The 72089-nt window shown below is 45.7% G+C and overlaps 1 protein-coding gene across 1 annotated transcript; it reads left to right on the top strand.

Annotated features, from left to right (window-relative positions):
• Positions 1-47431: 47431 nt before the first annotated feature.
• Positions 47432-48361, top strand: LOC141258451 (olfactory receptor 5AR1-like). Its single transcript, XM_073673449.1, has one exon. The coding sequence runs from the start codon at positions 47432-47434 to the stop codon at positions 48359-48361; it is 930 nt and encodes a 309-aa protein (XP_073529550.1).
• The last annotated feature ends 23728 nt before the right edge of the window (positions 48362-72089 follow it).

Raw genomic sequence — 72089 nt, 5'->3', positions numbered from 1 at the left:
TACATATTTCTGACATCCATGTCCACTCCTGAGGTCATATGTGTGGAGTCTAGCCTTAATACTGACAGCCTTATTGATGCTGGTAGTCAACAACTGCCCTCCTCTGCTCACAAATCCTTCCCAACATCTGCAATGTAGAGTTTCAGCGCATGGGTACATCGCAGATCAGTCGGTGAGCTGGAAGCTGCAAACGCTGCTGAAGCACGGCAAGGGGGGCGGAAGCTGTAGGTGACTTTCTAAAATTGGCACACAGGCGGTGTACTTTAACAAGCAGGTCCGGCAGCACTGGGTAGGATTTGAGAAACCGCTGAACCACGAGGTTAAGCACATGGGCCAGGCATGGTACGTGTGTGAGATCACCTCGCATCAGAGCCGCCACCAGGTTCCGGCCATTGTCACACATGACCATGCCTGGCTGTAGGTTCAGCGGTGTGAGCCACTGATCTGCCTGCTCTTTCAGAGCTGTCCACAACGCTTCAGCATTGTGCGTTTTTTCAGCTAAGCATATTAGCTTCAGCACAGCCTGTTGCCGCTTGGCCGAGGTATTGCTGCAGTGCTTCCAGCTTTTGACTGGTGTGGTCATTTCAGAGATGGAGGCTGAAAAGGAGGAGGAGGCTGAGGAGGATGAGGTGTAGGAGCTGTAGACCGTGGGGGCAACCCTGATTGACCTAGGGCCCGCAATCCTTGGTGTCGGGAGGACCTGTTCCGTCCCAAGGTTCGACTGGGTCCCGGCTTCCACTATGTTAAACCAGTGTGCCGTCAGCAAGAAGTACTGTCCCTGCCCATAAGCACTTGTCCATGTGTCCGTGGTTAGGTGGACATTACCGGTAACTGCGTTGTTGAGAGCACGGCTAATGTTTTCATAGAATCATAGAATCATAGAATGGTAGAGTTGGAAGGGACCTCCTGGGTCATCTGGTCCAACCCCCTGCTCAAAGCAGGATTCACTAGATCATCTCAGACAGATGTCTGTCCAGCCTCTGTTTGAAGACGTCCAGCCTCTGTTTGAAGACGTTTTGGGATACGTGCTTGTGTAATGCGGGGACGGCACACCGGGAGAAATAGTGGTGGCTGGGGAATGAGTACCAAGGGACGGCTGCTGCCATCAGGTTGCGGAATGCTTCCATCTCCATGAGCCTAAAAGGCAACATTTCGAGCGCAAGCAGTCATGAAATGTGAGAATTTAGTAGTGTGGCCTGTGTGGCGTTGGCTGCTTATTTGCGCTTGTGTTCCAAGGACTGGGGTATGGACAACTGAACGCTGTGCTGGGACAAGGACATGGACATGCTTCCTGATGCAGAGAGTGTGCAACGACAGGTGCAGGGCAGGAGGAAGTCTTCGCATGCACCATGGACAGGGGATTGGCTTGCATGCACAACAGCGGAAGAAGCAATGGTGCCACCCGAAGACATTGTTCCTGGACCCTGGGGTTCAGCCCTCAAAGTCAGGTGCTTTGCTGCCATGTGCCTGATCATGCTGGTGGTGGTCAGGCTGGTCGTTTTGCCACCCCTGCTGATGCTGGCCTGGCAGGTGGTGCAAATGGCCTTTTTGGGGTTATCGGCAGAGTCTTTAAAAAACAACCAGACTCGGGAAGACCTAACAGTTGTACTGGCAACTTCCTTCATGCTTGTGTTACGGGGAACAGTTGCCTGCCTTCTGTCTGCGGCCACCATACTGCTTCTTCCTGCCTGTTGGGATGCTCTGCCTCCCTCCCCATGTGTGCTGCTGTCCTCGCTCTGCATGTTCTCCTGCCAGGTTGGGTCAGTTACTATATCATCCACCACCTCGTCTTCCACTTCCGCACTCCGGTCCTCCTCCTGACTTTCTGGCAATTGTGTCTCATCATCGTCCACCTCTTGTGAAACTTTCCCACCGTCGCCTTCGTGTGAGCGTGGCTGCTCAAATATTTGGGCATCACTACACGCGATCTCCTCTTGCCCCGCTTCAAGTGGACCGGGCGAGAGGCTCAAATCTATAAATGGAAAAGTGAACAGCTCTTCAGAGTGTCCAAGTGTGGGATCAGTTGTCTCTGGGTACTCGGCATGGTGGGAGGAAGGAGGATAAGGGTGAGGAATATGCGGCCCAGACTCACGGCTACTGAGACTTGACCATGTGGAAGACAGGATGGTGGTGGTGGCTAAGTGACTGGAAGCATTAACAGCTATCCAACCAACAACCTTATGACACTGCTCTGGGTTCAATAGTGATGTGCTGGGGTCCCCTAGATATTGGGACAGGAAGGTCAGGCGAGAAGATGTGGGTGTTTGTTGTGGCACAATTTCAGCTTGCCCACGGCCTTGTTCTTGGCCTCTGCATGCACCATTACCATCACGTCCAGTTCCCCATCCCTTGCCACGTGCCTTGCCCATTTTAAATGGAGGACAGTATCTTCCACGCTCACTACAAATGACTGAGTTAGGAGCAAACTTATATGTGATCCGTGTGATGGAGAAAACAGAGTTTTAAATACCTGGCCTGTAGGTAAGTAGTTTGACCAGCAAACTGCTGTGAATTGCTTCAATGACACACTAAGGGAAACTTTTAATGGAGGCCAGAGATGGCAGTATTTTCTGACAACATATATGTGATCCGTGTGATGGAGAAAACAGAGTTTTAAATACCTGGCCTGTAGGTAAGTAGTTTAAACAGCAAACTGCGGTGAATTGCTTCAATGACACACTAAAGGAAATTTTTAATGGAGGCTAGAAATGGCAGTATTTTCTGACACGTATATGTGATCCATGTGACGGAGAAAACAGAGTTTTAAATACCTGGCCTTTAGGTAAGTAGTTTGAACAGCAAACTGCGGCGAATTGCTTCAATGACACACTAAAGGAAATTTTTATTGGAGGCCAGAAATGGCAGTATTTTCTGAAAACGTATATGTGATCCGTGTGACGGAGAAAACTGAGTTTTAAATACCTGGCCTGTAGGTAAGTAGTTTGAACAGCAAACTGTGGTGAATTGCTTCAATGACACACTAAAGGAAATTTTTAATGGAGGCTAGAAATGGCAGTATTTTCTGACAACATACAGTACAGACCAAAAGTTTGGACACACCTTCTCATTTAAAGATTTTTCTGTATTTTCATGACTATGAAAATTGTACATTCACACTGAAGGCATCAAAACTATGAATTAACACATGTGGAATTATATACTTAACAAAAAAGTGTGAAACAACTGAAAATATGTCTTATATTCTAGGTTCTTCAAAGTAGCCACCTTTTGCTTTGATGACTGCTTTGCACACTCTTGGCATTCTCTTGATGAGTTTCAAGAGGTAGTGACTGGAAATGGTCTTCCAACAATCTTGAAGGAGTTCCCAGAGATGTTTAGCACTTGTTGGCCCTTTTGCCTTCACTCTGCAGTCCAGCTCACCCCAAACCATCTCGATTGGGTTCAGGTCTGGTGACTGGAGGCCAGGTCATCTGGCGTAGCACCCCATCACTCTCCCTCTTGGTCAAATAGCCCTTACACAGCCTGGAGGTATGTTTGGGGTCATTGTCCTGTTGAAATATAAATGATGGTCCAACTAAACGCAAACCGGATGGAATAGCATGCTGCTGCAAGATGCTGTGGTAGCCATGCTGGTTCAGTATGCCTTCAATTTTGAATAAATCCCCAACAGTGTCACCAGCAAAGCACCCCAACACCATCACACCTTCTCCTCCATGCTTCACAGTGGGAACCAGGCATGTAGAGTCCATCCGTTCACCTTTTCTGCGTCGCACAAAGACACGGTGGTTGGAACCAAAGATCTCAAATTTGGACTCATCAGACCAAAGCACAGATTTCCACTGGTCTACTGTCCATTCCTTGTGTTCTTTAGCCCAAACAAGTCTCTTCTGCTTGTTGTCTGTCCTTAGCAGTGGTTTCCTAGCAGCTATTTTACCATGAAGGCCTGCTGCACAAAGTCTCCTCTTAACAGTTGTTGAAGAGATGTGTCTGCTGCTAGAAATCTGTGTGGCATTGACCTGGTCTCTAATCTGAGCTGCTGTTAACCTGCGATTTCTGAGGCTGGTGACTCAGATAATCTTATCCTCAGAAGCAAAGGTGACTCTTGGTCTTCCTTTCCTGGGGCGGTCCTCATGTGAGCCAGATTCTTTGTAGCGATTGATGGTTTTTGCAACTGCACTTGGGGACACTTTCAAAGTTTTCCCAATTTTTCGGACTGACTGACCTTCATTTTTTAAAGTAATGATGGCCACTCGTTTTTCTTTACTTAACTGCTTTTTTCTTGCCATAATACAAATTTTAACAGCCTATTCAGTAGGACTATCAGCTGTGTATCCACCAGAGTTCTGCACAACACAACTGATGGTCCCAACCCCATTTATAAGGCAAGAAATCTCACTTATTAAACCTGACAGGGCACACCTGTGAAGTGAAAACCATTTCCGGTGACTACCTCTTGAAGCTCATCAAGAGAATGCCAAGAGTGTGCAAAGCAGTCATCAAAGCAAAAGGTGGCTACTTTGAAGAACCTAGAATATGAGACAAATTTTCAGTTATTTCACACTTTTTTGTTAAGTATATAATTCCACATGTGTTAATTCATAGTTTTGATGCCTTCAATGTGAATGTACAATTTTCATAGTCATGAAAATACAGAAAAATCTTTAAATGAGAAGGTGTGTCCAAACTTTTGGTCTGTACTGTATATGTGATCCGTTTGACGGAGAAAAAACTGTTTTAAGTAGCTGGATTTCTAGCGCTCTAATATGGAAAGGACCTGGCTGTATTCTGCAGTGCCAACAAGCAAATGGCGCAGAAAAAATGGTGTTCTCTGGATTCCTTTTTAAGCAAATAATGAGGATTAAGATCCAAAGAAAAGTATTCCTGGCCTCTGAGACCTGGGCCTTTGTATAGAAATATCTAACAGCAGCAGAAGGCAGAATTGGAATGGAGCCTCTTGTGCTATATGCACTGCAGTCTGCTATATACACTGCCTGCCTATACACCCTGCCTGCCTGATATCTCTGCAGATGGATTAGTCCTCGGAAGGACTGTTTGTTAAGATGGATATGTGTAATGTACGATTTTTCTCCCTAGTCTACCTAATACACAATCAAATCTGTGTCTGATGCAGCAGCAGCTCTCCCTACACTGTCTGATCCGGAGTGACTGTGACGAGCATGGCGGCGCCAGGTCTTATATAGACCTGATTACGCTGTGCGGCCAGCCAATCACTGTAATGCCCACAACCAACATGGCTACTGCATTACAGTGCATGGCAGGCAATCCCTGCATGTTCATTGGCTCTTAAAGAGCGCCAAACATGCAGGGAGGGGACCCGAGTTCCCACCCGAGCAACACGGAAATACTCGGCGAGCGCCGAGCATCTCGAGCATGCTCGCTCATCACTAGTTATTTTACAGTATATTTTCATGGGACAATGCTGGAGATATGACACTTTGATGTAATGTAAAGTAGTCAATGTACAGTTTGCATAACAGTGAAAATTTGGTGCCCTCTAAATAACTGCACAAAAAAACAATTAATGTCTAAACCGCTTGCAAAAAAGTGAGTACACGCCTAAGTGAAAATGGCCAAAATGTGCCTAAAGTGTCAATATTTTGTGTAGCCAACATTATTTTAAAGCACTGCCCTAACTCTCTTGGGCATGGAGGTCACTAATCACTAGAGCTTCACAGGTTCCCACTGGAATCCTGTTCCACTCCTCCATGACAACTTCATGGACCTGGTGGATGTTGGAGACCTTGCTCTCCTCTTCTTACTGTTTGAGGAGGCCCCACAGATGCTCAATTGGGTTTCGGTCTGGAGACATGCTTGGTTAGTCCAGCACCTTTACCCTCAGTTTCTTTAGCGAGGCAATGGTCGTCTTGGAGGTGTGTTTGGGGTCCTTATGCTGAAATTCTCCCCTGCAGCCCAGTTTCTGAAGGGAGGGGATCATTCTCTGCTTCAGTATGTAATAGTACATGTTGGCATTCATGGTTCCCCCCATTGAACTGTAGCTCCGCACAGCCTTCAGCACTCATGTATCCCCAACCATGACACTCCACCACCATGCTTTACTGAATGCAAGACACACTTGTCTTTGCATTCCTCACCTGGTTGCCGCCACACACGGTTGACACTATCTGAACCAAATACGTTTATCTTGGTCTCATCAGACCAAAAGACATGGTTCCAGTAATCCATGTCCTTAGCTTGCTTGTCTTCAGCAAACTGTTTGCGGGCTTCATTGTGCATCATCTTTTGAACAGCAACAAATGTTGGAGCAATTATTAGAAAATGGAAGAAACACAAGATGACTGTCAATTTTCCTCCGTCTGGGGCTCAATGCAAGATCTCGTGTCATGGAGGAAGGATGATTCTGAAAAAATTCATAAATCAGCCCAGAACTACAAGGGAGGACTTGGTCAATGACCTGAAGAGAGCTGGGACCACAGTCTGAAACATTACTATTTGTAGTTCACTGCGCTGTCATGGATTAAAATCCTGCAGCATGCAAGGTCCCCCTGCTCACGCTAGCACATGTCCAGGCTCATTTCAAGCTTGCCAATAAGCATCTGGATGATCCAGAGGAGACAGGGGATAAGGGCATGTGGTCAGGTGAGACCAAAATAGAGCTTTTTGGAATCAAATTCACTTGCCGTGTTTGGAAGAAGAAGAATTAGTACAACCCCAAGAACACAGTCCCAACCATGAAGCATGGTGGGGAAACATCATACTTTGGGGGTGTTTTTCTTCACAGGGGACATGACGACTGCATCGTATTGAATGGAGGATGGATGTGGTCATTTATCGCAAGATTTTGGCCAACAACCTCCTTCCCTCAGTAAGAGCTTTGAGGATGGGTCATGGCTGGGTCTTCCAGCATGACAATGAGTCAAAACACACAGCCAATGTTATGATCTGCTACAAGAACTAAGGAAAGAAAGGGAATCTGTCCCTACAATAAGACTAAGCTGATTCCCTACGTTGCAGCGGTCGACCTGTTCCTTGTGAACAGACCCGCCTTCGTCCTCAGCTAGTCTGAACGCAGACCTATAGAATAAAGGGAGGGGTCCCTAAAAGAACTAAGGACTGGGACAAAATTGGACACCTCCTAGCAGATGTTGTAGCGGAGCAAAAAGACAAACAGACAAAAAGTACTTAGAGGTCCAAAGGACCAAGCAAACTAGAGAGATAGGTATAAAAGCACCTGGCTAGATAGAGAGTCAAATAACACTGAAGTCCAGCAAAGCCAGAAGAGCGGAGCTGGAATAAATAGGCAGCAGGTCACTGACCACAAAATAGAAAAAAACTAACAGGAGAGTTCTAACAGTCAGGGCAACTAAGGAGTGGCTCCATAAGAAGCATTCCAAGGTCCTGGAGTGGCCTAGCTAGTCTCCAAATCTGAACCCAATACAAAATCTTTGGAGGGGGCTGAAACTCAATGTTGCCCAGCGACAGCCCCAAAACCTGAAAGATCTGGAGAAGATCTGTATGGAGGATTGGGCCAAAATCCCTGCCGCAGTGTGTGCAAACTTGGTCAAGTACTACAGGAAACAGGCCTCTATAATTGCATACAAAGGTTTCTGTACTAAATATTAAGTTCTGCTTTACTATTGTATCAAATACTTTTTTCATGAGATAAAATGCAAATTAATTACGTAAAAACCATATAATGTGATTTCCTGGATTTTTTTAAGATCCTGTCTCTCATAATTGAAATGCACCTACAATAAAAATTACAGGCCTCTCCATTCTTTGTAGGTGGGAAAACTTGCAAAATCGGCAGTGTATCTAATCTTTTTTTTCCCCACTGTATGTGTGTTATATGCAAATACACTGTGCCAGCACACTCACTGAGATTAAAAATAAATGAATTCACACCAGCGTATTTTCTCTCATCCGAGAGCATCGGACAGATTATTCTAATCACACTCTGATCATACTCAGAGTTTGATCAGAGTGTGATCACAGTGTGTTCTGATTTTCTTGGATAAAGAGAAGATGGAAAAAAAACTTTCTCCATCTTCTCCATTTTGTCACTCCGTGAAAGTCGGACTGCACTGAGATGTCATCCGAGTGCAGTCCGATTTTTCCATGGAGTCATTGACTTGCATGACTGAATGCTATCCGACAATTGGATCCAAATCAGGCATGCTGCGACTTTTTCCTCAAGGAAAAAATTGGACATAGAATAATACTGTTCCGAGTGCAACCCGATGTTTTGTCGGCTCACATTCTGACCGAAAATAAGGTCACATGCGCAAGCCCTATTGCTAAATCACCTCTGAGTCGGCCTGCATGGCATTATGTCTCAGGTGCATGAACATCAAAGAGCAGAGAGATCAGCAGGTGAAGAATGCATCGTCCGGCCCAATAGCCAGGAAAGATAAGTAATAGTGTGCTGTGTATGGGAGACATAATAGCTGCTAGTCTTCACCCACTAGCTCAGAGATAACTGAATATTATTCAGAGAGCCTGCAGAGAACAAGATTCCTAAAGTAACCAGAACTAGCGTTATTCCTTATGTACATACTCACAACACCTTAGGCTTTGTTCATATGTCCAGTAGTCATCCATTAGAATGGATCCAGCAGCAATCTGTGGGCAAAACAGTTGTGCAGACAGAACTTTTTTATGAGTATACAAGGATGATTCAGTGACTCCGCTAGGATGCTTTAACACCCCATTAACTCGGAGTTACAGTTTTTCATACAAAATGGCACATTTTTATTTTATAACTATGCCAAAAAAACTAACCATGCATATTTATATCATCAGTCAATTGTCTGCAGGATAATTGCACCAGATTGATATTTGCTGACGTTGAGTTCCCTCTAAGTTTACAAAGCAAAAAAAGGAAGCAACAAAGTTTTCCATTTAGAGAATGATTAGCCTCATCTTCTGTAAACTGTAAAATAACAAAAAGACCAATAATCTGCTGAACTTTACATTGACACTTTATGCACTCTCTCTCCTGCAGGCTGTACACAAACACACTGTAGTAAGTAAAACAAATAGTAATAGTTTATATACAGTGAAGGAAATACGTATGTGATCCCTTGCTGTTTTCCTAAGTTTGTTCATTGACAAAGACATGAACAGTCTATAATTTTAAGGGTAGGTTAATTTTAACATTGAGAGATAAAATATACCAAAAAAAATCAAGAAAATCACATTGTGTAAATTAGATAATTTTTTTGGCATTTTGCAGAGAGAAATAAGTACTTGATCTCCTACAAACTATTATGAGTTCTGGCTCCTACAGACCAGTTAGATGCTCCTAATCAACTCATTATCTGCATTAGAGACAGCTGTCTTACATAGTCACCTGTATGGAAGACTCCTGTCCACAGACTCAATTAATCAGTCAGACTCTAACCTCTACAACATGGGCAAGACCAAAGAGCTATCTAAGGATGTCAGGGACAAAATTATAGACCTGCACGAAGCTGGAATGGGCTACAAAACCATAAGTAAGACTATTCTTAGTCCATGGACGGTCCCCGGGTGTCCATACTCAGTTCCCAGCCGCCCCGTAGCCGGGTATCCGCACACGGTCCCCAGCCGCCTGGGGGCGGCCGGGTTTCCATAAACGGTCCCCAGCCGCCCCTATTTCTCCTTGAAACTTCCCCCACACTTTTCTTAACCCGGCCTGCTTTAGGGCAGCATTGGACGAGCCCACCAGAGAACCAGACTCCTCCGGTGGGCCCTGGCTTCTCCATCAGGGGAGTTGAGAGTGACAAGATGAGGAGCATGATGATGATGATAGAAGTTAGCGTCTGCTTTGTTTTCTTGGAATGCAAGCGCATGTATGTAGTAGCGGCTAGGCCTGAGGTGGTCAGCGTTTTGGCGCATATCCTACCTCCTCCGAGGATTGCTGGATGTTTTCCTGCTACTATCCCAGTTCTATGACTCCCGTTAAAACAAAGCTTCAGGTGATGAATGATGGATGAGGTGGTGGCAAAGGAGAAAGAGCAGGAGGAACAGGGACCATTCACATCAATATCAGGCCAGTCAACCACACATGTATTTTAGGATATGTTTCTGTACCAAAAGGAGCGGTTCAGCTACACAGTTAAAGGGCATGCAGTGAGTGCAATGCCTACCAAAAATTTCGAGATACTCCAATGCCCCTTGGAAGTGACATGGAGGTCAGAGGGCCTTAACTAAACCATTTTTTCCATTTATAGCAACTGGGTCTCCTATGCACTGTTGGCCTAAGCAGTGAATGGAAGGCTTTCCAAAAATTATAAGGAACTGCAATGCCCCTTGAAACAGACGTGGATTACAGCATACTAAAAACCTTCTACCCATTATTGGGGAGTGGGTCTCCCTTAGTGTTCGCCTATGCATGGAAAAGCAAAAGCTGACTAAAATTAGGAGGAAATGCAATGCCCGTTGGAAGAATGGTGGAGGTCGCAGTGGAATAAAAAGACAATATCAATGCCCCTTGGAAAAGTGGTGGAGGTCGCAGTAGCTTAACAAGACGGTTTTAATGCCCCTTGGAAGAATGGTGGAGGTCGCAGTAGCTTAACAAGACAGTTTTAATGCACCTGGGGAAAGTGGTGGAGGTCACAGTAGCTTAACAAGACGGTTTGAATGCCCCTTGGAAGAGACGTGGAGGTTTCAGTAGCTTAACAAGATGGTTTTTATGCCCATTGGAAGAGACGTGGAGGTTGCAGTAGCTTAACAAGACGGTTTTAATGCCCCTTGGAAGAGACGTGGAGGTTGCAGTGGAATAAAAAGACAATATCAATGCCCCTGGGAAAAGTGGTGGAGGTCGCAGTAGCTTAACAAGTTGGTTTTAATGCCCCTTGGAAGAATGGTGGAGGCCGCAGTAGAATAAAAATACAATATCAATGCCCCTGGGAAAAGTAGTGGAGGTCGTAGTTGCTTAACAAGACGGTTTTAATGCCCCTTGGAAGAATGGTGGAGGTCGCAGTGGATTAAAAAGACAATATCAATGCCCCTGGGAAAAATGGTGGAGGTCGCAGTAGCTTAACAAGACGGTTTTAATGCCCCTTGGAAGAGACGTGGAGGTCGCAGTAGCTTAACAAGACGGTTTTATTGCCCCTTGGAAGACACGTGGAGGTTGCAGTGGAATAAAAAGACAAGATCATTGCCCCTGGGAAATGTGGTGGAGGTCGCAGTAGCTTAACAAGTTGGTTTTAATGCCCCTTGGAAGAATGGTGGAGGCCGCAGTGGAATAAAAATACAATTTCAATGACCCTGGGAAAAGTAGTGGAGGTTGCAGTAGCTTAACAAGACGGTTCTAATGCCCCTTGGAAGAATGGTGGAGGTCGCAGTGGAAAAAAATGAAAAATATCAATGCCCCTGGGAAAAATGGTGGAGGTCGCAGTAGCTTAAAAGACGGTTTTATTGCCCCTTGGAAGAGACGTGGATGTCGCAGTAGCTTAACAAGACGGTTTTAATGCCCCTTGGAAGAGACGTGGAGGTTGCAGTGGAATAAAAAGACAAGATCAATGCCCCTGGGAAAAGTGGTGGAGGTCGCAGTAGCATAACAAGTTGGTTTTAATGCCCCTTGGAAGAATGGTGGAGGTCGCAGTGGAATAAAAAGACAATATCAATGCCCCTGGGAAAAGTAGTGGAGGTCGCAGTAGCTTAACAAGATAGTTTCAATGCCCCTTGGAAGAATGGTGGAGGTTGCAGTGGAAAAAAAAGACAATATCAATGCCCCTGGGAAAATGGTGGAGGTCGCAGTAGCTTAACAAGACGGTTTTAATGCCCCTTGGAAGAGACGTGGAGGTCGCAGTAGCTTAACAAGACGGTTTTAATGCCCCTTGGAAGAGATGTGGAGGTTGCAGTAACTTAACAAGACGGTCTTAATGCCCCTTGGAAGAGACGTGGAGGTTTCAGTAGCTTAACAAGACGGTTTTAATGCCCCTTGGAAGAGATGTGTTGGTTGCAGTAGCTTAACAAGACGATTTTAATGCCCCTTGGAAGAGACGTGGAGGTTGCAGTAGCTTAACAAGATGGTTTTAATGCCCCTTGGGAGAGACGTGGAGGTTGCAGCAGCTTAACAAGACGGTTTTAATGGCCCTTGGAAGAGACGTGGAAGTCGCAGTGGAATAAAAGACAATATCAATGCCCTTGGGAAAAGTGGTGGAGGTCGCAGTAGCTTAACAAGACGGTTTTAATGCCCCTTGGAAGAGATGTGGACTTTGCAGTAGCTTAACAAGACGATTTAAATGCCCCTTGGAAGAGACGTAGAGGATGCAGTAGCTTAACAAGACGGTTTTAATGCCCCTTGGAAGAGACGTGGAGGTCGCAATGGAATAAAAAGACAATATCAATGACCTTGGGAAAAGTGGAGGAGGTCATAGTTAGAGATTAGAGATGAGCGTTGTTCTACTCGAACTGTTCGCCAATCTCAAATTCAAGCTGTTTTGGGCGGTGTTCGAGCCGTTCGGCGAACACGAACAATTTGAGAAAAATTCGGCTGTTCGAGGTTATGTTCGATAACTGTTCGTGCACCAAAATCATAACTGGATTTTTTCTCAGTAATGATGAAAATTAATGTTAATACGCAGTTTGAGTGTACAGCGGGGTGGGGGGAGGGGCAGGGGATGGATCTCTGCAGGAACAATGAAGATCTCCATTTTTTTTTCTCTTTCCCGCATTTACAGTGGGGAGGTGCAATCTGTCAGCCTATCAGCAGCGCACACACGGAGCGAAGTGCTTTTTTTCACACAAGCAAGGGCATGTGTCATTGGCAGTGTATGTCACATGTCCTTGCCCTATAAGACCAAGCCATTTTCCCCATCGCCACCATTTTCTCACTGCTGCAGCTGCGTGTTAGACGGCACCGCTGTTGCTGTGTGCGCTATACCTTGTTAATTTCAAGCCAATTTTCGCACAAATATACAGATAGCTTGGGAGTAGGGAATAGTTGTGATTGCAGTCCTTTTAAGGACTAGGTTACAGCATTTCCTACGACTTTTATCAGGCAGGTCTGTGCTCTTAAATAGATAGGTTGTGGGAGTAAAGACTAATTGTAATTGGAGTCCTTTTCAGGACTAGGTTACATCAGTTCCTATCAGTTTTTGCCAGGCAGGTCTGTGCCAGTGCTGTGCAAGTTTTTTTCACAGCATTTGGCTGAATCTAGCAAAGCTAATCCTTTTTGGCCTATTGCAGAGTGTGTTAGTCAGTGGAGTAGCCTATCTGTGTTGCAAGATATACCACCTGTGTATAGAATACCAATTTTTTTACTGCACCTAGTGAAGTAAAATCTTTTGGGCATAGCATCATTCTATTAGTCCATCTATACTGACCTCCATCAGGTTACAAACTGAATCTAATTTTTTTCTGCATCTAGCTCTGAAAAAATATTTGGCCTTCTAGCAGTGTGTGAGACTTGTTCTATTAGTCCACCTATACTGACCTCCATCAGGTTGCAAACTGAATATATTTTTTTCTGCATCTACCTCTGAAAAATATTGGGCTTCTAGCTGTGTGTGGGACTTGTTGTATTAGTCCATCTATACTGACCTCCATCAGGTTGCAAACTGAATATATTTTTTTCTGCATCTACCTCTGAAAAAATATTGGGCTTCTAGCTGTGTGTGGGTCTTGTTCTATTAATCCATCTATACAGACCTCCATCAGGTTGCAAACTGAATATAATTTTTTTCTGCATCTAGCTCTGAAAAAATATTTGGCCTTCTAGTAGTGTGTGGGACTTTCTCTGTTAGTCCATCTATACTGACCTCCATCAGGTTGCAAACTGAATATATTTTTTTCTGCATCTACCTCTGAAAAAATATTGGGCTTCTAGCTGTGTGTGGGTCTTGTTCTATTAATCCATCTATACTGACCTCCATCAGGTTGCAAACTGAATATAATTTTTTTCTGCATCTAGCTCGGAAAAAATATTTGGCCTTCTAGTAGTGTGTCGGACTTTCTCTATTAGTCCATCTATACTGACCTCCATCAGGTTGAAAATTAAAAATAATTTTTATCTGCATCTACAGTACCTCTGAAAAAATATTTGGGCTTCTAGCTGTGTGTGGGACTTGTTGTATTAGTCCATCTATACTGACCTCCATCAGGTTGCAAATTGAATATAATTTTTTTCTGCATCTAACCCAGCCAATAGTTTTGGCCTAATACCACAGTTTGGCCACTCAGCTCTGCTCGGTTACCATCCATTGTTTTTTTGTGCAAACAACTCCAGAGTTGTGAATTAGTTAACCACCAAAATGAGTGGAAAAAGGCCTGCTGCTGGTGGAAAGGGGAATAGGCGTGTTGGGAAGGGGAAAAAAGGTTGTGTCCGTGGGGTAGGTGTTAAAGCAACAGTAACATCTGCAGAAGAAAGACCATCTTCCAGCCAAACTAAAATGTCTACTTCTTTTAGAGGACAATGTGATAAGATCCCTTTCTTACGGCCACGCCAATCGCTACAAATTCCAGATGAGGCACAAAAACAGCAGGTGCTTCAACGGATATCAAGTGCTCCTTTAAGTGGGCTCTCCTCCACATCAACTTCAACATCACAAATACTCCAGTCCTCAAAGGTGTCACCCAAATCGCACTTGCTTCCTCACAGCTCCCAAATCTCCAGCTGCCCGTCTGAGTATGAGGTAGAACAGATGGTTGAGTCTGCAGAGCTGTTTACTCATACTATAGCCTGGGAATCAGAGGTCGACTCCAGCGCTTCTGTGAATCCAGACGAGGAAATGATCTGCACTGATGCCCAGAATCTTTATGAGTCGGATCCAGGACCAGACGCAGAAGGTTCTGACCATAATGTAGACCCTCATTCCCAAACTGTAACTCCTGTTGGTGGAGACAATGAGGAAGACGATGATAAGACTCAAATACCTGATTGGAGCGACAACTTTAGTTTTTTGTCAGGGCAGGAACAGGTTGGCTCTGAGGACGACGGGTGTGATAACACACAGGGTGATGATGATGATGAGGTCGGAGATCCCACTTACTGTCAACCCACAGTCAGCCAAGAGATGAGGTCAGCAGAGGAGGTGGAGGAAGATGCTAGTGACGACGAGGTCAGGTTGCGCCTTCCTGGACAGAGACGTAGTACTGGAAGCACGTCAACAACTGCATCCTCAAACACAACTCTGCCTCTCACCACAAGTCGTGGTGGCTCTTAAGGTCGCATGGGTGCTAAGCCTTGCATAGCCTGGGCATTTTTTCAGATCGATAATGATGACCCAACTCGTGTTATCTGTAACATTTGTCAGCAAAAGCTAAGTAGAGGCCAAAAAATACATAGTTTGAGTACTTCATGCATGAACCGGCACATGGACATGAAGCATAAGTTGCAGTGGGAAGCTCAGTGTGCTACAATGCAGCCTAGCCGGCCGGGCCAACCACCGTCTGCCATATCTTGTGCATCCGCGGCCTCTTCATCCTCTGTGACTGGAGGGACAGCAGTCACACCTGTTTTGGGGCGCAGACCTGCCACCTCTTTACCCGCAACAGCCAGCGTGATTGGCAGGTCATCATTTTCTTTGGAGGTGGTAACACTAGCTGGTGTTGAGCGCTGTCCGACATCGATAGCACCACCTTTGGATCAAGGCAACCTAACATGTCCGCCTGCATCTTCCTCACAGACCGGCAGTTTGCCGGGGACACCCTTATCAACCCCGTCTAAGCACAATAGCCAGCCCTCGGTCCCTCAGATGTGGACAAGTAAAAGACCATTTCCTCCTAGCCATGAGAAAGCTAAGAGGTTGAATTTCACCATCTGCAAGCTCTTGGCTACAGAAATGCTGCCTTTCCGCCTGGTGGACACAGAGGATTTTCGAGACCTTATGTCCGTCGCAGTGCCCCAGTACCAGATGCCCAGTCGGCACTACTTCTCAAAGAAAGGTGTGCCTGCGCTCCACCATCATGTCGCACACAACATCACCGCTTCTTTGAGAAACTCTGTGTGTGACAGGGTGCATTTCACCACAGACACTTGGACGAGTAGGCATGGACAGGGGCGTTACATGTCGCTGACTGGGCACTGGGTAACTATGGTGACAGCAGGACAAGGGGCTGCTGTCCAAGTCTTGCCGTCCCCACGAGTTGTGCGTCAATCCTCTTTATGTCAAAGTTCCTCCACTGCTTCTGCCTCCTCAACCTCCTCTCGGTCTTCCACCTGCACCCAAAGCCTGTCTGGTCATGCCACAAGCTTTCTAACTGCGCAGAAGGGATCCTGCACGCCTCCTTACTATGCTGGCAGTAGGGCTCAACGTCATCAGGCGGTTTTTACTTTGAAATGTCTGGGAAATGTGAGTCACACAGCTGAGGAGTTGTGGTCAGCTCTGGAGAACCAATTTCATGAACGGCTGTCTCCACTGGACCTGAAACCAGGGAAGGCCGTGTGCGACAATGCTGCAAACCTGGGTGCGGCCCTTCGCCGGGGCAATGTCACACACGTGCCTTGTATGGCTCACGTGTTGAACCTGGTTGTCCAGCAATTTTTAGCCCACTATCCCAGACTAGATGGCCTTCTGCAGAGGGCACGGTCGCTGTGTGCTCACTTCCGCCGTTCGCATCCCGCAGCTCAGCGACTTACATCTCTACAGAAGTCGTTGGGCCTGCTACTTCACCGGCTAAAATGCGATGTGCCTACCCGGTGGAATTCAACTCTGCACATGTTGCAGCGACTGTGGCAGCACCGAAAAGCCCTGGTGCAATACGTTCTGACGTATAGCCTGGGCCAACGAGATCCAGAGGTGGGGCAAATCACGCTGGAGGAGTGGTCTCAGATCAGGGACCTATGCACCCTTCTGCACAGTTTTGAAATGGCGACGAAGATGTTTAGTGCTGATGATGCCATTATCAGCATGACTATTCCGGTGATTTACATGCTGGAGCACATGTTAAACAGAATTCGGAGTCAGGTGGTGGCACAAGAGGAGGTGGAGGAAGTAGAGGAGGAGGATTTGTATGCGGAAGGGCTAACATCTGCAAGGTCCAGACGGTCGGCAGCACCAAGGCGGCAGGCATGTGAGGGTGGGGGAGATGGTTTTACCAGGGCGCATGGTAGCAGCCAAACTAGTGAGGAAGGTGCAGGAGCCCAGGAAGAAGTGGAGGACGAACTGATGGAAGACTCATCAGATGAGGGAGACCTTGATCACATTTCTGTTGTGCGAGGTTGGGGGGAGAGGACAGAGGAAGGAAGCATGATTGTTACCTCGCCACCAACACAACAGGGACTTGGTGCTCCTGGATGCGCAACACACATGAGTGCCTTCTTGCTGCACTACCTGCAACATGACCCTCGAATTGTGAGAATTAGAAATAATCCTGACTACTGGGTTGCCACACTGTTAGATCCCCGGTACAAAAGTAAATTTGCCGAAATTATTCCTGCCATAGAAAGGGATGCACGCATGCAGGAGTATCAGCAGAGACTGTTGCAGAATCTTACATGTGCTTTTCCACAAAACACCAGTGGTGCACGTAGTGAATCTCACAGTTCCAACTTGCCAACCGTGGGACCGTCAAGTGTTCAGCACTCAAACCGTAACAGAACCACAGTATCTGCTGGTAACATCAATTTTGGGGAATCATTTCACCACTTTTTTAGCCCATCCTTTTCAAGGCCACAGGAGACAAGAAGTCTGACACATAGTCAACGCCTAGAGACGATGGTACAGGAGTATCTCCAAGTAAACATTGAAGCCACGACTGTGTCACTGGACCCTTGCTCTTTTTGGGCTTCCAATCTGGATAAATGGCCGGAGCTAGCCACTTACGCCTTGGAGATCTTGTCATGCCCCGCAGCCAGCGTTCTGTCTGAACGCGTGTTCAGCGCTGCTGGTGGTGTGCTGACAGATAAGCGCACGCGGCTCTCCACTGATAATGTAGACAGACTCACGTTCATAAAGATGAACAAATCATGGATCCGAAACGACTTTTCTACCCCTGTGTCATCCTGGGGAGAGTAAAAGCTTGATGATTGGTTAAAATCACCCTACCAACCGTTTTAAGCTTTCAAATTACTAATCATGTTTATCTGTATCTTGACTGGAAAATAATTTGGGCTTTGTAGCAGTGTGCAGCACTGATCCTATTAGGCCATCTATAATAAGCTCCACCAGATTTAAAATTAAAAATAATTTTTAGCTGCATCTAGCCCGGAAAATAATTTTGGGGCTCCGAGATGCGCAAGACACATAAGTGCCTTCTTGCTGCACTACCCGCAGCATGACCCTCATATTGTCAGAATTCGAAGTAATCATGACTACTGGGTTGCCACACTCTTAGATCCCCCAAACTTTTCGATCAATCTTTTCATTTTAATAAAGACCAAAAAAATGGTCATTTTTGAAATTATAAGCATTAGCAGGTTGTTAGAAACTGAAATCAAACAGTTTTCAACTCAAAACTTTATTCTAGGTGATGTTACATTTTCACATAGGACCCCTTGTTCGAAAGGAGCTTCTGAACTCTCTCGTCCATTGAATTTGTCAGGTTTTGGATGGTTTCTGCTTCAATTGTTTTGCATGAGGACAGAATACCCTCCCAGAGCTGTTGCTTAGATGTGAACTGCCTCCCGCCATCATAGACACTCCTTTTAATGATGCTCCAAAGGTTCTGAATGGGGTAGAGGTCAGGGGAGCATGGGGGTCACACCATAAGTTTGTCCCCTTTTATGCCCATATCAGCCAGAGATGCACATGTTTTATGTGCAGCATGAGATGGTGCATTATCATGCAGAAAAATGATCTTGCTGTGAAATACACGGTTCTTCTTCTTGAACCATGGCAGGAAGTGCTGTTTGAGAAAATCCACATACATTATGGAGTTCATCTTTAGCGCCTTCAGGGATCCTAAAGGGGCCGACAATCTCTCTCCCCATGATTCCAGCCCAAAACATTACTCCACCTCCTCCTTGTTGGCGCTGTAGCCGTGTTTGCGTGGGGTGTCCATCAACCAGCTATCCTCCACTCCATCCATCTGGACCATCGAGCGCTGCACGGCACTCATCCGTGAACAAAACTGTTTTGAAATCAGTCTTCATGTAATGTTTGGCCCACTGGAGCCGTTTCTGCTTGTGTGAAGTGGATAGAGGAGGTCGACAGGATGGCGTATGCACAGCTGCAAACCTCTGAAGGACCCTGCATCTTGTTGTTCGGGGGACGTTGGAGGCACAAGCAGCTTCAAAAACTTGTCTGCTGCTATGACAAGGCTTTTTTGCCGCTGCTCTTTCAACCTGACGTAATTGCCTGTAGGAAAGAGTCCTCAATTTGCCCTTATCAGCACGCACACGTGTGTACTGTGAATCAGCTACATACTTCTTGATTGCCAAGACACTTCATCCTGATCATCGCACAATGTTGATTGTAGTCATGCCTTGACCTAAACACTCCACAATTTGTTGCTTCTCAGCAGCCGACACATCCTTTTTCTTTCCCATTTTGGCAGAAAATGTAGGCTGCTTAATAATGTGAGAGAGCCTTCTTAAGTAGTCTTGCCTTTCATTGGACACACCTGCCAAACTAATTAGCACAGGTGTCTGCAATTGCTTACAGTGATATAAAGAGCCCTGACACACATCACCATCAATGAGTTTAACTGACAAACAAACAAATTCTTCCCTTATCACTCCTAAACACTTTTTTTATAATAATTTGGAACGCAGTGTACATGTGCTTTTCCACAAAACACCAATGGTTCACGTAGTCAATCTTACAGTTCTAACTTGCCAACCGTGGTCTGTATGGAATTGTTCAATAAAGGGCCCAAAATTAAGATAACATAGATGGGAGAGGTCTCTATGAATAGGAATTCCTAAGTATTTGATACCCTGTGAGGGCCAGGCAAAGGGAAAGTTGGACTGGATGGAATCCTATATGGATTTGGGGAGGGAGACATCGAGGGCCTCAGACTTCGCTGCATTGATTTTAAAATTTGACCATGTAACAAAGTGATCTATTTCAGCCATAACAGCAGGGATGGATATATGTGATTGAGTGATATATACTAGGACATCATCAGCAAATAGAGAGCACTTGTACTCGGTGCCTCCCACCTCAATCCACCTAATATTGGGGTTATGGCGAATTGATGAGAGCAGGTGCTCCGTCACTAGGATGTATAAGAGAGGGGACAGAGGACATCCCTGCCTTGTCCCATTGGTGATTGTGAAAGGTGATGAAAATGTTCTGACGCACCCCCTGGGCCTTGGGACACCCGGAGCCGGACCCTTTTTGGTGGATGCTGGTGGTTGTAGTCTTCGTGGCGGCGACCCGGTTCCGTGGCTCAGGGCGGTCAAACCAGTGGCGGAACTATTTATGTGGTTTTGAAGTTTAAATGTCCGACTACGCCACCCGTGGATTGCGGTCAGAGTGAACCGCCGCTACAGGGTAGACCGCTGAGGCTGGTGTTGTGGGTGCAGCAGAGCGTAGCATAACTCCCCACGGGAGGAGTATAGCCTCAGGGCAGTGTATGCGGAGGATGGGGGTGATGGTGCAGGGCAGCAGTAGTAACGACACGGAGTCAGTGATGCAGTCCAGGGCCTTTACTCACAGTTCTTATTATCCAGACCACGTCTGCAGGTAACGGCTGCCCACGTCGTACTGTGCTCACCAGGTGAGGGGCTCAGACAACTCCCAGATAACTTTGGAGCACTTCACAGTACCCCCTTTGTGTGTCCTTTGTCTGGCCTTTCATACCAACACTTCTGTCCGGCTGCCTCGGGCCTCCTCTTGGTAAACTTGGCGCCAGTTTCCCTGACCCTATGTGGTGCCTTCCTAGCGGGTGTAGCGAGGGGCTGCGCCACATAAAATGTCAGAGCCTCCGGTTTCTAGCTGAGGGTCGTTTCCTGCCTCCACTAGTTCGGGGACCGGCCTCCCCCTTTGGCCTGACCCCTCCACGCAGGTGGATTCGGGCGTGCGGTGGCGACTCGCCCGTCCGCACCCCTGGGATCCCTTCATTCCTCGTTCCTGGAGCCTTCTCCGCTCCTCTTCCTTCCTTCTCCCTCTTCCAGGCCTGGGCCTCTGTTACTAGGCCCGCCTCCGGAGCAGAGCTCATGCAGAGCCCCTGCTCCCTGCCACTTCTGCTCAGACTTCTCTGCACTGAACTAAGATGGTGCCCACCTTTTATACTCCCTTCTCAATGCACCCAGGAACTGCTTCCTCCCTGCTCCTGCACTACAGGGTTCCCCTTCCTCAGTGTTCCCTCCCCCCACTCCAGCCAGGGACAGGGACTGTCGTGCCCATCTCAGGGGCATATTGGTCGCCCTGCCCCACGGCAATGTGGTGTAATGCATGCAGGTGTCGGGTCCTGATCCACACTCCATCCTTACCTGAGAGTGAGATATCACACCTCTGGGTGAGGTGCAATACGTCTGTAGCAACCGAGCCCTCAGGGTGCTACAGTTCCATTTATCTTCAGCCTAGGTGACGTATTGCGATACAGGGCCGTGATTTTGGCTATAAAAGGGTCCCCTAGACCCCTACCCCAAGCTTTTTAAGAGAATCATATATGGCGTGCCAGGAGACTCTATGGAATGCTTTCTCAGCATCCAACGAGAGTATCTAATTACAAATTTTTAACTGCATCTAGCCCAGGAAATACTTTGTGCCTAGTAGCAGTGTCTGCTAGTCAGCGGATTATCCCGGCTGTTAAGCAAGCTACACCACCTGTAGTTTAGACACTTAATTTTTTCAAAGGAAATGCTTCGGGACCATGGGATACTTAGTGAAGAGCATCAGGAGGCACCCCAAGGCATAGGGGCTGGGACTGGCAGTAGGATGCCTTGCGGTGGACAGCCGAGCTCGATCCTTATAAAAGCTTTTTAACTGCAGCAGCTTTAGTGGACGCTACTGGAGCTGGAATTACCGCGGCTGCTGGCATGAGACTTGCCCTCCAATAGATCCTTGTAAATGGATTTAAAGTGTATTCATTCAAATTAGAGAGACAATTTAAATTAAAAAGCTTAGAGCTGCCTCCACCACAGGGGGGCTCGCTCGACCCACCAGCGGACAGGCACCAGTATTGGGAGAGGGGGGCTGGCCGTCAGGGTTCACCGCGGCTCTGGCACAAACCCGGCGACACGGAGGTGGCACGGGCAGGAGCGGACTGGCCGTGTCGGCTTCTCACTTTTTGGATTTTAGAAGGGCATGACATGCCTATATCTGTGTCTCCCCCTCCTTTTACTCCTCCACCTCTTTTATTTTCGCATGACTATATGTACTTGTCACTTTTCCATGTGTTAGTTATGTCTTCTGAGCAGTTTGTCAGCTTTTGGACACCTTTGAAGGTGTTTTCTATGTGTTTCTATGTGTTTTTGTTTGCCTGCCATTGGTTTTAACGGTGTTCGAAGGTGTTCGACGAACAGTTCGACGAACAGTTCGGCGAACACACGGGTGTTCGACGAACCGAACCGAACTCGAACACTACGGGGGTGGCTCAACACTATTAGAGATGAGCGGTGTTCGACTAGAACTGTTCGCCAATCTCAAATTCGAGCTGTTTTGGGCGGTGTTCGAGTCGTTCGACGAACGCGAACGATTTGCAAAAAATTCGGCTGTTCGAAGTTATGTTCAATAACTGTTCGTGCACCAAAAGCGTGTACTGCATGTCTGGCGCTATTTAGAGCACCAATCATGCAGGGATTGTCTGCCATGGTTCCCACGATGGCTCATCTTTATGCCGTTACAGCAAGACACTGAGGAGCACAAGCATGTCTGCGCTTCTCAGTGTCTGCGGCATGGCAAGCAGGATGGCAGCTTTCAGCTGCGATCCAGCCTGTCATGTGAATGTAGCAGAGCTGAAGCTGTCGTGGGAACCATGGGAAGGTAAGGATGATGTTGCTTTATTATTTTACTTTTATTCCAGAAGACATTGGCTTCAGCTGGAATGGGCGTGATGGTAAGTATGGTTTAATTTAGAACCATAAAGAATTGTGTGTTTATTTCAATTAAAGGACTTTATTCTGGGTGTCTGTGTTTTTATTTTAACTTTGACTATGGGGTTAGTAATGCGGGTGTCTTATAGACGCCTCTCCATTACTAATCTGTGCTTGATGTCAGCTGGCATTATAAGCTGATATCAACCCCAGCCCTATTACCCCACTGCCACCGCTACAGGGCAGTGGGAAGAGCGAGGCTAAGTGCCAGAATTGGCGCATCCTATGGATGCGCCATTTCTGGGGCGGCTGATGGCTGGTGTTTCTAGCCTGGAAGGGGGCCAATATTCATGGCACCCTTCCTGGGCTATTAATATCAGCCCCAGCTGTCTGCCTAGCCTTTGCTAGTTATTAAAATAGGGGGGACCACACGTCATTTTTTTGGGGGTCCCCCATTTTAATAGCTAGTAAAGGCTAGGTATTCAGCTGGGGGCTGATATTAGTAGCCTGGGAAGCTCCGTGGGTATTACCCCCTTCCCAGGCTTCAAACATGTGCCCCAGCCGTCTGCTTAACCTCCGCTAGAGACTAAAATTACGGGGAACCCCACGCCAATTTTTTTTTTAATAAATCCTTTATTTTAACACTAAATGACAAGTACAGTAATCAACACTATCACTGTATTTCTTATATATGTGACTGAAATGTTTCTATGTATCTAATCTATGTGTGATGCTCTATTCTTTCTGTTATAAATTGTCGAGTACCGATGCTGAATTGCCGGCCGGCTTTTTTAAAGAGACGGTGCATGAAAACACTATTATTTTTTTTAATAAATCCTTTAACACTAAATGACAAGTACAGTAAGCAACACTGTCACTGTACTTCTTATATATGTGACTGACATGTTTATATCTGTCTAATCTATGTGTGATGCTTTATTCTTTCTGTTCTAAATTGTCGGGTACCGGTGTATGCCGCTGCTGAATTGCCGGCTGGCTTTTTTAAAGAGAGTGTCTTCTGAGCAGTTTGTCAGCTTTTGGACACCTTTGAAGGTGTTTTCTATGTGTTTCTATGTGTTTTTGTTTGCCTGCCAGTGGTTTTAACGGTGTTCGACGGTGTTCTAAGGTGTTCGACGAACAGTTCCACGAACATCCCAGTGTTCGACGAACCGAACCGAACCCGAACACTATGAGGGTGGCTCAACACAAGTCGTAATAGCTTAACAAGACAGTTTTAATGCTCCTTGGAAGAATGGTGGAGGTTGCAGTGGAATAAAAAGACAATATCAATGCCCTTGGGAAAAGTGGTGGAGGTCGCAGTAGTTTAACAAGATGGTTTTAATGCACCTTGGAAGAATTGTGGAGGTCGCAGTGGAATAAAAAAGACAATATCAATGCCCTTGGGAAAAGTGGTGGAGGTCGCAGTAGCTTAACAAGACGGTTTTAATGCCCCTTGGAAGAATGGTGGAGGTCGCAGTGGAATAAAAAGACAATATCAATGCCCCTGGGAAAAGTGGTGGAGGTCGCAGTAGCTTAACAAGACGTTTTTAATGCCCCTTGGAAGAGACGTGGAGGTCGCAGTAGCTTAACAAGACGGTTTTAATGCCCCTTGGAAGAGACGTGGAGGTTGCAGTAGCTTAACAAGATGGTTTTAATGCCCCTTGGAAGAGACGTGGAGGTTGCAGTAGCTTAAGAAGACAGTTTTAATGCCCCTTGGAAGAATGGTAGAGGTCGCAGTAGCTTAACAAGACAGGTTTAAGGCCCCTGGGGAAAGTGTTGGAGGTCTCAGTAGCTTAACAAGACGGTTTTAATGCCCCATGGAAGAGACGTGGAGGTTGCAGTAGCTTAATAAGACAGTTTTAATGCCCCTTGGAAGAGATGTGGAGGTTGCACTAGCTTAACAAGATGGTTTTAATGCCCCTTGAAAGAGACGTGGAGGTCGCAGTGGAATTAAAAGACAATATCAATGCCCTTGGGAAAAGTGGTGGAGGTCGCAGTAGCTTAACAAGACGGTTTTAATGCCCCTTGGAAGGATGGTGGAGGTCGCAGTGGAATAAAAAGACAATATCGATGCCCCTGGGAAAAGTGGTGGAGGTCGCAGTAGCTTAACAAGACAGGTTTAATGCCCCTTGGAAGAGACGTGGAGGTCGCAGTAGCTTAACAAGACGGTTTTAATGCCCCTTGGAAGAGACGTGGAGGTTGCAGTAGCTTAACAAGATGGTTTTAATGCCCCTTGGAAGAGACGTGGAGGTTGCAGTAGCTTAAAGAGACGGTTTTAATGCCCCTTGGAAGAATGGTAGAGGTCGCAGTAACTTAACAAGACGGTTTTAATGCCCCTGGGGAAAGTGTTGGAGGTCGCAGTAGCTTAACAAGACAGTTTTAATGCCCCTTGGAAGAGACGTGGAGGTCACAGTAGCTTAACAAGATGGTTTTAATGCCCCTTGGGAGAGACGTGGAGGTTGCAGTAGCTTAACAAGATGGTTTTAATGCCCCTTGGAAGAGACGTGGAGGTTGCAGTAGCTTAAGGAGACGGTTTTAATGCCCCTTGGAAGAATGGTAGAGGTTGCAGTAACTTAACAAGACGGTTTTAATGCCCCTGGGGAAGGTGTTGGAGGTCGCAGTAGCTTAACAAGACGGTTTTAATGCCCCTCGGAAGAGAGATGGAGGTTGCAGTAGCTTAATAAGACAGTTTTAATGCCCCTTGGAAGAGACGTGGAGGTTGCACTAGCTTAACAAGATGGTTTTAATGTCCCTTGGAAGAGACGTGGAGGTCGCAGTGGAATAAAAAGACAATATCAATGCTCTTGGGAAAAGTGGTGGAGGTCGCAGTAGCTTAATAAGACGGTTTTAATGCCCCTTGGAAGAGACGTGGAGGTTGCAGTAGCTTAACAAGACGGTTTTAATGCCCCTTGGAAGAATGGTGGAGGTCGCAGTGGAATAAAAAGACAATATCAATGCCCCTGGGAAAAGTGGTGGAGGTTGCAGTAGCTTAACAAGACGGTTTAAACGCCCCTTGGAAGAGCCATGCAGTGCATCATCTTAAAAACATTATTCCCATCATTGGGGAGTGGGTTTCCCATAGTCTTTGCCTATGCCTTCCAAGCAAAGGCTGACAAAAATTAGGACGGAGGAACTTGCAAAGCTGGCAAACAAGAGCCATGCAGTACAGCATCTTAAAAACATTATTCTCATTATTAAGGAGTGGGAGTCCCATAGTCTTTGCCTATGTCTTCCAAGCAAAAGCTGACAAAAATTAGGACGGAGGAACTTGCAATTCTGGCAACACGGACCAAGGTCACCCTGGTGGTATAGTGGTGGTGGAAGCTGAGGATAAGGAGAAGAGCAAAATACAGCCGAAATGAGGAAACGTATACCCATGTGTGGGTGTGAAGCGGTGCATGGGAATACACCTCCCAAAATAACACAGTGGATTTGACTTTATGTTACTCTGCTGTCATTTGGTGGTGATGAGAAGTTTGGCCCAATCCAGCCCTTGTTCATTTTGATAAGGGTCAGCTTGTCAGCATTGTCAGTTGACAGGCGAGTGCGCTTATCTGTTATAATTCCCCCAGAGGCACTAAAAACACGCTCCGATAACACGCTAGCAGCAGGGCAGGCCAGGACCTCCAAGGCGCACAGAGCGAGTTCATTCCAAGTGTCCAGCTTGGATACCCAATAATTAAAAGGCACAGAGGAATCACGGAGGATGCTGGTACGGTCGGCAAGGTACTCCCTCACCATCTTTTAAAACTTTCCACTCCTTGTGAGAGTACCCCGCGCCTCAGGGCCTGTAAGCTGGGCGGGTCTCAGAAAACTGTCCCAGAATGTTGACAGTGTTCCCCTGCCTCTGCTGGATTGGAGTTGCATCTCTCTCACCTGTACGCCTTGGTTGGGCAACGAACTGTGACCTCTGCCGCTAGCGTGTTCAGATGGGAATTTTTTTAACATTTCTGCAGCAAGGGCCTTCTGGTACTGCCCCATTTTTGTAAACCTCTCCACCTCAGGAATAAGAGAGTGAAAGTTCTCCTTGTAGCGGGGGTCTAAAAGTGTCACCAACCAGTAATGACTGTCACCCAACATTTTGACAACGCGAGTGTCACGGTTAAGGCAGCATAACATAAAGTCAGCCATGCGTGCCAGACTGGTAACGGGCAAGACTTCCATGTCCTCACCAAGATGACGACTGACCATGCTCTCCTCCTCCTCCTCCCCTCTGTCCTCAGGCCACCCACACTGAACCGACGGTATGACAGTTTTACAGGTACTACCGTCTACAGTGCATGATACCAGCTCCTGTTCTTTCTCCTCCTCCTCCTCCTCTCCCTCATTGTCCCCCAATGAACGTTGGGATGAGATTGTTACACTCGCACCCGGACTGACTGGCGTGAGCGTGATTAGTGATCATACTGTACCATGAACCGAGGAGTGCCTGGAGGGGCGTAACTAAGTATCTACCCGATCCAACCAAGGTCACACGGCAGCTAACGACTCCGTGAACCAAGGAGGAACCGAGCAGAGGGACCAGGTGCCACTCCAGGTCAGACCCCGGTCACAGCTGTTGACCCACACCGGGGAATGCAGGAACAGGCAGGTTAGGCTGGCATACAGACAGGTGGGTATTGGCAGGCACTGCTGGTATGCAGACAGGTGGATACTGGTAAGCACGGCTGGTATGCAGACAGGTGGGTGCTGGCAAGCACAGCTGGTATGCAGACAGGTGGGTGCTGGCAAGCACGGCTGGTATGCAGACAGGTGGGTGCTGGCAAGCACGGCTGGTATGCAAATGGAGGGGTACTGACAAGCACGGCTGGAGTGCAGACAGGGAAATACTGGCAAGCACGGCTGGAGTGCAGACAGGTAGGTACTAGCAGGTTGGAGCGCAAGCTGGATAGAGACCAGTACAGACTGGGAGGCAGGAACAGAGCTGCAGATTTGGTAGACAAGCAGAGTAAAGCGAAACCGCCGGAGCGGAGGACAAGGCAGAGCAGAGTGGAACCGCAGGTGCAGTGAACAAGGCTGAGCAGAGAGGAACCGCCGGAGCGGTAGGCTAGGCAGAGCAGAGAGGAACCACCGGAGCGGTGGGCTAGGCAGAGCAGAGAGGAACCGCCGGAGCGGTGAGCAAGCAGAGCCGAACTAAACCTCAGGTGCGGTGAGCAAGGAAGAGCAGAGAGGAACCGCCGGAGCGGTGGGCTAGGCAGAGCAGAGGGGAACCGCCGGAGCGGTGAGCAAGCAGAGCAGAACTAAACCGCAGGTGCGTTGAACAAGGCAGAGCAGAGAGGACCCGCCGGAGCAGTGGGCTAGGCAGAGCAGAGGGGAACCGCCGGAGCGGTGGGCTAGGCAGAGCAGAGTGGAACCGCCGGAGCGGTGGGCAAACAGAGCAGAACTAAACCGCAGGTGCGGTGAACAAGGCAGAGCAGAGAGAAACCGCCGGAGCGGTGGGCAAGTCAGAGCAGAGAGAAACCGCTGGTGCGGTGGACAAGGCAGAGAGAACAGGGCTCTGTTCACATGGAACAGACTGGAAAATACAGGAAGATACGGAGGAAGGGAAAAGGGACAAGCAGAACCAGATGCACACACGGTACTTACTATGAAGTAGCGAGTGGACACAAAACTCAAAAACAGAAATACAGAGACAACAAGTTGGAGTTACGTGCAGGTTCAGATACTGCAGGAAAAGGGAAGGTACAGACATAGAGAAAAACAGATAACAGGCTCGGATACAATTCAGACAGGAACTGCTACTGCAAGGAGATACAAGAACAGGCCTGGGTATACAGCCCCCTGAGATGGCGGAGACGGACAAGAAGGCACAGATAACAGGTCTGGGTATGCGGCCCCCAGAGATGGCGGAACAGACAAGAAGATACAGAACTGGACCTGGCAACTTCAGAGTCAAGGCACACACTGAAAGTTAGTGCTGCTCAGGCACCTCCTACGGGGTGGAGGGGGTTTAAATATCCAGTGACTCACAGCAATAGGCTGGAGACGCACTAGGGGTGAGCCCACAGCAGCTATAAGAATCAGGAAGGACCGGTCCGCCACCCTAAGCAGTCAGTCAAGAGACAAGCACACAGCATGAACAATAGCACGGTTTGCAGGCTGAACTGACAGGTAAGATTGCGGTCTTGCATAGTGGGAGATGGTGCACTATGCAAGCACGCCGCCAGGGATGTTACAGAGATGAGGCTGGGCTGTGTGTAATCGCCCGCTATGGATTCTTGATCCATCTCATCATACTCTGGCTGCAATGCCTCCTCTTTAATTCTCTACAGAGAGCGTTGCAAAAGACAGACAAGTGGGATGCTGACGCTAATGATGGCGTCATCGCCACTCACCATCTTGGTGGACTCCCCAAAATTTGTTAGGATGGTACATATGTCAGACATCCAGGTCCACTCCTGAGGTCTTATGTGTGGAGTCTGACCTGAATATCGATGGCCTTGTTGCAGCTGGTACTCCATAACTGCTCTCTTCTGCTCACAAATCCTTTGCAACATGTGGAGGGTAGAGTTCCAACGTGTGGGGACATCACACACCAGTCGGTGTGATGGAAGCTGCAAATGCTGCTGCAACACAGCAAGGGCGGTGGAAGGGCGACTTGCGAAAATGAGCTGACAGGTGGCGTACTTTGACGAGCAGATCTGGCAAATTGGGGTACTATTTAAGAAACCGCTGAACCATGATATTAAGCACATGAGCCAGGCATGGTACGTGTGTGATCTCGCCCCGCCTCAGAGCCGCCGCCAGGTTATGGCCATTGTCATACACGACCATGCCTGGATGTAGGTTCAGCGGTCTCAGCCACAGATCTGCCTGCTCTTTCACAGCTGTCCACATCTCACAAGCAGTGTGAGGTTTATCACCTAAGCTTATGAGTTTCAGCACAGCCTGTTGCCGCTTGGCTGAGGCAGTACTGCAGTGCTTCCAGCTTGTAACTGAAGTGGTGATATCTGAGATGGAGGCTGAACATGAGGAGGAGGAGGAGGATGATGCCCAGGAGCTGTACACTGTGGGGGCAACTCTGACTGACATAGGGCCCGCAATCCTCGGTGTGGGGAGGATGTGTTCTGTCCCAAGATCAGACTGGGTCCCGGCTTCCACTATGTTTACCCAGTGTGCCGTCAGGGAGATGTACCATCCCTGGCCACAAGCACTTGTCCACGTGTCCGTTGTCAGGTGGACTCTCCCAGTAACTGCGTTGTTGAGGGCACGGTAGATGTTTAGGGACACGTGCTTGTGTAGTGCGGGGATTGCACACTGGGGAAAATAGTGTCGGCTGGGGACCAAGTACCGAGGGACGGCCATGGCCATATGGTTGCGGAAGGATTCCGTCTCCACCAGCCTAAAAGGCAGCATTTCCAACACAAGCAGTCGTGAAATGTACGAATTTAGAACTGTGGCCTGTGGGGCGTTGGCTGCGAATTTGCGTTTTTATTCAAAGCTCTGGGATATGGACAACTGAACGCTGCGGTGGGACGTGGACGTGGACGTTGATGCTGTTTCTTGAGAAACTGCAATAACAAGTGAAGACTGATTGGAGGGGGCATCTTTGCATGCAGTATGGACAGGGGATTGCCTTGGACACACAACAGGGGGTTCTATCACATGCACAACAGCGGAAGAAGCAGTGGTGACACCCGCTGACACTGGTCGTTTGCCGCATAAAGTCAGGTGCTTTGCTGCCATGTTCCTGATCATGCTGGTGGTGGTCAGGCTGGTAGTTTTGTCACCCCTGCTGATGCTGGCATGGCAGGTGGTACAAATGGCCTTTTTGGGGTTATCAGCAGAGTCTTTAAAAAAATTCCAGACTCTGGAATACCTACCAGTTGTACTGGCAACGTCCCTCGTGTTGGTGTTACGGGGAACTGTTGCCCGCCTTCTGTGTGCGGCCATCACACTGCTTCTTCCTGCCTGTTGGGGTACTCTGCCTCCCTCCCCCTGTGTTCTGCTGGCCTCGCTCTTCGTGTCCTCCTGCCATGTTGGGTCAGTTACTAGATCATCCACCACCTCCTCCTCTTCCACTTGCGCACCACGATCGTCCTCCTCACTTTGTGGCAATTGTGTCTCGTCATCGTCCACCTCTTGTGACAAATTGCCTGCGTCGACTTCCTGTGGCCGTGGCTGTTCAAATATTTGGGCATCGCTACATGGGATCTCCTCTTCCACTACTTCAAGCAGAGCAGGCGAGGGGCCCAAATCTGGAAATGGACCAGTGAACAGCTCTTCAGAGTGTCCAAGTGTGGGATCACTTGCTGTCTGACGACACTTGACATGGTGGGAGGAAGGAGCATCAGGGTGAGGAGGAGTATGCGGTCGAGACTCATGGCTACTAAAGCTTGACCGTGTGGACTACAGACCAGAGGTGGTGGTGCCCAGGTAACTGGAAGTATTATCTTCTATCCAATTAATAACCTGTTCACACTGATCAGTTCGCAATACTGGTGTTGCAGTGTGCTTCCCTAGTAATTCGGTCAAGAAGTGGGAGAGAGAAGATGTGGCTGTTGTTTGTGGCACATTTTCACCTTGGCCACAGCCCCATCCTCTACACCCACCATTACCAGAACGTCCAGTTCCACGTACCTTGCCACGAGCCTTGCCCATTGTAAATGAAGTAAAACAGCTTACACTCGCACTATCAATGGAAAAAGGGTAATAAAAAGGAGATTAGAACCGTGGAAGAGGAAAACCACAGTTCTATTTGTCTGGCCTACACCAGAATCTTTAAAACAGATATATTTGTGACTGAACAGACAGGGAGACACTATTACTGTTTTTTTTAAAACAGGCCAAAAGCTGGATAATACAGAGATTTGAACCGTGGAACTGCAAAACCACAGTTCTAATTTACTGGAGTATACCAGACTTTTTTAAATAGATGTATTTTGGGCTGAACAGTCAGCGACACACTCAAACTGTTTTTTTTATGTAAAAAAGACCCAAAAGTGGATAATACAGAGATTTGACCCGTGGAACTGCAAAACCACAGTTATAGTTTTGTGGTGTACACCAAACTCTTTCAAACAGATATATTTGTGTCTGAACAGTCAGGGAGACACTATTACAGTATTTTTTTACGGCAAAAAATGCCAAAAGCAGGATAATACAGAGATTTGACCCATGGAACTGCAAAACCACAGCTCTAGTTATCTGGCCTACACCAAACTCTTTTAAACAGATATATTGGTGTCTGAACAGTCAGGGAGACACTATTACAGTTTTTTTATGGCAAAAAATGCCAAAAGCTGGATAATACAGAGATTTTACCCGTGGAACTGCAAAACCACAGTTATAGTTATGTGGCGTACATCAGACTCTTTTAAACAGGTATATTGGTGTCTGACCAGTCAGGGAGACACTATTACAGTTTTTTTTTACGGCAAAAATGCCAAAAGCAGGATAATACAGAGATTTGATCCGTGGAACTGCAAAACCACAGCTCTAGTTATCTGGCCTACACCAAACTCTTTTAAACAGATATGTTGGTGTCTGACCAGTCAGGAAGACACTATTACAGTTTTCTTTTATGGCAAAAAATGCCAAAAACAGGATAATATAGAGATTTGACCCATGGAACTGCAAAACCACAGTTATAGTTATGTGGCGTACACCAGACTCTTTTAAACAGATATATTGGTGTCTAAACAGTCAGGGAGACACTATTACTGTTTTTTTTGCGGCAAAAAAATGCCAAAAGCTGGATAATACAGAGATTTGACCCCTGGAACTGCAAAACCACAGTTATAGCTATGTGGCGTACACCAGACTCTTTTAAACAGATATATTGGTGTCTGACCAGTCAGGGAGACACAATTACAGTTTTTTTTTACGGCAAAAATGCCAAAAGCAGGATAATACAGAGATTTGACCAGTGGAACTGCAAAACCACAGTTATAGTTTTGTGGCGTACACCAAACTCTTTCAAACAAATATATTTGTGTCTGAACAGTCAGGGAGACACTATTACAGTTTTTTTTTACGGCAAAAAATGCCAAAAGCAGGATAATACAGAGATTTGAACCGTGGAACTGTAAAACCACAGTTATAGTTATGTGGCATACACCAGAATCTTTTAAACAGATATATTGGTGTCTGACCAGTCAGGGAGACACTATTACAGTATTTTTTTACGGCAAAAAATGCCAAAAGCAGGATAATACAGAGATTTGACCCGTGGAACTGCAAAACCACAGTTATAGTTATGTGGCATACACCAAACTCTTTTAAACAGGTATATGGGTGTCTGACCAGTCAGGGAGACACTATTACAGTTTTCTTTATGGCAAAAAATGCCAAAAGCAGGATAATACAGAGATTTGACCCGTGGAACTGCAAAACCACAGTTCTATTTTTCTGGCCTACACAAGACTCTTTTAAACAGATATACTGGTGTCTGAACAGTCACAGACACACTAATTTTTTTTTTTTTGGTAGGGGGGGGATACCAAAAGGCTAATAAGACGTGTATTTGGACAGTCTGACTGAGGAAAAAAGAAAAAATACAGGATTTAGATGAAAAATAAAAATTTTCCTGGCCCCTGAGACCAGGGTGATAAGTCTAGCAATTTGACCAACAGGAGCACACAGGACTGTAATGCAGGGTTTGCTGGTATAACCACTGCATCTCCTATACAGCCTGCCTGCCTGCCTGATATCTGGGATGGATATTAGTCCTGAGAAGGACTGTTTGTTTGATTTGGCAGGCTTTAGAGACCCTACACTACCTATTTCGCACTATATATCTCTCTCTAACTCAGCAGCACTGACCCTACACTGGCTGATCCGGAGCGACTGTGTCCAAGATGGCGGCGCCCAGTTTTAAATACTCGAGGTGACGCTGTGCGGCCAGCCAATCACTGTAATGCCCACAAACGACATGGCTGCGGCATTACAGTGACTGGCTGGCAATCCCTGCATGTTCATTGGCTCTGTAAAGAGCGCCAATCGTGCAGGGCGGAGACCCGAGCTCCCGCCAGAGTAACCCGGAAATGCTCGGTGCTCGCCGAACATCCCGAGTAGCGTGATGCTCGGGCGAATAACGAGCAGTGTCGAGCATGCTCGCTCAACACTAGTGAATACATATGCACATGCCAATTTTTAGTTATTTAATCCCATAAATTAAATGTATGCCTATATTTTTCTCACTTCACTTCACCAACTTAGACTATTTCGTGCTAATGCATCACACACTAATCGGATTACAAAAATATTTACACACAGGTTATAATATAAAAAAGTAGGTTAAAAGCCAAGGGGAGTGAATACTTATACAAGCCATTATATATGATCTATATATCTAGATACATATATAGAGAGATATATAAATAAAAATGCATATATTTAAATGTATACAATAAGGAAAGTAAGTATTTGATACACTGCAAAGTTTGCAAGTTTTCCCACCTACAAAGAATGGAGAGGTTTGTTATTTTTATCGTAGGTACACTTCAACTGTGAGAGACAAAATCTAAAATGAAAAAAACGAAAATCACATTGGATGATTTTGAAATAATTAAATTGAAATTTATTGCATGAAATAAGTACTTGATAGCTTACCACCCAGCAAGAATTCTGGCTCCCACAGACCTGTTAGTTTAACTTTAAGAAGCCCTTGTACTTTGCACTCATTACCTGTATTAATTGCACTTGTTTGAACTCGTTACCTGTATAAAAGACAACTGTCCACACACTCAATTAATCAGACTCCAACCTCTCCACCATGGCCAATACCAAATAGCTGTCTAAGGACACCAGGGACAAAATTATAGACCTGCACAAGGCTGGGACGGGCTACAGGACAATAGGTAAGCAGCTTGGTGAGAAGGCAACAACTGTTGGCACAATTATTAGAAAATGGAAGAAACACAAGAAGATGACTGTCAATCTTCCTCGGTCTAGGGCCCCATGCAGGATCTCGCCTTGTGGGGTAAGGATGATTCTGAGAAAGGTCAGGAATCAGCCCAGAACTACACAGGAGGAATTGGACAATGAACAGAGTTGTAACCACAGTCTCAAATATTACCGTTAGTAACACACTACGCCATCATAGATTAAAATCCTGCAGGTCAAGCAAGGTCCCTCAGCTCACTTCTGTTAGAACCATCCTGTTTGTTTTTTTTCCATCTTGTGTTTTGCAGTCTTGTGATCATCTGCCTTTATATTCCAGCTCTGCCCTTTTGGCTGTGCTGGACTTCAGTGTTTGACTGTTTCTCTAGCCAGGTGCTTCGATGCCTTTTTCTGACGGTTCGCTTGGTCCTTCTGGGACCTCTAGTACCTTTTTGTCAGTTTGTCTTTTTGTGTTCTGCAACAACTTCTCTGTTTAGGAGGTGTCCCATTTTTGTCCCAGTCCTTAGTTCTTTTAGGGACCCCTCCCCTTATGCTATAGGTCTTCGTTCACACTAGCCGAGGACTAAGGCCGGTCTGTTCGCTAGGAACAGGCAGCCCGCTACATTGTAGGGAATCATGGTGTGGAAACATCATACTTTGGGAGTGCTTTTCTACAAAGGGGACAGGACGACTGCACCATATTGAAGGAAGGATGGATGGGGTCATGTATCGCAAGATTTTGGCCAACAACCTCCTGCCCTCAGTAAGAGCATTGAAGATGAGTCGTGGCTTGTACTTCTAGCATGACAATGACCTGAAACACTCAGCCAGGGCAACTACGGAGTGGCTCCGTAACAAGCATTTCAAGGTCTTGGAGTGGCCTAGCCAGTCTCCAGACCTGAACCCAATAGAAAATCTTTGGAGGGAACTGAAACTCAATGTTGCCCAGCGACAGCCCCAAAACCTGAAATATCTGAAGAAGATCTATATGGAGGAGTCGGCCAAAATCCCTACTGCAGTGTGTGCAAACTTTGTCAAGTACTACTGGAAACATCTGACCTCTGTAATTGCAAACAAATGTTTCTGTAGCAAATATTAAGTTGTTTTTCTATTGTATCAAATACTTATTTCATGCGATAACATGCAAATTAATTATGTGAAAATCTCTCAAAGGTGAAGTGAACCTACAATAAAAATTACAGACTTCTCCATTCTTTGTAGATGGGAAAACTTGCAAAATCGGCAGAGTATCAAATATTTATTTTCCCCGCTATATATAGATAGATATGTGGCGCCCCTGCGGGTTCAGTCGCCACAGAGGTACTCCATCTCACCCAGAGGTGTGGTATCCCACTCTCAGGTAAGGAGGGAGTACTGCCCGAGAACCACCCACCTGCATCCAACACTACAACATTCAAGACCAGCAGGCAGGGGCAAGATGCATGTGTACAATGCTGAGCCCTGCCCCCTGATTGGAAGTGGGGGGAACCGAGAGAGGAGGAACCATGTAGTGGGTGTGGGTGGAGGAAGTAGTTCAGGGGAGCACTTGAGAAGGAGTATAAAAAGGGGAACCATCTTGAAAGAGTCAGACAGTAAGAGGAGGAAGTCTGAGAGGAGCAGGAGCTCTGTAGGATCTCTGCTCAGAGGAGAGGACCTAAATTGAGAGGCCCAGGAGGACAGGCTGGAAGAGGATGGGAGCAGAGGGAGGGCTCCAAGAGGAACAGAGGGGATCCCAGGGGCACGGGAAGTGCGGATGCCACCCGTGCGCCCGAATCTGCAGAGCATGGAGGGATCAGGCCGCAAAGGGGACCGGCCCCTAACTAGTGGAGAACTACAAGGCTCAGCTAGAAACCGGAGGCTTCTGTACTTTCAGGGTGCAGCTGCTCACAACCGCAACTAAATCGCTAAAAAGGTAGCCACATAGGATTCAGGGGACTGCAGGTTGCCCGCTTAAATCTGAGGCTACCGGCTTGGGACACTGGTTGCGAGGCGCAGGGCAGGAGGGTGAGAGCTAGCGCAGGAAGATGACCGAGGAAGGAACACAGAAAGGGGTCCCGTTATGTACTCCTGAAACACCTGAGAGTTTGCTGAACCCCTGCTTTGGTAATCTCAGGACAGCGTGGGAGGTTACCCTGGTCCTGGTAGCCTGGAGTTCAACAACTGTGAGTAAACCTTGAAGACTGCACCCCACTGTGTCCTAGAATTATTATCTGCGCCATCCCCTGCACTACACTGCACAGCAACATCTACCTCATTAATCATCACTGCACTGCCCTGGAGCTTAGCTCTGCCTGTGGAGAGCTGAACCAACTCTGCTGCGTCACCATCAGTTCCAGGGGATCTGCGCCGCAGCGGCAGCTCCATATAGCTGCATATCACAGGTGGCGTCATGAACATTAAACTCTAAAAACTATAATCCCCTTTTATTGACCGCCCTGGGTCACGGACCGGGTCACTGCCACTGTGACATCCCTTGCACCAACCGGCCCGACACCGAGTACCCCACGGCCCAGGGGGCGCGTCAGATACATATAGAGATATATCTCTATACATTATCTCTCTCTCTCTCTCTATATATATATATATACACACACACCCACACACACAGTACATATCAATACATATATATCTCTACATGCATATACTATAGATAGATAGGTATGTATGTATCTATATATATATATGTTTATTTATTTTCCAGGAAGAGTACAAAGCCTGGCCATATGTGCCAAGGGTATTTGATTTTTTTTATATATATTCCCTATTTTGAAGCTGAAACATCTGTCTACTAGTTAGGTGTAATTACTGTATACTAATAAAGCCCCTGGGACATCCAGTCCAGATGAAAACAAAGATAACAAGACAACTAAGAGGTAACATATAAAAAGGCCTGACTGTCTAAAAGTGTCACAGCTTTTACAATCTTTGTTTCCAATTACGTCTTGGGATTGGTATGTGTTTCTCTTTGATGTTTCCTACTGAATTAATTCCTGCAGTTTTCAGATTTGACTTGGTACAAATTGCAGTTTTAAATATATCCTCTACCCCACCAAAATAATGTAATAAATTGTAAACAAAAATTAGATTCTTGGCGTATTCACATACAGTATGTATCCAGCCATCTAATAGTATGTGCATAAGACAGCTTTTTCAGGAGGATCCTCTCATTATATCAGCTGAAAACGCATTTAAAATATGCTAGAAACATTTAACATAACCGCCGCAATGTCAGAGCGACTTGTGCATATGTCCAATCTATCTGAACCTCTTGCAACCATTTTAGGTCTTGAAAGCCGTGAAGTGGCTAAAATAAGTGACTTGACCATTCTTCAGGCGGCTTCTGCTCGGCAGTCGCTCACTATTTTATACATAATGGTAAGAAATAATGCCGGCTATGAAGTTTGGGCTGATACATGAGTTTTTCATCAGTCTTGTTTAGCTCAGGAATAATACAGCTGACTGGACACAGCTTTGTTACCTGTGAGATGAGTTGAAGTGTCTCCAATTGGTAAGAGAGATGCAGCTGGAGAGGTCATTTTGACAGAAGTAATTAAGTAGCACACAGCCCTTTCTTTGGTTGCACCAATCTCTGGTTTATCAGTGTAACAAAGACCCTTTGAGTTTAGCATTGACTATGACCGATGGTGAAGCTCCTGAATCACCATAGTACGGCATGCTAGGTCTGAGTAGAGAAGTCCTATCAAATTAGGACCGATTGTGATTTTATGACATTTGTGTAGAATTTTAGTGTTATTACATTTATATTATGAAAAAAAAATGGAAGCAGCGCTCACCATTGACCAATGACTACTTCATGGCCATGGCCATGTTCTTAATATTTTTATATTAAAATTTTAATATTAAATCATTAATTTATTTCTAGAAATTAATTGTCGTATCTAAACAAACTCGTCAGTCCTGCAACTCAGGAGTAATTACAACCACGAAATATCAACAGAGCAAATGCTGTGTACACATACAATAGTTACAGAATTAGTGTACAATAGATAAAAATGAGTCCAACCTATAATCCTACTTTATTGATGCAAAGGAAGGAAAAAAACCTGTGTAGCAGATGCTTATTGCCTTATTTTAGGGAAAATATACATTCCTCACTCCAGATAATCTGACAAATTTCTTGGATCAATATCCCATCGCTAAAATTGTGCAGTCATAAACTATTATATTTTTTAAAGAAAAAATATCCAGGCCTTCAAAGATATTGTCTAGTGAATCTACCCTTAAAACATGTTATAGCAGACAGATGAAAGCAGGTTCACACTGAGCATATGTGACAGAGTCTGGAGACACCATGGAGAGCGATCTGCTGCCTGCAACATCCTTCAGCATGACCGGTTTGGCAGTGGGTCAGTAATAGTGTGGGGTGGCATTTCTTTGGAGGGCCGCACAGCCCTCCATGTGCTCACCAGAGGTAGCCTGACATGCCATTAGGTACTGAAATGAGATCCTCAGACCCCTTGTGAGACCATATGCTGGTGCGGTTGGCCCTGGGTTCTTCCTAATGCAGGACAATGCTAGACCTCATGTGGCTGGAGTGTGTCAGCAGTTCCTGCAAGATGAAGGCATTGAAGCTATGGACTGGTCCACCCATTCCCCAGACCTGAATCCGATTGAGCACATCTGGGATATCATGTCTCGCTCCATCCACCAACCACAGACTGTTCAAGAGTTGGCGGATGCTTTAGTTCAGGTCTGGGAGGAGATCCCATAGGAGACCATCCGCAACCTCATCAGGAGCATGCCCAGGCGTTGTAGGGAGGTCATACAGGCACATGTAGGCCACACACAATACTGAGCCTCATTTTGACCTGTTTTAAGGACATTAGATCAAAGTTGGATCAGCCTGTAGTGTTTTTTCCACTTGAATTTTGGGGGTGACTCCAAATCCAGGCCTCCATTGGTTATTAAATTTGATTTCCATTGATGATTTTTGTGTGATTTTGTTGTCAGCACATTCAACTTTGTACAGAACAAAGTATTCAATGAGAATATTTCATTCATTCAGATCTAGGATGTGTTATTTGAGTGTTCCCTTTATTTTTTTGAGCAGTGTATTTATAGTCAATAAACACTCCATGGAATATTGAGCTTCAGGTTAAGAAGGTAAACATGCTCGGATTATTAATTAAAATAGATGTTCTTTATTAGAAATTCATATAAAAATTATCTAAAATAAGCAGGAATCACGCATTTGTAGCATGTAGGTAACAAGCAGAAATATATATAAGGGATATATAAAAAAAAACAGCAAAAATTACTGATTAAGTATACAGTAAAAGTAAAAAAAAAAAAGATGAGCTAGATTAGGAATTAATAAATATAAAGTGCTCAAATGCAGAATTTCAGAGATATCAATTTCTTGGCTCTAGCCTGGAGCTTCCCTAAATCCCTATATAGTATTAAAATATCTTCTTATGCGTTGATTACCTTTACATATATTATGTAATATACTGAAGAGGGCCCAATACTGACCCCTGCTGCTAGCTGTGACCCAATTGAAATGTGTCCATTAGTAATCGCTTTCTGTTTCCTAATATGAGCCAGTTGTTCACCAATTTGCAGCACAATGTTGCTTTCAACTGTACTAAACTTTAAAACACTGTTTTCATGTAGTTATATAACTATTATCATGTTTAACAAGACTGTACAATGTGCAATCATTGTAATTATGCAGCCATATGTACACTGTTACTGATTTCATTAAGGCTAAAATCTGTTACTAAAAGCAAAATAACTGGAAAATTAAAAAGAAAAGAGTTTATAACAGCATAAGTATAATAGATTCATAAAGTCTAATGTTAGTGATTCGGTCGACAGTGTAGGGGTACTCGGATACCGGGATGAATGGGCTACTTCGGTGGGGTTCACAGTTGGTCGGTTCCCGGTTCCGTGCCCTGGACCCTCAGTGAAGTGATGGGGGTTAGGATGATGGGAGTACTGTGTCGTGATACCTCCTGTGGTAACTGGTAAAATCGGTTACCAGTTCTGTGAATGGTCGCTGAGGTGATCGGCATAAGGCTTGTCCGAACGCTATAGGCAATAATCACAAAGTAGGCACAGACACACACATTAAGTCTTTGTTTCAGTACCTTTTTTTTTTACTGATGTCCGGTAACAAGTACAGTTCAGGACGGTAACCAGGTTTTCGGTGCAGGTAGAGTTATTCACCTTGGGGATTTGTGAGGCCTCCTCTAACACTGTGTGCATTGTTTGGGGTCAGTCCTGCCTTAAGCTGAACCTGCCACCTTGACTTTCTTTGGGGTCCTTCTCCACAACTGACAATGAGGACCTTTCCTTGGGGCTACCAATTCTCTTTTTGAGCCCCTGGTCCTATACTTGGTCAAGTTTGGCAACTCTTTCCCCTTCTTCTTCAGGGGGAATAGATCCTCCTGATCTATCCGGGTTTTCTATGCTATTCCTAAATTAATAGCAATCTCAGACTCCGGTGTCCGGGTGAGCTAAAGGGATAATAGTTTTATCTCTTTCTTTCTCCTTCTAGCCTCCGTTCCTCTCTTTAGGGTGCTTTCACAACACAGGCCGGTTTCCTAGTTCAGGGCCTAACTGGTCCCCGGCCAACATCTCTATTTTTCATCCTTCCTTCACCCCCCGTTTTCCAGACTAATTGCCGCTTTGCTGTCTCCCTGGAAACTGACTCCTCCCCTCAGACCTGGAGTGGAAGGTGTTGTGTGTGCCCAAGCATACATCTCCTCCTGCACCTATGGATCTTGTGGTAATCCCCCGCAGGGGTGCCACATTAGTATGCCCTTTCTGACTTTTCTTCTTCTCTTAACATACTGTATCTCAAAATGAATGACACAAGATGTCCTGGAGACAACAGACAAGTAGCAGACAAAACTCCTAAATAATTAGAAGTCTTAATACCATAGAAGCCTCAGGCGGATATGAAAGGTCATTAAAGCCGCAGTCAACCATGTATCAGAGGTCCTAGAATACCAGAAACAGATAGAAGACAAAACTCTGGAGTAACTAGAAAGTTTGAATACCATAGAAGCTGCAGGCAGGCAGGACACTTCATGTGGAACTCAAACAGGTTGCATAAATACTAAAAGTGGCAGACAGACAGGCAACTGAGGAACTGAAAGCCTCAGACAGGTAACTCAGGGACTGAAAAACACAGGCAGCCACGAGATGTCCTGGGGACTTAAAACAGTTAGCAGTGGTACTGAAAGCCGATGACGGGTAACTCAGGGACAGGAAACCACAGGCAGCTAGGAGACGTTCTGGAGACTGTATACAGGAAAGGTACACAGACAACTAAAAGTCTTAGTAGAAAGTCTTAATACCAAGAATCAGGTGTGTGTCTTGGGAGGCCTTATATAGGCCTAGGAAGTTTAACACATGGAAGCACACCAGGCTACTTGCAAAGCCCGACTTGGAGCACAAGAAAGTTTAGCAGACCAAAGTGTAGAGAGCAGAGCTGAGACCCGGGACAGATGTTTTACATTATTTATGCTATATGTGTTTGTATGTGGCCACTAAATGTTTGTCACATGAATGTCATCCTGTCAAGAGTTTTACTAGTATGTCATGATAATGTAATCATCCTTAACTTAATTTGAGCAAAGGTAAGGATGGATGTGGTGCCCCTGAGGGTTCGGCCGCCACAGAGGTATTGTATCTCACCCAGAGGTGTGGTATCTCACTCTCAGGTAAGGAAGGAGTACAGCTCTGGACCCTAACACCTGCATCCAACACATACCCGCAGTGGGGGTAGGGCGAGATTGCTCCTAATGGAGAGCACAGTCCCGGGTCCCTAGCTGGGGGGGAGGAACTATGTAGTGGGTGTGGGAGGAGGAAGTAGCTTAGGGGAGCACATGAGAGGAAGGTATAAATAGAGAAGCCATCTTGTTCAGTCCAGTCCAGTCAGGACAGAGATCAGAACAGTGAGCAGTGAGTGAGAACAGTCTACAGTGAGAGGAGTTGAGCAGGGCTCTGAAGGAGCTCTGCTCAGGCAGAGGGCCTGAGGAGAAGCCCAGGACTGAAGGAGAAGGAGAGGGAGCAGGAAGGGCTCCAGGACAGAAGAAGGGACCCAAGGGGTACGGGCAGTGCTGGAAGCCACCCGTACGCCCAAATGTACCAGGAGGTGGAGGGGTCAGGCCACACAAAGGGGACCGGTCCCTCAACTAGCAGAGAACTTTATGACTCAGCTAGAAACCAGAGGCTGCAGTATTTCAAGCCCTGCAGCCAACAGTCCATATCAGTCTCACCAAGAAGGTAGCTATAGAGGACCCAGGGGACGGAACAGACATCGCCCGACAAGGCCCGCAGGTACCGGATTAGGACACTTGGTATGAGGTGCAGGGAGACGGCCAGAGAAAGGACACAGAAGGGGGTCCCATTAAGTACTCCGGAGATACCTGAGGGTGGACTGAATCCCTCCCTGAGTAAGCGCAGCACGACGAGGGAAGTTACACAAGTACCTGTAACTTGGACTGCAATAACTGTGAGTAAAGACCCTAAGGACTGCACTTCATTGTCTCTGTGATTATTGCTGTGCCATCAATCCCTGCACTACAACTCCCAGCACAACCTATTACATCTACACTGCCCTGGAGCTAAGCTCTACCTGTGGAGAGCCACACCATCCCTGCTTCAGTAACATCAGCTCCAGAGGACCTGCTCCACAGCGGTGACTCTCTTAGCCGCATACCACAGGTGGCGTCACGAACTTTATGCAATCACTATAAATCCCCTATAAATAACCCCTTTTTATTGACCGCCCTGGGTCACGGACTGCGTCACCGCCACTGTGACATCCCCCAGCATCTACCGGCCTGGCACCGGGTACCCCACGGCCCAGGGGGCGCGTCATGGACACATCTGTATAACCCAAAATATTCACACATTTAGCAATACTAATACATCACTATATGTCTAAACGCCGACACATCAACATCAAATTAAAATAGCATTACAAGTAGTTTAGCTGGTGCTTTCATGATGCTACTCAGATTAGCACAAAAACTGAAAAATTATGTTAAAATTGTCCCAAAGTCTAGTCTTGACATAATACAAATGGCAAATAGTGAGAAAAACAGTGGTTGAAATGGCCCGATAAGTGCTTTCCAGGTGAGTGAGAGGAGAAGATGTATAGCAGAAGAGGATGTCTGCATCATAGGTAGCTACAATTTAATTCATGGTTATAGAAGCATTCGTTATAAAATGTGCCTTATTTATGGTTAAAAAGAGTGCCACAAAGAAATAAGCAGGGAGCTCAAGCATTTACTGCCATCCATATAGTGGTACCAGGTGGAGAAGACCAGTGCTGATGCATCAGAGTACTAGTATGTCCAAAATATAGAAAAGACCTACCAGATAATTCAACTGTTCCCATGTTGGCCAGTCCAAGCAAGCTGTAACCAACAAGCTTGTTGCCTCTTCATGAGTAAAGCTGTTCTTAATATATCTACAGTGTACGTCTGTGTTGTTCCTGCCACCTCTGAGGGGAACTATGCTATCACCAAGGGCCATGTTCCTATTATCAGCCCATTCACAAACCAAAAATGTATAAGGCTATGTGCCCACGATGCAGAAATGCTCAGGATTTTTTCCTGAGCGTTTCTGCATCTCCCTGGCAGAAAAAACGCATGCGGATTGTACATGCGGATTGCACATGCGGATTGCACATGCGGATTGTACATGCGGATTGTACATGCGGATTGTACATGCGTTTTTCCTGCCAGGGACATGCGGATGTGAAGCGTTCTTCACATGCATTTCCGCATGCGGGTTGACAAGCGCTTTCCAAGTGATTTTAGCATCACTTGGAAAGTGCTTGTCAACTTGGTCACACTATATACATCCATGCAAATGGCATGGATTTATTTACTTTGACCTTAAAGAATGGTAAAAAATAAAAAAATTAAATATGTACTTACCTTCTGATGGCCCCCAGAATCTTGCTTCGCTCCGTCCTGGCTTGCCGGCAGCTCGCGGTACACTGAATGACCTGCCGTCACATGACCATGACGTCAGCGTTGGTCCTTCAGTCCACCGCGATCTGTCGGCAAGTGAAGACAAGGAAACCGGGGGCCATCAGAAGACAAATATCATATTTATTTTTTATTTTATTCTTTTTTTTACAGATTCTATGGTACCCGTGTCCGGAGGAGAGTCTCCTCTCCTTCAGACCCAGGTACCATCCGCACATTGAAACGCTTGGATTCCGCATCTACAGATGCAGTGATGCATAATCCATGCGTTTCAATGCAATTCAATGGCGGCGAAAATGCAGCACTTCCACAAAATAATTGGCAGTGCTACGTTTTTTTCCGCAATGATAACCCGCAGCGGAAATTTCCGCAGCATGTGCACAGCACATGCGGATTATTATTGGGGAACATGGCAGGCCTTCTACCATGCATTTTTTTAAGCGTTTCTGCAGCGTTTTTGCCGCTGCGGAAACGCTTAAAAAACTCATCGTGGGCACACAGCCTAACTTAACATTAGCTTCACACAGGGGAGGAAGTCAAATTAGTAAATCAAGGTACCGTATATACTCGAATATAAGCTGAGTTTTTCAGCACATTTTTTGTGCTGAAAAAGCCCCACTCGGCTTATACTCGGGTATATACTCGAGTATATAGAAATTCCAGTGATGGATAGTGATGAGGGGGTTGCGGCGGCGGCGGAGGAGCGGGGCACATGCAGTAGCCCACTGCTGCATCTACCATGTGTGCCCGCTGCTAATGGGAAATGAATATTCTCTTTTCTCCACTCTCATGGGCGTGGAGAAGAATGAATATTCATTCTCTTTAGTAGCGGGCACAGAGGAGCGCTGAGCCACTGCTCCTGCTGATACTGCCCGCTACTAAAGAGAATGCATATTCATTCTTCTCCACGTCCATAGTCCTGGCGTGGAGAGGAGTGAATATGCTGGCAGCTCACTTCAGCTTCAGAGAGCGCATGGCAGTGACGCCATGCGCTGCTCAGATGCTGACATGAGCTGCTGCACCAGAATAGGATGCAGCGTTGGAGCAGAGATGAGGAAGGAAGGTGAGTAAAAGTGTTTATCTTTTTATGTGTGCAGTGATGGGGCCATACGTACTAGGATTGGGGGATGAGGGGAGCCATACATACCAGGATTGGGGGATGAGGGGTGCCATACATACCAGGAGTGGGGGATGAGGGGGTCATACATACTAGGATTGGGGGATGAGGGGTGCCATACATACCAGGATTGGGGGATGAAGGGTGCCATACATACCAGGATTGGGTGATGAGAGGGCCATACATAACAGGATTGGGTGATGAGGGGTGCCATATATACAAGGACTGAGCATGAGGGGTGCCATACATACCTGGATTTGGGGATGAGGGGTGCCATGCATACCAGGATTGGGGATGAGGGGGCCATACATACCAGGATTGGAGATGAGGGGGCTATACATACCAGGATTGGAGATGAGGGTGCCATACATACTAGGATTGGAGATGAGTGGGCCATGCATAACAGTATTGGAGATGAGGGTGCCGTACATACCAGGATTGGGGATAAGGGGGCCATGCAAACCAGGATTGGGATGAGGGGGTCATACATACCAGAATTGGAGATGAGGGTGCCATACATACTAGGTTTGGAGATGAGGGGGCCATACATACCAGTATTGGAGATGACGGGGCCATACATACCAGGATTGGGGATGAGGGGGCCATGCATACCAGGATAGGGATGAGGGGGCCATGCATACCAGGATTGGGGATGAGGGGGCCATGCATACCAGGATTGGGGATGAGGGGGCCATGCATACCAGGATAGGGATGAGGGGGCCATGCATACCAGGATTGGGGATGAGGGGGCCATGCATACCAGGATTGGGGATGAGGGAGAGATGCGTACTAGGATGGGGAATTTTACCAGTAGCTGCTGCATTTCCCACCCTAGGTTTATACTCGAGTTAATACGTTTTTCCATTTTTTTGTGGTAAAATTAGGTACCTCAGCTTATACTCGAGTATATACGGTAAATGGATTTTTAATGCAAAGATTACATAGTTTTAGAAGATGAAGATTTATATGAAAGGGTTTTCCATTTCTGAATAAAAAATATTTTGCTGTAAAATACTAAAATAAGTTATATTTACTGTAATTTATCGATCCACCCCACATTTCACTTACAATATTTTTTAAGTCCCGCAAAAGTCTCAGAGCTTCCTGTTCTGAATGATCAGTTGGAAGCCCCTTTAGTCACCGATGTGGCCAGACAAATGTAAGACCCATGTGGTTTTGGAAGTGGACAGAAGAGAGATAACCCCCGAAAAGGATCAGAGATAATGCTTCAGTAATTACAGGAGTTTAAGGTGATTCCATGTAAATTGTCATTGCCATACAGATGATAACTTCAGCTATCTCTTCCGACTCCCATATTTACATATACGCTTGACTTGGCCAACCTTTTGAGTCTTTTTGAAGCACAGATACCTGCATTTTCTTCCTTTGAAATAAAAAGGACGTCCATGTGAACATGTGCATAAGTAAGCATAGTTACAAATATTTTTGGAGTGTTTAAGTCTCACTCAACCTTGTCCCTCCACTGTCCCTGCTCTTCCCATGCCGCCTCTTTACATAAACCTGATGTCTTTTCAGCCCAGGAATATTTGGAAATCTAGAACAGTTGGCTTTCAGTCCTTTAGTTTCCAATCTTGCTATATTTTTATGTAAATGAGCAATTGATTAATGAAAATTGCATCCTTATTTTTTTCTATTTTCAGTTGGAATTATACAATTTCATGTAAGGAAAAAAACATTATTCTACTTTTCTCATTTTGTAGCATGGCTGAAAATAATGTCTCTGCAGTCGCTGAATTTATCCTTCTCGGACTTACTAATAATCACATGTTGCAGATTATTCTTTTTGTGGTTTTCCTCATTATTTACATGATTACACTTACCGGAAACTTTCTTATTGTCCTGGTAGCCATCACTGATACCAGCCTTCACAACCCTATGTACTTTTTTCTTGCCAACCTTTCTTGTCTGGACATTATCTACTCAACAACTATCATACCACGGATGCTGAGGGACTTCATATCTTCCAGGAGAAACATATCGATGGGAGAATGTGTGACCCAAATGTTCATATCAGTGGCCCTGGCAGAAGTGGAATGTATTCTCTTAGCTGTAATGGCATATGACCGCTTTGTAGCAATATGCCATCCCTTGCATTATATGACCATTATCCGTAGGCCAGTATGCATCAAAATTGCTTTAGGAGCATGGATTTCTGGATTTCTTCTGACTGTTCCAAGTGTCATTTCAGTATGGAGCGTGGATCGCTGTGGCCAAAATGAAATAAATCACTTTGAGTGTGAAATTCCTGAACTCATAGCCCTAGCCTGTGGCAATATTGTTGTGATACAGCTTCTGAACTTTATCTTAGGATCAGCCTTGTTAATTATACCAACTATTTTTATTACCGCCACATATGTTAGAATTATAAGATCTGTTTTGAGAATTGCTACATCGGCAGGGAGGAAGAAAGCGTTCTCCACATGTACTTTTCACATTATAGTTGTAACCATATTTTACGGATTACCAATGTTTTCGTATATGAATCCAAAGGCTCGCTCTGATGCAGGCACTGTTAAAATATATACTGTCTTTTATACCACCATTACCCCGCTGTTAAACCCTATAATTTACACTCTTAGGAATAAAGATATCAAAAGATCTCTAAGGAAGATCACCAAAAAAGTTACTTAATTGCAAACATATATGGATGAGGTTGTTTAAAGTTTAAAGGGGTTTTCCCACGAACAAAGGTTGATTTTAACCAACAGATCTTGGAATGATAATAATTTTCACAATTGGATGAGTTTAAATAAAATCTTCCTGTGCTGAGATAATCTTATAAATGTGCCCCACAGTACCAAAAACACTTGCAGCAGGATGACCCCATTGTACCTCTCCACCCCTCACAAAATAGAGTGCACTTACTATGCTTTAACAAAATATGCTTCCATAGTGCCCACAACACAATATCCTTACAATTTCCCAATTTATTATGAGGTCCTTAGTGACCCCAACATAGTATTATGCCCCCCACGGTTTTGCAACACAGTATGCTGACCCTCATACAGCCCTCCAAACAGTATAATTGGACCCATAAAGTATCATGGCACCCATACAGCCCTCCACACAGTATGATGGCCCCCACACCGCTTTTCACACAGTATAATGGCCCTCACATAGCATAATATTACAGGGATTATTGTGAGGAGTGATAGGAGGGAGAATTAATGGTGAGTATCAGCTATTGAGGTCCAGGATTGGGAGATACATTGTGAACAGTGAGTAGAAGCAGAGAGAGGGAGAGGAACTGGGAAAAGGAGAGTGTCCAGCTTGTTTTGTGTTTTAGTAGGAGGGATGTGAGGTTGAGGAGCAGTTCTGAAGATTATGTCAGGTAAGGGGGTAAGAGGGAAGTTTATTTATTTTACTTACTTATAGAGCATTAATTCCACAGTGTTTTACAGTCACTATCGTCACTGTCCCCATTGTCACAATCTAGATTCCCTATCAGTAAGTTTTTGAAGTGTGGTAGGAAATCGGAGAACCAGGAGGAAACCCTCACAAACACGGGGATTGAAGATGTTGTCCTTGGTGGGATTTGAACCTAGGACCCCAACACTGCAAGGCTGCTGTACTAACCGCTGAGCCACCGTGCTTCCCTATTTGAGATAGTTTTTTGTTTGGAGAGTGATGGGGTTTGGGAGTAGCAAAGGAGAATAAGGATCAGTGAGTGGAGCAAAAACTTGAAGGGCATATGTAAGCATAGTGAGAGAGTAAGTTTGGGAAGCCATTTTGTTGCCCATGGCACTTCCAGTGTGTGCTAGAAATAGCTCCTCACTGAAACAGAAAAAGGCCCTCAGATATAATTGTATCTACTCTAACCCAACGGACAAGTATGAACACTTTACTCATCTTAAAAATACATTTTTAAACTAAGGGTACCACCCAATCTCCATTGATGATCAGATCTATAGAGCCACAAGGATCCTTATAAGTCAACTTCTTCAATATAGAGGAAAATAATCTTGTACCTCTGGTAGTCACCTACAGCCCACAGATTGAAGTTCTCAGAAAAACTGTCAAAACATCACCATAACCTGCACAAATATGACTGACTTAAAGTAATATTCAAATACCTACCTTTGCTTTGCTACAGACAACCTCCAAATTTAAGAAATATTATGATAAGAGGCTTAATGCACTCTGATACTCGAAGAAGAACCTATCCTTGCAATGGTAAAAATTGCAAAACCTGCACTCATGTAATGATTGATTACAGACCGGATAAAGATCTGCAATGTACACCAGGTCAATAAAATAAATTCACATGTTCCCCTTCCAATTTGGTGTACATAATTTTGTGCACTATTTGTTCTACTGTAAGGTGCCCCAGTGAGGTAGTTGTGGGCGAGCTGTAGCCCATACTCGCTCTGGCACTGTCATGCAAGGTGTGGGAAAGACTAAGTGCAACACGAAGGGAAGAGGGGAAGGAAGCCCAGAATCTAAGGAAAGGGGGAGTGGAGACCTCCTAGGCTGATCTGATATCACCTTGTCTCCCCTATAGTCCCTATATTAGTTCCTCACTAGTGATGAGAGAACGTGCTCGGAATTGCTCGGTACTCTCCCGAGCATCACGGTGCTCGACAAGCTCAGCGAGTATTTCCGGGTTCCCGCCCTGCATGTTTGGCGCTTTTTAGAGAGCCAATGAACATGCAGGGATTGCTTGCCATGCACTGTAATGCCGTAGCCATATCGGTTGTGGGCATTACAGTGATTGGCTAGCCGCACAGTGTCATCAGGTCTTAATAAGACCTAGCACTGCTATGCTCGTCACAGTCTACCCTGGAATCAGGCAGAGTAGGGAGAGCAGCTGCAGAGTCAGGAAAAGATTTGCTTGTTTAGAGTTAGTATAGGTATTCCACAATATATATCTATATATCCATCTGAACTAACAGTCCTTCTGAGGACTAATCCAGGTGCATATTTTCAGTGGTGAAGGTGATAGCAGGAGCTAGGCAGGCAGGCAGTGTATGTGGCAGACTGCAGTGCATATAGTGCAAGAGAGTCCATAGCACATTTCTGCTGCTGCTGTTCTTACAGATATTTGTAGACATAGCCCCATATATCAGGGGCCAGGGCCAATTTTTTTATCTTAATCCTGATTATTTGCTTAAAAAGCAATCCAGAGTACACGTTTTTTCTGCTCCATTTGCTTGTTAGCACTGCAAAATACAGCCAGATCTGTTCCATATTTCAGCTATAAAAATCCAGAAATTTGCACTGAACCTGGAAAATATTGGCCTCATTTTCCATTCTGTTGCAGTGTGTCGGTCAAACTATTCACACTAGGTCTCTGTGTAGCATAATATTAGTAAATTACAGGCCTGATGTTTAAAACCATGGTTCTCTGTCAGACATATCATATATAACAGTGTTCCCAAATCAGCCTTTTCTGCCTTCCATTTTGTTGCCGTGTGTTGGTCAAGCTATTCACACTAGGTCTCTGTGTAGTATAATATTAGTAAATTACAGGCCTGCTATTTAAAACCGTGGTTCTCTGACAGACTTATCACATAAAATAGTGTTCCAAAATCAGCCATTTCTAGTGAACGTGGAAATTATTGTCCTTAAAATTGGCGAGGTGCGTGGCAAGGGACGGGGAAGTGGACTTGATGGTGATGGTGCATGCAGAGGCCGAGGCCATGAGCAAGCTGAAATTGTGCCACAACAAACACCCACATCTTCTCGCTCGACCTTCCTGTTCCGACTGCAGCACACCACTATTGAACCCAGAGTAATGTCAAAAGGTTGTTAGTCAGATAGCAGATAATGCTTCCAGTCACTTTGCCACCACCACTATCACCCTGTCTTCCACACGGTCAAGTCTCAGTAGCCGTGAGTCTGGACTGCATATTCCTCACCCTGATCCTCCTTCCTCCCACCATGCCGAGTGCCCTGAGACAACTGATCCCACACTTGGACACTCAGAAGAGCTGTTCACTTTTCCATTTGTAGATTTGGGCCTCTCGTCTGGACAACTTCAAGCGAGTCAACAGGAGAGCTTGTGTAGTGATGCCCAAATGTTTGCGCAGCCACGGCCATACAAGCTGACTCGCCCCCTGGGCCGTGGGGTACTGGAGGCCGGGCCTTCTATACGATGCTGGCGGTAGTAGTGGCAACCCAGTCCCGTGGCTCAGGGTGGTCAGACCAATATTGTGTGGCAGTCTATTTATCAGTGTTTTGAATGTCCGACTACGCCACCCGTGGATTGCGGTCAGGGATAACCGCCGCTGCTAGGCAGACCTCTGAGGCTGGTGTTGTGGGTACAGCAGAGTGAAGTATAACTCCCCATGGGAGGAGTACAGCCTCAGGCAGTGTGCAGTGATGGTGGTGGTTGTGGTGCGGGGCGTCCCCGTACCGTTAGTGCTGACACGACGAGGAAGCACGAAGACAAGGTGTTGCAGTTCAGGTTCTTTTACTCACAGTTGTTATCCAAGTCACTTTTGCGCGAGTAGGACTGCTCAAGCCATGCTGCGTCCACCCGGTGCGGGGCTCGGTCAACCCCCAGGCAATTCAGGAGCATGGCACAGAACTCCATTCTATCCTTCCTCTGGCTGTGCCCCACCAGTGACCAAACTTCTGTCCAGCTGCCTCGGGCCTTCTCTGGGAGAACTTGGCGCCAGCTTCCCTGGCCCTATGTGGTGCCTTCCTAGTAGGTTTAGCGAGGGGTCACACCAATAGATGATCACGACCTCTGGTTCTTGGCTGAGGATTATTTGCCTCCACCAACTTGGGATCCGGTACCCTTTTCTTGCCTGACCCATCACCCGTAATCTCCTGGGTCCTTAGGGTCCCTTCTACCTTCGTGTTCCTGAGCCTTTCTATTCTTTGGTTCCTTCTCTTTCTGTTCTGTTCCTTTCTCTTTCTGTTCTGTTCCTTTTTCCTCTCTCTCTCTCGCCCTGCCCGTGTCCCTGGGCCTGGCTCTGGAGCAGAACTCCAGCGGAGCCTCTGCTCCCCTTCTCCTCCACTCTCACTTTCTCCTCACAGACTGGACCGAACTCTAAGATGGTGCCCACCTTTTATACCTTCTCCTCCGTGTCTGAGCCCAGGTGACCTGCATCCAATGAGCTCCTTCCTATGCCCAGAATCCAGCCCCTATCTGCTCCCACATCACTAGGTTCCCCCCTCCCCACTCCAGCCAGGGACATAGTCAGTCGTGCCTGCATACTAATGGGAGCACCGTAGAGCTGTCCCCCGGAAATGAGGAGTGTGTATGTGTGCAGCTAACTAAGCCCTGGTCCATACTCCATCCTTACCCGGGGGTGGAATACCACACCTCTGGTTGAGGTGCAATACCCCTGTAGCGGCCGAACCCTCAGGGCGCTACAAAGGCAACGGTGGGAAAGTGCAATTACTGTTGCAAGAGGTGGATGATGATGATGATGAGACACAATTGCCAGAAAGTTAGGAGGAGGACCGGGGAGCGGAAGTGAAAGACGAGGTGGTGAATGATATAGTAACTGACCCAACCTGACAGGGGGACATGCAGCAGCACACAGGGGGAGGGAGGTGTAGCACCACAACAGGCAGGAAGAAGCAGTGTGGTGGCCGCAGACACAAGGCAGGAATGCGTTCCCCGTAACACCAACACGACTGATGTTGCCAGTACAACTGTTAGGTCTGTCTGGTTGTTTTATAAAGACTCTGCAGATAACCCCAAAAAGGCCATTTGCACTACCTGCCCTACCAGCATCAGCAGGGGTAGCGAAACTAGCAGCCTGACCACCACCAGCATGATCAGGCACATGGGAGCAAAGCACTCTACCAAATGGGCCGAACCCCAGGGTCCAGAAACAGTGGCTGTGGGTGACAACACTGCTTCTTCCGCTGTTGTGCGTGCACGCCAATCCCCTGTTCATTGCGCATGTGAAGATACCTCCGCCCTGCACGTGTCTGTGAACACTCTCAACTAGCACCATCAGCATGCACGTCCACTTCCTTGTCCCAGTGCAGCATTCAGTTGTCTCTACCCAAGTCCTTGAAATGCAAGCGCAAATACGCAGCCAAAGCACCACAGGCCAGACTAATAAATTCACACATTTCGCGACTGCTTGCACGCAAAATGTTGCCTTTTAGGCTCGTGGAGACGGAAGTTTTCCGCAATCTGATGGCGGAGGCCGTCCCTCAGTACTTAGTCCCCAGCCACCACTATTTCTCCCGTTTCCCACAACATTAGCCATGCCCTCAACAATGCAGTTACTGGGAAAGTCCACTTAACCACGGACACATGGACAAGTGCTTGTGGGCAGGGACGGTATATCTCGCTGAGGGCACATTGGGTTACTATAGTGGAAGCCGGGACCCAGTCGGACCTTGGGACGAAACACGTCCTCCTGACGCCGAAGATTGCGGGCCCTGGGTCAATCAGGGTTGCCCCCACATTCTACAGCTCCTGCACCTCCTCCTCCTCTTCAGCCTCCATCTCCAAAATGAGCACATCAGCAGAATCTGGAAGCACTGCAGCACTGCCTTGGCCAAGTGGCAACAGGCTGTGCTGAAGCTAATATGCTTAGGTGACAAACTGCACAATGCTGAAGAGTTGTGGACAGCTCTGAAAGAGCAGGCAGATCTGTGGATGACACCGCCTGACCTACAGCCAGGCATGGTCGTGTGTGAAAATGGCCGGAAAATGGTGGCGGCTCTGAAGCGAGGCGAGCTCACGCATGTACAATACCTGACCCATGTGCTTAACTTTATGGTTCAGTGGTTTCTTCAAACCTACCCAGATCTGTTGCATCTGCTTGTCAAAGTACGCCGCATGTGTGTCCATTTTAGAAAGTCAGCTACAGCTCCCTTTGCTCTTCAGCAGCCTTTGCAGCTTCCAGCTCACCGACTGGTTTGCAATGTCTCCACGCATTGGACCTCTACTTTGCAGATATTGGGAAGGAATTGATAGCAGAAGAGGGCAGTTTTTGGCTACCAGCATCAACAAGACCATTGGTATTCACGTTAGACTCCAAACATAAGACCTCAGTGGACATTGATGTCAGACATCTGTACCATACTCCAAAACTTTGAGGAGTCCACCAAGATGGTGAGTGGCGATGACGTCATAATTAGCATCACCATCCTGCTTCTCTGTCTTCTTAAATGCTCTCTGCTCACAATTAAAGAGTATGCATTGCTGGCGCATGATGAGATGGAGCATGGAACCATACAAAGTGAGTCCACACAGCCCAGCCTCATCTCATCCCAGCATGGATTGGGTGACAATAAGGAGGAGGAGGAAGAACAGGAGCTAGTTTCCTGCGCTATAGACAGTACTACCTGCACTATTGTCATCCCGTCTGTTCAGCATGGATGGCCAGAGGACAGGGAGGAGGAAGAAGAGGAGGATGAGGAGGAGAGCATGGTCAGTCGTCCTCTTGGTGAGAACATGGAAGTCTAAACTCTTTGCAGTGTTACACATATGGCTGAGTTTATGTTACGCTGCACTTCGTCCAAATGTTGTGTGACAGTCATTACTGGTTGGTGACACTTCTAGACCCACGCTACAAGGAGAACTTTTTGTCTCTTATTCCCTTGCCAAACGGGCCTAATAAAATGGGGTAGTACCAGAATGCCCTTGTTACGGAATTATTAAAAAAATTCCCATCTGTAAAACGCTGGTGACAGAGGTCACAGTTTGTTGGACAACCAGCAGAGGCAGGGGAACACTGTCAAAGTTCTGGGACAGTTTTCTCAGACCCTCAGATCACACAGGCCCTGAGGCGCGAGGTACTCTCCCAAGGAGAGAAAGTTTTGGAAAGTGCTGAGGGAGTACCTTGCCGACCGTACCTTATAATTATTGGGTATCCAAACTGGACACGTGACATGAACTGGCTCTCTATACCTTGGAGGTCCTGGCCTTCCATGCCGCTAGCGTTTTGTCAAAACAGATTTTGGTGACGCTGATGGAATTATAACCGATAGGCACATCCGCCTGTCAACTGAAAATGCTGACAGGCTAACTCTTATAAAAATGAAAAGGGCTGGATTGGGCCAGACTTCTCAACACCACCGAATGAAAGCAGCGTAGCATAAACTGTAATAGAGTCTTTTTTTTGGGAGGTCTAACTCTATTCGCATGCACCTCTGTCTTCACACCCAGACATGGGTATACGCTTCTTAATTTTGTCTATTTGCTCTTGTCCGCCCCCTTCTCCTCATCCTCCACCACCATATCACCACAATATCTACCATTTCACCACATCTACATCTCTTGCAAGGGGCACTGGAGTTCCTCCAAACTTTTGGCAGCCATTGCATTCAATGCATAGGCAAACAGTATGGGAGACGCACTTCCTAATAATGGGAACATTGTTTTCAGGAGACCCTCCGACCTCTACGTCTCTTGCAAGAGACAATAGAGTGCCTTCAATTTTTTGGCAGCCGTTGCATTCACTGCATAGGCAAACAGTATGGAAGACCAATTTCCTAAAAATGGGAACATTGTTTTCAGGAGGCACTCAGACCTCTACGTCTCTTGCAAGGGACATTGAAGTTACTCCAAATTTTTGGCAGCCATTGCATTCACTGCATAGGCAAACAGTATGGGAGACCCACTCCTTTCTAATGAGGACATGTCGTTTCTGTGGCCCAGCTCTATGTGTCTTTAAATTGATATTAGGGTATTTCCTACATTTTGACAGCAGTTGGACTCACTGCATGCCCTATAACTGTATAGCAGACCCGCTCCTTTCTAATAAGAACATGTTGTTACTGTGGCCCAGCTCTATGTGTCTTTAAATTGGTAATTGGTATTTTCCCAAATTTTGGAAGCCCTTGCAATCACTGCATGGGCATTACCACTATAGGAGACCCACTCCTTTATAATGGTAACATTGTTTTTACTGAGACCCTCATCTACGTCTCATCAAAGGGGTATTGGGGTGCGTCCATGCGTCCAAATTTTTGGCAGCCCTTGCAGTCACTACATACCTACTAACAGTATAGGAGACCCACTCTTTAATAATGGGAACAACAAAGCATAGCCGACTGCTGGCTCTTTAAAAATAGTAAGGGCCGCCTGATGGCCCTATAAAAATAGTGTTTGTGACTTTCAGAGTCCCTCCTTCATAAATTTAACAGGATGTGTCTGATCATGTCTAACAAACCACATGACCAGATAAGGCAGTAAAATGTTAAAATGACATTTCCTAGTGAATGCATTTTTCACCGTTGAAAGCAATGCAAAATTGCAAAAACTCATCAAAAATGCTACATGTGAACATAGCCCATTGTGTGGAGAAGCATTTTTGTTTTTGGTTATTTATTTTGCCTTATATACAAGTCATTACCTTGGAAAGAATGTTCCTTAACATTTTTTCCAGGAAAATTATTATTGGTTTCATTTTTGTATGTTTTATTGTGAGTCCGTAAAAGGGGCGTAATTCCTCTGACAACGTTGTTGACAGCAGTGACCTGGGAGTCAGAGATGCTCCCAGGGGTCTTTCCCATGCTGTTCCAATGTCATTTGAGCACTGTTCCCTTCTATTTGGGCAATTTTTAGGCCCTCTGCAGACAGCCGGAGAGGGCCGCCTGAAAAATGCCCGAATTTCCCATAGATTTACATTGGGCTCGTTACTCAGACTGAGCACTTGATCATTCCAATTTGCTTGACCCGAGCAACAAGTACATGAGCATTTTAGCGATCGCTCATCATTATTCCTCACCAATCGCCGCACAGGAACCTAAATCCTCTATTTCCCTAGCGCTTTGCCCTGATAGGGAAGGGTGGGATGAGAACTAGTCAGTCCCCATTAACAAATAATGACAACAAAGGAGACAAACACGGGGAAAAGTAACTTAGCTTGAGCTGACTTCAGAGAAATTACTCCTAACGTCCTCCAAGCATCAAAGAGGAAGTAAGCAGACTGCAACAGCTCCAAACCTTCACAATAGAACAAGTAAATATCACCAGTGCCTCCCTGTAGCAAACATCAAGTATTTAAACACCCAGGCCTGGGTGTCAATTAGCTGGAGGGAGGAAGCCACTGGGCCCCAGACTGAGATAGCTAAGAAGGAGTTTGTAATGCCAAATGAAGAGATCTTCTGCAACCAACTGCTGGGCGACTGTCACTTCTGACACACTCATGACAGTACCCCCTCTACGAGTGGCCTCCGGACACTCAGGACCAGGTTTCTAAGTATAAGAGGTGTGGAATGAGCGAATCAACCTGGGAGTGTTCACCTCTAATGCTGAAACCCACATCCTCTCCTCTGGACCATAACCCTTTCAGTGCACCAAGTATTGTAGAGAACGATGTTGGAGACGAGAATCTACAATCCTTGAAATCTGAAACCCCAGATTCCCATCAACCATTATTGGGGCGAAAATAGGGATGAGGGCTCAAGAGGTTCCACATATTTCTTGAGTAAGGACCTATGGAAGACATTGTAGACCTTAAGGGCCTATTCTATAGGGACCAATAAACCTAGGTCCAAACTTCCAAAAAGGGACTTCCAATTTGATATTCCAGTAGACAACCACACAAAGTCATTCACATTTAGGTCCAGACCTGGCAAGCGTTTTCTGTCAGCCATGCGTTTATACCTGTCTCCCATGATCTTTAAATTACTCAGAACCCCCCGACAAATCGAGGAGAGCGATGAAGCAAAACGTTCCTCCTCAGGAACTCCTGAAGTTCCTCCCCCACTAAAGGTACAAAACTGAAGATGGTAATTGTATGCACCAAAGAACGGTGACCTGCCGGTGAATTCTTGACGATGATTATTAATGGCAAATTCTGCCAGCAGTAAGTAGGATGCCCAATCCTCCTGATTTTCAGAGACTAAACACCTGAGGTAAGTCTCCAAATTTTGATTGATGCGTTTGGGCTGTCCATCCGACTGAGTGTGGAAGCCAGAGGAAAAGGACAGCTGCACCCCCAGTCGAGAACAGAATACTTTCCAGAACTTGGAAACAAACTGGGTTCCCCTATCTGACATCACATTGGAGGGAACCCCTTAAAACTTCACAATTTCATTTATAAACACCTGTGCAAGTGTCTTGGTATTTGGAAGTGCAGGTAATGCGACTAAGTGAACCTTTTTACTGAACCTATCTACAACCACCAACACCACCGTTTTGTCTGCAGAAACCGGTAGGTCAGTAATGAAATCAATGGACAAGTGTGTCCATATCCTGCTAGAGATAGGTAGCGGAAGAAGAGTACCAGACGGACGGGTATGCAACACTTTACAACTCGCGCAAATACTACAAGCATAAACGTGTTCAATTTCAACCCGATGCAACCCCGGCCACCAAAAATGACGAGAGAGGAGGTCCGCGGTTGCCTTACCACCTGGATGACCAGCAAGCACAGAGTCGTGTTGTTCCTTAATTACTTTGCGGCGCAGGTTAGATGGTACAAACAGCCTTCCTGAAGGGCAGGAGGCATGGGCGCCCCCCTGGGCCTCCAACACCTCACCCTCCAGTTCAGGATAAAGTGTCAAAATGACTACTCCCTTCTGTAATATCGGGGCAGGGTTCTCATGGTCACCACCACCAGTGAAGCTCCGGGACAGAGCATCAGCCTTGACATTTTTGACCCCTGGGTGAAAAGTGACAACAAGATTGAACCTAGTAAAAAACAGGGACCATTTGACTTGCCTACAGGGCCGGCCCGAACGTATAGGCGAACTAGGCGGCCGCCTAGGGCGTCAACCCTAAGGGGGTGCCAGAGAAAAAATAGAAAAAATTATAAAAAATCTTTTGAAAAGGCAAAAAGTTTTAGGGATGGAAAGAAAAGTGTACATAATTTTTTTTTACCATAAATTTAAAAGAAAAACCGTTGAGCTTCAATTTATGCATGGAAAGGAGGCTCTAAACTACGGACGTGAGTCGTTTGCATCGTCTGCTGACAGGTGTTTGATCCCATGCGTTTATTTTGCTCCTAAGTTTTCAAATGTTGGTAAAGCAAACAACCAAAAATGCACACACTACACTAAGGGGGCGCCCGAGAGAAAAAAATACGTATACTTAAAAGGTAGGTGTACCATATGGCCTATTTATACATAGTTTGGACTTTAGGTACTAGGCATTAGTTGGCGATTATATTGATAGATGTCATCAGCAGTCGATGCAGCTAGTGGGAGGAGTCTGTTTTGTCGCATTGGCGTAGACTGCCTGGACTGCCAGTCAGGCCAGCTAAGGCAAGTGAGATAGTATCTACGTTTTTTGCATATCGGCGCGCGCGATTATAATATTTTCGAGGTATGTCTCTACTGTTTGCATGCTTTATCATGTGAGCCATTGCTGTTATTTTGTATATTCATTAGATTCATTGTTCCATGAGGTTTCATGAATGCAAATAGAAAATAGGAGGTTTTTAGTAAATTTTTGGCCTAGGTTCTAAAGTGTTAGGCGCTGCGAGGTAGGTATATTGTTTTGATTTTCAAAAATATTGGAAACATTGGAAATTGTTAAAGAAATTTGTGGTTTTTGTCTTAAAAGTAAAATCGTATTATATAATGTTCAGATAACAATTTTAATCTGCGCGTTAACTTTTAGGTAAATGCTGTGTGTTGTAACGAGTCATGGCTGATAATAAGAAAAAACTTTCAGGGTTTCAGAACCGTAAAAGAAAAGCTGAGGAGGAGAAATCACTTTCAAAAATCAAAGGGTCATTTTTAAAATATCTAAGCTATAGAAATGAAGACGCGGAATTCCAAACGTTGGAACAACAGGCTTCTGTTGCCTCGGAAATATCGAATGTGGAAATAGAATTTGTTTCTCATGCTGAAAATAGTGAACTACAACCATCAATATCTGGTGGTAGATCTGATCAAAGTACCAGTACTGACATGGAGGCTGGTACATCTATAGAAATACTACGCAAAGACTATTCGGACGATCCCGCTACTTGGACCGTAATCAATGATGACTTACGCCTAGATGTAGTAAAACTTGGCCCCACACAAGTTAAAGATTTCGATTTTCCTTTGGACACTAATCGTAGAAAATTTTCTTGTGTTCACTATAAACGTCATCTTGTCAATGATGAAAATCTTGAACGCAATTGGCTAACGTATTCTATTCAGAAAAATTCAGTTTTTTGTTTTTGCTGCACGTTGTTTCCAGACTCATCACTTCAACTAGGAATCATCAAACGCTCAGCCTTAGGTACTGATGGTGTAAATAACTGGAAAAACATATCTGCTATTTTATCCAGCCAAGAAAAAAGCAAAGATCACATGATTAGCTTTCAAAAATGGTAGGAACTCGAAAATAGACTTAAGATGAACAAGAACATTGACGAAGAACACTTACGCAAAATTGAAGAGCAAGAAAAATACTGGCATCAAATTTTAGAAAGGTTGATAGCTCTAGTGAGGGTATTAGGTACGCAAAACTTAGCGTTCCGTGGATCAAATGATGCATTGTTTGCATCTAATAATGGGAACTTTTTGAAATTTGTGGAGTATTTGGCTATGTTCGATCCCGTCATGTGTGAGCACATTCGGAAAATCCGGGACAAAGAGATTCATGCACATTATTTGGGAAAAACAATACAGAATGAGATGATTCAACTGCTAAGCAATGGTATTCAGGAAAAGATTCTTGACGATGTCAAAACTGCAAAATACTTTTCTGTAGTGCTGGATTGTACTTCTGACGTGTCTCATGTTGAACAAATGACTATCATTGTTCGGTTTGTTTCCACATCAGAAGACAAAAAGTTTGAAATTAAAGAGCACTTCTTGGGATTCATTCCTGTTTCTGATACAACTGGAGGTGGTTTGACAGCCGCTGTCTTGAACAAATTTGAAGAACTGTCGCTCTCTGTGGACAACTTACGAGGGCAAGGCTACGACAAGGGGAGCAACATGAAGGGAAAAAACATTGGACTACAAAGACGAATTTTGGACATAAACCCACGTGCATTCTTTGTGCCTTGCAGCTCCCATTCTCTAAACTTAGTCGTCAACGATGCCGCTAAATGTTGTTTTGGAGCGACAACTTTTTTCCTGTTAGTTCAAAATCTCTACGTATTTTTCTCTTCGTCAACTCAGCGTTGGGAAGTACTCGTGCATCATTTGCCATCTCTGACTCTAAAACCTCTAAGCGAAACAAGGTGGGAAAGTAGAATTGATGCTCTGGCCCCCCTCCGTTACCAATTGAGCGAAGTCCATGATGCCCTAATGGACATAGCAGAAAATATTAGTCTCACAGGAAGCTCTGGAAATGTCTCCCGGCTAGAAGCTCAAGGTCTTGCTAAACAAGTTGGAACCTTTTCTTTTGTTACATCTGTTCTAGTATGGTTCAACATTTTGTACGAAATCAATTTGACAAGTAAGTTACTTCAGTCACAAGAATTCAATTTAGCTGCTGCTTCTCAACACCTTGACAAAACAAAGAAATATCTGCAATCATTAAGAAGCGATGAAGAGTTTGAGAAGCTGTTAGTTGATGCGAGGGAAATCGCAGAAGAGCTTGGCATACCAGCTAATTTTGAGTCAAGTTCTGCACCAAAACGTTTAAAGAAAAAAAACAGACAGTTCTCTTATGAAGGGAAAGATGAGCCCATAAGATATGAGAAACAGAGTTTCAAAATTAGCTTTTACTTTGCGATCTTAGATACTGCTATAAATTCAGTTGATGAGCGTTTCACTAAGCTGAAAGAAATGGATTGGAAATTTGGATTTTTGTACCACATCCGTTCATTTGAGGGAAAACCAAGCAAATTTGTTCTGGATAAGTGTAAAGCTCTGGAAAAGTCTCTTACACACAACGAAGTAAAAGACATCGATGCCATAGAGCTATGTGGTGAACTGCAGGCAATGTCAAGACGTGTTACAGAAGATTCATCACCAAAAGACGTTCTTGAACTTTTGCTTAAATCTGACTTGAAAGAAAGTGTCCCCAACCTGGTGGTGGCTCTAAGAATTCTTTTGACTCTGCCTGTGTCCGTGGCCTCAGGAGAGAGAAGCTTCTCAAAACTAAAGCTAATTAAAACATATTTAAGGGCAAATATGACGCAAGAGAGGTTGGTTGGGTTGGCAACAATTTCGATAGAATCTGAAGTTGCTAAACAAATTAATCTCTGTGACTTAGTGTCATCCTTTTAAAAAAAAAGGCAAGGAAACCAAAAATTTAATTACCTATGGTCGTTTTTGTTTTGTGTTATTGATTACTTTGTATATATTTGTCCTATACAACTTCTCAGAAGATTAAAGAGTTAGGAGAGAGTTAATTAATCATTGTTGTTGTGGTTTATTTTGCTCCTAAATTTATATCCCAAGTTTTCATCTACTGCCAAGAATAGTAGGGGCGCAACAAAATAGTTTCGCCTAGGGAGCCGTAATCTCTCAGGCCGGCCTTGGTTATAGTCCCAATTGAGCCCGGATCTCCCATCATTGTGCCTGTGTGGGATTACAGAATGAGACAGAAGTATTTCCTCAAGTGACAAGCGAAGAAGATCTGTGGTCAGTTCTACAAGATGTTTGTAAAAACCTCCCTGCCGAGCTCCTACATAAACTGTGTTCAAATGACAAGTACCTAGAAGAACTAATGAAGACAAAGGGCGATCACCAAATATTGATGTGATTTAAATGTAACTTTTGTTTATTCACTTTGCATTTTGTTAATTGATAAAAATAAACTATTAACACTTCTATTTTTAATGCATTCTTACTTTGCAGCATTTTTTCAACACCTGCCTAACAATTTTGCACAGTACTCTATTTCTATCCCCTTTAATATATACTGCTCAAAAAAATAACGGGAACACTCAAATCACACATCCTAAATCTGAATTAATTAAATATTCTCATTGAATACTTTGTTCTCTACAAAGTTGAATGTGCTGACAACAAAATCACACAAAAATCATCAATGGAAATCAAATTTATTAACCAATGGAGGCCTGGATTTGGAGTCACCCCCAAAATTAAAGTGGAGAAACACACTACAGGCTGATCCAACTTTGATGTAATGTCCTTAAAACAAGTCAAATTGTGTGTGGCCTCCACATGCCTGTATGACCTCCCTACAACGCCTGGGCATGCTCCTGATGAGGTTGCAGATAATCTCCTCCCAGACCTGGACTAAAGCATCCGGCAACTCCTGGACAGTCTGTGGTGCAACATGACGTTGGGGGATGGAGTAAGACATGATGTCCCAGATGTGCTCAATCGGATTCAGGTCTGGGGAACAGGTAAACTAGTCCAAAGCTTCAATGCCTTCATCTTGCAGGAACTGCTGACACACTCCAGTCACATGAGGTCTGGCATTGTCCTGCATTAGGAGGAACCCAGCGCCAACCGCACCAGCATATGGTCTCAAAAGGGGTCTGAGGATCTCATCTCGGTACCTAATGGCAGTCAGGCTACCTCTGGCGAGCATATGGAGGGCTGTGCGGCCCTCCAAAGAAATGCCACCCCACACCATTACTGACCCACTGCCAAACCGGTAATGCTGAAGGATGTTGCAGGCTGCAGATCGCTCTTCACAGCGTTTCCAGACTCTGTCACGTCTGTCACATGTGCTCAGTGTGAACCTGCTTTCTCCTGTGAAGAGCACAGGGCGGCAGTGGTGACTTTGCCAATCCTGGTGTTCTGTGGCAAATGCCAAGTGTCCTGCACGGTGTTGGGCTGTGAGCACAACCCCCATCTGTGGACGTCGGGCCCTCATACCACCCTCATGGAGTCGGTTTCTAACCGTTTGTGCAGACACATGCACATTTGTGGCCAGCTGGCGGTCATTTAACAGGGTTCTGGCAGTGCTCCTCCTGTTCCTCCTTGCACAAAGGCGGAGGTAGCGGTCCTGGTGTACAGGCCTGTCTCCTGGTAGCCTCTGGACACTACGCTGACAGACACAGCAAACCTTCTTGCCACAGCTCGCATTGATGTGCCATCCTGGATGAGCTGCACTACTTGAGCAACTTCTGTGGGTTGTAGAGTCCGTCTCATGCTACCACGAGTGTGAAAGCACAACCAACATTCAAAAGTGACCAAAACATCAGCCAGAAAGCATTGGTACTGAGATGTGGTCTGCGGTCCCCACCTGCAGAACCACTCCTTTATTGTGTGGGTCTTGATAATTGCCAATAATTTCCATCTATTATCTATTCCATTTGCACAACAGCATGTGAAATTGATTGTCAATCAGTGTTGCTTCCTACGTGGACAGTTTGATTTCACAGAAGTTTGATTTACTTGGAGTTATATTCTGTTGTTTAAGTGTTCCCTTTATTTTTTTGAGCAGTGTACAATGAGGTACACACCAGGGGTGTCCCCTTCCCCCATTATAGTTTGCAATATTGTTGGACCCTTTATCAACGCTGATTAGGCAGGATAACGATATCAGGGGTTATAAATATGGAAGTGAAACAGAAAAGACAGGATTATAATCTAATGATATTATGTTACTTCTGGGGACTAATGATGCTATAGTGAGGATCTGTAGGAGAAATAAAGAATATGGGGCCCGATCTGGTTCTGACAATCCATTGGGCGTAATCAGCTTGTATCCCAATACATAGTGTGATAGACACAAGTTGTGACTGAGGAAGGTTCTACTGAAAACATGTAAAGTATTAATTAGAGATGAGCGTTGTTCTACTCGAAATGTTCGCCAATCTCAAATTCGAGCTGTTTTGGGCGGTGTTCGAGCCGTTCGGCGAACACGAACGATTTGAGAAAAATTCGGCTGTTCGAGGTTATGTTCGATAACTGTTCGTGCACCAAAATCATAACTTGATTTTTTCTCAGTAATGATGAAAATTAATGTTAATACGCAGTTTGAGTGTACAGCGGGGTGGGGGGAGGGGCAGGGGATGGATCTCTGCAGGAATAATGAAGATCTCCATTTTTTTTTCTCTTTACCGCATTTGCAGTGGGGAGGTGCAGTCTGTCAGAGTATCAGCAGCGCACACACGGAGCGAACTGCTGTTTTTCACAAAAGCAAGGGCATGTGTCATTGGCAGTGTATGTCACATGTCCTTGCCCTATAAGACCAAGCCATTTTCCCCGTCGCCACCATTTTCTCACTGCTGCAGCTGCGTGTTAGACGGCACCGCTGTTGCTGTGTGCGCTATACCTTGTTAATTTCAAGCCAATTTTCGCACAAATCTACAGATAGCTTGGGAGTAGGGAATAGTTGTGATTGCAGTCCTTTTAAGGACTAGGTTACAGCATTTCCTACGACTTTTATCAGGCAGGTCTGTGCTCTTAAATTGATAGATTGTGGGAGTAAAGACTAATTGTAATTGCAGTCCTTTTCAGGACTAGGTTACATCAGTTCCTATCAGTTTTTGCCACGCAGGTCTGTGCCAGTGCTGTGCAAGTTTTTTTCACAGCATTTGGCTGAATCTAGCAAAGCTAATCCTTTTTGGCCTATTGCAGAGTGTGTTAGTCAGTGGAGTAGCCTATCTGTGTTGCAAGATATACCACCTGTGTATAGAATACCAATTTTTTTACTGCACCTAGTGAAGTAAAATCTTTTGGGCATAGCATCATTCTATTAGCCCATCTATACTGACCTCCATCAGGTTGCAAATTGAATATAATTTTTTTCTGCATCTAGCTCTGAAAAAATATTTGGGCTTCTAGCAGTGTGTGTGATTTGTTCTATTAGTCCATCTATACTGACCTCCATCAGGTTGCAAACTGAATATAATTTTTTTCTGCATCTAGCTCTGAAAAAATATTTGGCCTTCTAGCAGTGTGTGGGACTTTCTCTATTAGTCCATCTATACTGACCTCCATCAGGTTGCAAATTAAAAATAATTTTTATCTGCATCTAGCTCTGAAAAAATATTTGGCCTTCTAGCAGTGTGTGGGACTTTCTCTATTAGTCCATCTATACTGACCTCCATCAGGTTGCAAATTAAAAATAATTTTTATCTGCATCTACCTCTGAAAAAATATTTGGGCTTCTAGCTGTGTGTGGGACTTGTTCTATTAGTCCATCTATACTGACCTCCATCAGGTTGCAAATTAAAAATATTTTTTTTCTGCATCTAGCTCTGAAAAAATATTTGGCCTTCTAGCAGTGTGTGGGACTTTCTCTATTAGTCCATCTATACTGACCTCCATCAGGTTGCAAACTGAATATGTTTTTTTTCTGCATCTACCTCTGAAAAAATATTGGGCTTCTAGCTGTGTGTGAGACTTGTTCTATTAATCCATCTATACAGACCTCCATCAGGTTGAAAACTGAATATATTTTTTTTCTGCATCTACCTCTGAAAAAATATTGGACTTCTAGCTGTGTGTGGGACTTGTTCTATTAATCCATCTATACAGACCTCCATCAGGTTGCAAACTGAATATAATTTTTTTCTGCATCTAGCTCTGAAAAAATATTTGGCCTTCTAGCAGTGTGTGGGACTTTCTCTATTAGTCCATCTATACTGACCTCTATCAGGTTGCAAATTAAAAATAATTTTTATCTGCATCTAGCTCTGAAAAAATATTTGGCCTTCTAGCAGTGTGTGGGACTTTCTATATTAGTCCATCTATACTGACCTCCATCAGGTTGCAAATTAAAAATAATTTTTATCTGCATCTACCTCTGAAAAAATATTTGGGCTTCTAGCTGTGTGTGGGACTTGTTCTATTAGTCCATCTATACTGACCTCCATCAGGTTGCAAACTGAATATAATTTTTTTCTGCATCTAACTCTGAAAAAATATTTGGCCTTCTAGCAGTGTGTGGGACTTTCTCTATTAGTCCATCTATACTGACCTCCATCAGGTTGCAAATTAAAAATAATTTTTATCTGCATCTACCTCTGAAAAAATATTTGGCCTTCTAGCAGTGTGTGGGACTTTCTCTATTAGTCCATCTATACTGACCTCCATCAGGTTGCAAATTAAAAATAATTTTTATCTGCATCTACCTCTGAAAAACTATTTGGGCTTCTAGCTGAGTGTGGGACTTGTTCTATTAGTCCATCTATACTGACCTCCATCAGGTTGCAAACTGAATATAATTTTTTTCTGCATCTAGCTCTGAAAAAATATTTGGCCTTCTAGCAGTGTGTGGGACTTTCTCTATTAGTCCATCTATACTGACCTCCATCAGGTTGCAAATTAAAAATAATTTTTATCTGCATCTACCTCTGAAAAAATATTTGGGCTTCTAGCTGTGTGTGGGACTTGTTCTATTAGTCCATCTATACTGACCTCCATCAGGTTGCAAACTGAATATAATTTTTTTCTGCATCTAGCTCTGAAAAAATATTTGGCCTTCTAGCAGTGTGTGGGACTTGTTCTATTAGTCCACCTATACTGACCTCCATCAGGTTGCAAATTCAAAATAATTTTTTTCTGCATCTAGCTCTGAAAAAATATTTGGCCTTCTAGCAGTGTGTGGGACTTTCTCTATTAGTCCATCTATACTGACCTCCATCAGGTTGCAAACTGAATATATTTTTTTTCTGCATCTACCTCTGAAAAAATATTTGGGCTTCTAGCTGTGTGTGGGACTTGTTCTATTAGTCCATCTATACTGACCTCCATCAGGTTGCAAATCGAATATAATTTTTTTCTGCATCTAACCCAGCCAATAGTTTTGGCCTAATACCACAGTTTGGCCACTCAGCTCTGCTCGGTTCCCATCCATTGTTTTTTTGTGCAAACAACTCCAGAGTTGTGAATTAGTTAACCACCAAAATGAGTGGAAAAAGGCCTGCTGCTGGTGGAAAGGGGAATAGGCGTGTTGGGAAGGGGAAAAAAGGTTGTGTCCGTGGGGTAGGTGTTAAAGCAACAGTAACATCTGCAGAAGAAAGACCATCTTCCAGCCAAACTAAAATGTCTACTTCTTTTAGCGGACAATGTGATAAGATCCCTTTCTTACGGCCACGCCAATCGCTACAAATTCCAGATGAGGCACAAAAACAGCAGGTGCTTCAACGGATATCAAGTGCTCCTTTAAGTGGGCTATCCTCCACATCAACTTCAACATCACAAATACTCCAGTCCTCAAAGGTGTCACCCCAATCGCACTTGCTTCCTCACAGCTCCCAAATCTCCAGCTGCCCATCTGAGTATGAGGTAGAACAGATGGTTGAGTCTGCAGAGCTGTTTACTCATACTATAGCCTGGGAATCAGAGGTCGACTCCAGCGCTTCTGTGAATCCAGACGAGGAAATGATCTGCACTGATGCCCAGAATCTTTATGAGTCGGATCCAGGACCAGACGCAGAAGGTTCTGACCATAATGTAGACACTCATTCCCAAACTGTAACTCCTGTTGGTGGAGACAATGAGGAAGACGATGATGAGACTCAAATACCTGATTGGAGCGACAACTTTAATTTTTTGTCAGGGCAGGAACAGGTTGGCTCTGAGGACGACGGGTGTGATAACGCACAGGGTGATGATGATGAGGTTGGAGATCCCACTTACTGTCAACCCACAGTCAGCCAAGAGATGAGGTCAGCAGAGGAGGTGGAGGAAGATGCTAGTGACGACGAGGTCAGGTTGCGCCTTCCTGGACAGAGACGTATTACTGGAAGCACGTCAACAACTGCATCCTCAAACACAACTCTGCCTCTCACCACAAGTCGTGGTGGCTCTTCAGGTCGCATGGGTGCTAAGCCTTGCATAGCCTGGGCATTTTTTCAGATCGATAAAGATGACCCAACTCGTGTTATCTGTAACATTTGTCAGCAAAAGCTAAGTAGAGGCCAAAAAATACATAGTTTGAGTACTTCATGCATGAACCGGCACATGGACATGAAGCATAAGTTGCAGTGGGAAGCTCAGTGTGCTACAATGCGGCCTAGCCGGCCGGGCCAACCACCGTCTGCCATATCTTGTGCATCCGCGGCCTCTTCATCCTCTGTGACTGGGGGGACAGCAGTCCCACCTGTTTTGGGGCGCAGAACTGCCACCTCTTTACCCGCAACAGCCAGCGTGATTGGCAGGTCATCATTTTCTTTGGAGGTGGTAACACCAGCTGGTGTTGAGCGCTGTCCGACATCGATAGCACCACCTTTGGATCAAGGCAACCTAACATGTCCGCCTGCATCTTCCTCACAGACTGGCAGTTTGCCGGGGACACCCTTATCAACCCCGTCTAAGCACAATAGCCAGCCCTCGGTCCCTCAGATGTGGACAAGTAAAAGACCATTTCCTCCTAGCCATGAGAAAGCTAAGAGGTTGAATTTCACCATCTGCAAGCTCTTGGCTACAGAAATGCTGCCTTTCCGCCTGGTGGACACAGAGGATTTTCGAGACCTTATGTCCGTCGCAGTGCCCCAGTACCAGATGCCCAGTCGGCACTACTTCTCAAAGAAAGGTGTGCCTGCGCTCCACCAGCATGTCGCACACAACATCACCGCTTCTTTGAGAAACTCTGTGTGTGACAGGGTGCATTTCACCACAGACACTTGGACGAGTAGGCATGGACAGGGGCGTTACATGTCGCTGACTGGGCACTGGGTAACTATGGTGACAGCAGGACAAGGGGCTGCTGTCCAAGTCTTGCCGTCCCCACGAGTTGTGCGTCAATCCTCTTTATGTCAAAGTTCCTCCACTGCTTCTGCCTCCTCAACCTCCTCTCGGTCTTCCACCTGCACCCAAAGCCTGTCTGGTCATGCCACAAGCTTTCTAACTGCGCAGAAGGGATCCTGCACACCTCCTTACTATGCTGGCAGTAGGGCTCAACGTCATCAGGCGGTTTTTACTTTGAAATGTCTGGGATATGTGAGTCACACAGCTGAGGAGTTGTGGTCAGCTCTGGAGAACCAATTTCATGAATGGTTGTCTCCACTGCACCTGAAACCAGGGAAGGCCGTGTGCGACAATGCTGCAAACCTGGGTGCGGCCCTTCGCCGGGGCAATGTCACACACGTGCCTTGTATGGCTCACGTGTTGAACCTGGTTGTCCAGCAATTTTTAGCCCACTATCCCAGACTAGATGGCCTTCTGCAGAGGGCACGGTCGCTGTGTGCTCACTTCCGCCGTTCGCATCCCGCAGCTCAGCGACTTACATCTCTACAGAAGTCGTTGGGTCTGCCACTTCACCGGCTAAAATGCGATGTGCCTACCCGGTGGAATTCAACTCTGCACATGTTGAAGCGACTGTGGCAGCACCGACAAGCCCTGGTGCAATACGTTCTGACGTATAGCCTGGGCCAACGAGATCCAGAGGTGGGGCAAATCACGCTGGAGGAGTGGTCTCAGATCAGGGACCTATGCACCCTTCTGCACAGTTTTGAAATGGCGACGAAGATGTTTAGTGCTGACGATGCCATTATCAGCATGACTATTCCGGTGATTTACATGCTGGAGCACATGTTAAACAGAATTCGGAGTCAGGTGGTGGCACAAGAGGAGGTGGAGGAAGTAGAGGAGGAGGAGTTGTATGCGGAAGGGCTAACATCTGCAAGGTCCAGATGGTCGGCAGCACCAAGGCGGCAGGCATGTGAGGGTGGGGGAGATGGTTTGACCAGGGCGCATGGTAGCAGCCAAACTAGTGACGAAGGTGCAGGAGCCCAGGAAGAAGTGGAGGACGAACTGATGGAAGACTCATCAGATGAGGGAGACCTTGATCACATTTCTGTTGTGCGAGGTTGGGGGGAGAGGACAGAGGAAGGAAGCATGATTGTTACCTCGCCACCAACACAACAGGGACTTGGTGCTCCTGGATGCGCAACACACATGAGTGCCTTCTTGCTGCACTACCTGCAACATGACCCTCGAATTGTGAGAATTAGAAATAATCCTGACTACTGGGTTGCCACACTGTTAGATCCCCGGTACAAAAGTAAATTTGCCGAAATTATTCCTGCCATAGAAAGGGATGCACGCATGCAGGAGTATCAGCAGAGACTGTTGCAGAATCTTACATGTGCTTTTCCACAAAACACCAGTGGTGCACGTAGTGAATCTCACAGTTCCAACTTGCCAACCGTGGGACCGTCAAGTGTTCAGCACTCAAACCGTAACAGAACCACAGTATCTGCTGGTAACATCAATTTTGCGGAATCATTTCACCACTTTTTTAGCCCATCCTTTGCAAGGCCACAGGAGACAAGAAGTCTGACACATAGTCAACGCCTAGAGACGATGGTACAGGAGTATCTCCAAGTAAACATTGAAGCCATGACTGTGTCACTGGACCCTTGCTCTTTTTGGGCTTCCAATCTGGATAAATGGCCGGAGCTAGCCACTTGCGCCTTGGAGATCTTGTCATGCCCCGCAGCCAGCGTTCTGTCTGAACGTGTGTTCAGCGCTGCTGGTGGTGTGCTGACAGATAAGCGCACGCGGCTCTCCACTGATAATGTAGACTGACTCACGTTCATAAAGATGAACAAATCATGGATCCAAAACGACTTTTCTACCCCTGTGTCATCCTGGGGAGAGTAAAAGCTTGATGATTGGTTAAAATCACCCTACCAACCGTTTTAAGCTTTCAAATTACTAA

This window comes from Phyllobates terribilis, unplaced genomic scaffold (genome assembly GCF_046119375.1).
Source record: "Phyllobates terribilis strain yellow unplaced genomic scaffold, ASM4611937v1 Scaffold_3__8_contigs__length_932513732, whole genome shotgun sequence".
Lineage (NCBI taxonomy): Eukaryota > Metazoa > Chordata > Amphibia > Anura > Dendrobatidae > Phyllobates > Phyllobates terribilis.
The sequence above is the reverse complement of the archived record's forward strand: the minus strand, read 5'-3'. Positions and strand labels throughout refer to the sequence as shown.

Coding starts and splice junctions, on each gene's coding strand:
- LOC141258451 (XM_073673449.1), top strand. CDS start 47,432: ATGGCTGAAAATAATGTCTCTGCAGTCGCTGAATTTATCCTTCTCGGA.